At 35.6% G+C, this 63,090-nt stretch overlaps 2 pseudogenes across 2 annotated transcripts; one reads left to right on the top strand and one right to left on the bottom strand.

The window, feature by feature from the left end:
• The first annotated feature begins 2,951 nt into the window (after positions 1 to 2,951).
• LOC148782748 (cytochrome c oxidase subunit 3-like) lies at positions 2,952 to 10,171 on the top strand (annotated as a pseudogene). Its single transcript, XR_016052571.1, has 2 exons — positions 2,952 to 9,858; positions 10,133 to 10,171. The product of XR_016052571.1 is annotated as a cytochrome c oxidase subunit 3-like (transcript).
• An 11,591-nt stretch (positions 10,172 to 21,762) lies between these two features.
• LOC18428871 (putative CoA ligase CCL12) lies at positions 21,763 to 37,250 on the bottom strand (annotated as a pseudogene). The gene is made up of 14 exons (XR_016053039.1): positions 36,852 to 37,250; positions 34,652 to 34,781; positions 34,208 to 34,467; positions 33,862 to 34,063; positions 32,366 to 32,406; positions 32,016 to 32,135; positions 31,712 to 31,785; positions 31,409 to 31,629; positions 31,203 to 31,297; positions 30,893 to 31,109; positions 30,661 to 30,786; positions 22,515 to 22,613; positions 22,214 to 22,414; positions 21,763 to 22,003 (listed from the first exon to the last, which is right to left on the bottom strand). The product of XR_016053039.1 is annotated as a putative CoA ligase CCL12 (transcript).
• Positions 37,251 to 63,090: the final 25,840 nt, after the last annotated feature.

Below are 63,090 nucleotides of genomic sequence, written 5' to 3'. Positions count from 1 at the left end.
GATCGTTATGTCACTTCATCATGGCCCACTACATTCGTCAAGATAGTCAACAAGGCAGTTCAAATTGAAGTTTTCTCAAGCACCACGAAAGTATATCTAGACCCTTCGCATCAGTCAAAGATGATGATCAACTATCAGCTGCCATAACAAATGCCATGCACTCCTCAAGCCAAGGACGGCACGAGGATTACTCCTTTGGTAAGTTATGATCCCCAAGCTGCTTGAGACTCTCCTATCAGAGGGGATGATCGAGCTACCCGTGCCGAAAAGATCGAGGGAACTTGGAAGGGAAAGTAAGCCCAATTACTGCCAATATCATAGGAGACTTGGTCATAGCACTGAGGAGTGTCGTGCCGGTAAGGACATCATCCAGAATTTCATAGACATGGGAAAATTGAACTTGAGGCCTAATTCTACGCGTGATCTAGTGCCACACACTGTCTAAGCTATACGACCCTAAACTATAGCACATGTCCTAGTGGCACGACATTTAATTACACAACATGCAATCTCAGAGGAGGACCTTAAACATGTCCTCAAGTCTTGCCAGATGACCTTAAAACATGTCAAATTGATGGTCACAGTGGCATGACCTTAAACATGCTTCTGCAAAAGAAAAAAACAAACAAAAGACAGTCATAATGAAAACCCGCAAGGGCACTATAGGCAAGACTATTAAAATAAAGGGGGTGTGGTGAAAACCCTTCTGGGCACTCACTCTCAAATGATGGGCGTGTTGATCCACTCATTCAGGTCATCTCAAGTAAAAATGTCAAAAGTCCCTGTAGCAAGATGTTAAAACTGCACGATATATAGTCCATGTGCATGATTATAAACTGCTTCATGTTCCACATGTCTCCATGGGGTTACCGTAAGACACCCTCCTTTACATCCCTTACTACATCCTTCTTCATAAGCCCTCGGTGAAAGGACACCATCCCTCCAAGGTGTCCTCCCTAATCAAGGTGTACTTCAGTTGTGACTACGAGGATTCGAAGTAAAGCGTGCATTTCAAAGCATGCGCACCCCTCTACAATGCCATATCTCAAAGAGGCATACCACAGTTCCGACTGTGAGGCTACAAAGCAAGGCATGCAACTGTCTCACCGATAAAGAGGCATACTGCAGTTCTAACTATGAGATTTCAAAGCATGCAACCACCTCTACCAAAGCTATATCCCAAGGAGGTGTACCACAATTTCGACTGTGAGGATTTGAAGCAAAAGCATGCAACCGCCTCGTCGATAAAGAGGCATACCACAGTTCTAATTGTGATATTCCGAAGCATGCGACCGCCTCTACCAACGCTATATCTCAAAGAGGCGTACCATAGTTCCGACTGTGAGGCTTCGAAGCAGAGCATGCAACTATGTCATCGATAAAGAAGCGTACCGCAATTCTAACTGTGAGATTCCAAAGCATGCGACTGCCTCTATAATTCTATATCCCAAAGAGGCATACCGCGGTTTCGATTGTGTGACTTCATACCATTTTGTCTGATAGGGCCTTTCACCTTCGAGCTCCCATTTCCCTAGCTAAAATACACCATTCGTGGCTTTTCTAAGCCTCCATCATGCACCTTAAGTGCGCATGACCCCACTTCTTGTCATGCGTGCCCCTACCTCTACAACGGTCTAAAGTGGGTGAAGACCTTAAACTTTCCCTCAACACATCCAACAAGGGTGAGGACTTTGAAAAGCACCCCTTGGCGGCAGGGCACACGACCTTAAAAGACCTTTCCCCATGAGGTCGGGTTGATCAGGGTAGTTGCTCCTAAGCCCGAGCTCGAGGTCCTTCGTAGGCCGCCACTCTCACGCATCTCTCGTGTGCACGTCCCCTCAACTGCCCAGCGGGCTCCTTCATCATCGCCACGTATGCACCACCATCACGCATGCCTCACCATCGTGCATGCTACCAACGAGCATGTCACTGCCGAGCATGTCATCATCGAACAAGCTACTGTCGTGCGTGCTTCATCTCCGAGCATGCTACCACTGTGCGTGCTTCATCACCAAGTATGTTATTACCGTGCACATTCTCAAGACATTCTCTCCTACTACCAAGCATGTTATCGTTGTGCACGTCACATCATTACCCCAGTAGGAGGTACACCTGTGTTGCATCCCATCATCCCCAGTGGAGTTAGGTGTATGCCAAGAAAAAGGGGGTCATGCTTACCTCTGCAATCCCCAGTGGGTTTGTTTTACACTAAATCATTATCTTATCCCAAAGGAGTCGGGTTACGTTCCATAGGCCTATCCTCCATGGAGTCTCACTCAACCCCTAATCCCTAGTGTAGTCTGCTCTCGTTTTCCATCCCTCATCGGGCCACCATCTCCATCTGAGCCCTCTGCTTGCGTATTACCATAACCATTTTCTCCCCAGGGAGTTGGATTTCCATCCACAAATCTATTCCCCATCCCGATCCCTACACCAAGAAGCTCTGGCCCGACAAATGGCCAGTGTTTCGCTGAAAGACACAGAAGAGGAGCTCTTCACTCGGAAGGGCAAGTCGTCCACTAGACAAAAGAAGAAAGAGAGTGCTGAATCTAGTCAGTGGCGGGAGAGCTCTCAGGCAGAGGGAGCTCCGCATAGCAGCAATAGTGAAAATCGGCGACAAAGGAATTTCCGCCGAGATATCGAATGCTACAATTGTGGCAAGAAAGGTCACTATGCTCCTAATTGTCGATCAAAGAAGAAGAAACCAAACCTGCCGAAGGCAATTTGGTGACGTCGACTAGTCACCAAGATGAAGGAAAAAGTGAAGATGAGTGGGATGTTGAGGCATCCTGTTGTATCGTTGAACCGAATGAACAGACGTGTCCAACACAAGAGAGGCTTCACTTCAATACAGAGACAGCTCTAGCTGTGACATCCTGTTCTGGAGCAATCGACTACAGCCGCGACTGGATTGTTGATTCAGGAAGCAAAAATCACATGACGCGCCTCTCCTTTATAGTCGAGCGACTTCGTTCCTCTCCTTCGCTTATGCTCAGTCAAGCGACTTCGTTCCTCTCCTTTATAGTCTTGTGACTTCGTTCCTCATCAAGAAAGCCGCAACTAACGGCTTTCGCGCTCCCCGGCAGCTGCTTACCTTTATAATCTTGTGACTTCATTCTTCTCCTTTATAGTCTTGTGACTTCGTTCCTCAGCAAGAAAGCCGCAACCAACGGCTTTCGCGTGCCGCCCGCTCTACCTTTGTTGCTTATGCTGCTTACCTTTATAGTCGAGCGACTTCGTTCCTCTCCTTGTCAGAATACAAAGGTGGACGAGTAGTTGTTACAACCAACAATGCGAGGTTGCTAATCACTCATGTCGGCAGGGCAACTTGCATCCCTCGATTCAGTCCGGAGGAAGCCCAGTTGCAGAATGTTTATCATGTTCCAGGTCAGGTTATGAAGTTTATATGTTTCACAATTAACTGCATCTCGCAATTATGTTGTATTTGGTCCGGAAGATGTTAAATTCTATCGAAAGATAAAGGCATCTGAAGAACCAATCATGGAAGGATGGAGGCTGGATTCTATCTACGTGATGTCGGCTGAATCGGCATACGTGGAGAAGACCCGACGAAGTGAGACCGCAGATTTGTGGCATGCTCGACTAGGTCACGTTGGCTACCACAAACTTAAAGCGATGATGGCCAAGTCAATGGCGAAGGGGCTTCCGCAACTAGAAGTACGGACTGACACAGTCTGTGCTGGATGCCAGTTTGGTAAGGCGCATCAACTGCCCTATACCGAGTAAAAATACAGAGCCAAGAAGCCCTTAGAAATAGTGCACTCTGATGTGTTCGGTCGAGTGAAACAAGCCTCCATCAGCGGGATGCGGTACATGCTCACCTTTATTGACGACTTCTCGAGGTATGTATGGGTGTTTTTCTTAAAAGAAAGATCTGTTTTCAAAGTTTGTTGAATTTCGAGAGAAGGTGAAAAGAGAAGTCAGACAAAAGATGAAGTGCTTACGCACTGATAATGGAGGAGAATTCACGTCAGATGAATTCTCTGCTTACTTGAAGAAGCACAAAATTCGACGGCAGTTGACATGTCCAAATACACCACAACAAAACGGTGTAGCCGAAAGGAATAATCGACATCTTGCAGAAGTTTGTCGAAGCATGATGCACGGCAAGAACGTTCCTAGTAGGTTTTGAGCCGAGTGCATGGAGACAATAGCTCATGTGATCAATCGACTGCCACAACCAAAGTTAGGATTTGTTTCACCATTTGAGAAGCTATGGTAAACCCACTGTAAGTAATTTTTGCGTATTTGGTTGTGTATGTTATGTATTTGTACCTAACCATTTACGCAGCAAGTTCGATAAGAAGGTTGTTCGGTGCATATTTTTAGGATATGACAAAAAAGAAAAGGATAGAGATGTTGTGACTCAAACACCAACCGATGTTACACATCTCGAGACGTGGTGTTCGATGAAGCGTCATCTTGGTGGTCGTCACAAGCTGTGGCACTACCTGATTCTGAAGACTTGGAGACCCATCTCCAAGAAAAGATAAAGAAAGAAGACCAAAGAGATAGCCCACAGCCCCATCTAGAACCTGTTGAACGGCTCGATCCACAGAAGCAGATCTCGAGCCACAGTCTAGTTCCCTGGAAGCACCTCAAAGTCCATGGAGAACAGGTGTCCGTCAGCCAAGGACACCAGAAGACCTTTGGCCCAGTCAATTCTCCGCGTGTCAAGGAACCTACGAAATGGATGCCCCAGCGTTCCTCCCTGGCTTTTTCCCGTTTAGGAGAGTCGCTTTCCACGGTCTGCTATTCCTTTCCTCCAATTCAATATCCCCCTTTCCCTCTATCTAGTACTTGCTAGGGACTCGCCTGCACTAAGCCTCAGGGAGTAAATAGGAGCCGCGCTTTGGAGAATTCCTTGAGAATGATAAATAACGCTCATCCGTAGCTTGGTTCCTGACTTGAGGAGTGAAAGGCTGGCAGTAGTATACATACATAGGGCTATGCCCTTCGGTAAGCATTCCTTGAGCAAGTAATCCCAGCAAGAAAGCCGCTGCTATTAAGGAGCGAATAAATAATAGCGCGCCGCGCGCTGTACCTTTGCTGCTTATGCTGCTTACCTTTGCTGCTTATGCTGCTTACCCCTTCGCTTTACTTAAAAAACTCCAACTCAGTCTTCGCTTCAGTCGCTTATTGAACTTTCAGACAGTCGAGCATCACCTCGTTCGCTCCCTACTTTAGCTTTTTCAGTCAGCCCTTTGATTATGTCGTGACGGTTACCGGCGAACGCTTCCAAAAGCAGACCCTCTCGAGTTGTTCAGTTCCCTACCAAAGTCACTATCAATACCAGAACGAAAAAGAAAAATAAATGGGTTTGCGCTTGAATTGAAGTAATGAGGCCAACTTTTTTCAGACTTTTGGAGGGGCGAACGCAAGTTCAGCCATAGCCATTCTTATTTTCAGATTCTACCCGGCAAGCCAGGCAAATCTCTCAGCTTGGTAAAGGATCCTTTGCCGCTTTCATACCTCTGCTGATGGACCTCCTTAAGTCGGCCTCCCTTCGGTCGCCCTCGATCCCCTGAGTCTATGATGGACTGGGCCTGTCTTTCCAAGGTCATCTAAACGGTTGAAGGTCAAGCTCTCAAAGAAGGATTGGGTAAGTATTCTTAGTCCAATTCGACTTCTCGCGGCATCCGTTGTACAGTAGAGCCTTGCACGCATCACCATATCCATGTGTAAAAAAGAAAGGGCTAGAGTTCATGGATCGATAGACATTGAAGGAAAAGAAAGAGCAAAAAAAGGTGCTTAAGACGAGTAGATAGCCACTTGGCATTAGATTCGACTTCAACAAACCCTTGCTCTCTCCTTCACTACTTGATCGAGCAACGGGGAGCCAGCTAACAACCCCTTCTCTCTTGTAGGAAAAAGAAGGCCGACTGCCCAGAGGGCTTTGGAAGGACACTGGGACTTAATCTACATCACACCTAGAGCCCGGATCCGGTAAGGTGTCTTACTACCAGGGTCGTCTTATATAGCAGCCAGCTTACTCCGTGGATACCTCGTCTAGATAAAAGAGGTTCGATCACGGGGAGTGATGGTTTTCTATTCTTCTACTCTGCGTGGCATAGCGGGGGCGAAGGTTATGCTTAGTGTCCATTAGAGCTGGCGAAGATGTAGTCGATAAGCAATAGGGAAGCGACTGCTCTTACAGGATGTTATAATGCTACAGCAGAACTAAAAGTCTAAGTTACAGAGATAAGCAAAAACAAGCACTTTAGCAGAGATAAGTCACTGCAACACTTGGACTCTTGGTTAAAGAAAAGCAAAAGCTCTCTTATAATATAAGATACCAAAGGTGACTTTTTCTTTTTTCTTTTAGTGATTGTCGGTGTAACGTCTTTAGTATCGGTAGCGAGTGAACATTAGATGTTGGAACGTTCCTTCCCCCGCAGCCCGGCGGCCAGTGAAGAAGGCATCTCGAAAGAAACAGTTGTGAAAGGAGATTTGGGCTGGACCGGAAATAGCATTGCAATAAAATTGGCTATCTCATAATACGGAGTAGAGGGCGACCTATAGGTTTCAAAGCCGGTTAAGATGAAAAAAAAAGAAGGCTGACCTAAGGAAGATGAATGGCTGCTGCTAAGCCTTCAACTTCCTGCCGCCCAAAAGAAAAACCGCCTAGAACCGAGGCTAAAAAAATAGCGTAGCGTAATAGAGAAGTGAAGAAAAAGCACTTCGCCCCTGGCCGCTTATGACAGATTCCCCTCTATGAAAAGCGAGAATCCGCTTGCCCTATACGAGGGGGAAGAAAAGTCATAAAGCAAGTACTGCGAACCCCTTTAAGCACGAGATTGGACATCCTTCCGCATCAAGACCGTCCCCTTGAAAACATACTCTTTGCGATTCTATCTATCTCTTATGTAAGACTTAATGAAGACAGTCGGAGGAAGATTCTAAGAAGCATCCTAAGCGCAGAAAGCAGTGACCTAGCCTTGTTCTTCCCAGACCGGAGAATCTCAATAAATATTAACCTAGAGCAAATGGGGAAGGAAGATGGGAAGAATAGCTATCTTTCGTATCCAGGCGACCGGACTTAAGGAGGAGTTGAGCTTTCTTTTCTTGCTTGAATCAATGGCCTACCAGGGCAAGCTTACTAAGAAATCCTCGAACGATTGGTCTTATTTGCTTTTCCTGTTTCTGATGCCAGTCCTTTTTCTGTTGATGCGGACGCAGCTAGCCCTTTTCAGAATAGGAAGGATAGCTTAAAGCGGTTTCATACGAACAGTCCCGCGGATAACTATAAGGGTAACCGAGGATGGCATAAACAGCTAGTGGTTCCGACTAGAGGGGAGCCGACTTAAGGAGGGAAACGACTGAAAACCGACTCCAAATGAGAAGGATAGGTTAATCTATGAGTTGCTTTGTTTGGAAACTGAAATGGATTGGTTTGAAACCGAACTACCAGCGAAGCAATGCCGATAAAGCTGGTCTTCATGGAATTCAATCCAGATGGTTTTTTGTCTACGCTCACTAGCTTCAAGTCTCGCCCTCATGAAGAGTGGTTTCTGGTTTGTTCCCTATTTTCATGTGCTCACACGCAGACCTGAATCAACATGGACAGCATCGCCTGGTCTACTGTGGTGAATGGTATTGATACAAGTGGTTCGAAGCAACAACGGAACCTCACTGGCTCGAGCTTGAAACGAATAGTGTGGAGGCGATCCGTATTCTACTAGCGTCTGAGGTATGAACGTCAGGCATGATGATTCAGTAAAGGCGTCCGTCTAGGAAAGAACAATTATCGTCCGTAACGACAAGCCGAGTGCAGCGAGACGGCCTATAGGTGTGATTCTAACTACCCACTTACCTCTCTGGTCGGATGTTACAGTCGGCTCTACTTCTTAGTCAACTAGTAGTCTTTAAGTCGGAAATAGCTTTCACATCTCATATGACATCTGTACCAACAGACTTCTTCGGACACTAGTAAGTTCCAGCTGTCCACTTCGCTAGAGCTAACAAAACTGTGTTTAGAGCGTTTTTTTATTGAAGACAGTCGCTTCCCTGGTGACAAATTGCACGTTCAATGAAATTTAGGAGCATGAAGCGAAAATCCAAGATGGAAAAGGAGCTGAACGAAGTGAAGCGGAGATTGTTCAAGTCAAGAAACAGATAAAGCCAATGAAGAAAAACAGCTTGAGCGGAAGGACGGAATATTCAACGGGGCCCCAAAGAAGAGAAAGTTCTTGATACATGTTAGATTGCTCTGGTCGACTCTGGATAGATCTCTTATTTGTCAAACTATCCGGAATCGAATGTAGCCTTTCCCTTTGCTTCCAACTCCTAGCTCCTTATCAGTCGCTTCCTCCCTTAGCGATAGGGGGAAAGAAGAGTGGGAATGCGGGCTTCTTTCGCTTTACTATTTAGCTTAGCTTAGCTTAATTAGGAGAGTGGGTGCTGAACCAGATAAAGGTATCTCCGTTGGTTTACTTCCAGCGGGCTCAAAAGTCGCAATTCCTGTCAGTGAGGTATGGAATAACATATGAATAAGAGAGTCTTAGTAGACCCGGGAAGAGGGTAAGCAAAGCGAAGTTGAATGCATTACATGCATAGTAGCACGGTCGCAAGCCGGTACGTATGCTTTCTAATAAGATCCTTCCTTTCCCGGCCGGCCAAGCCAGGTCTCGGATCTTGTCACTTCTTAATTGCTAAGAATCGGATGTTTCACACTAGGAGTACAGTTTGACATCGGCTGGCATTCTTTCTTTTTACCAATAACCTTTCTCTTACGGGAGGTCTTATAATAAGATACTTGCCGGCCAGTAGTAAAGCATGGTAGCTGTCCAACGGGCAAAGACCGGTTAAACTCTTTCAAGCAAGCAAGCCTGCCCCAAGCCGGGTCTGTTCACAAATCGGATGTTAGCTCTTTTGCACGAATCGACTCTTAAATGCAGTGCAGCTGTGATCAACTATACGTCCTCCATTGCTATTGAAACTCTACTTATACCGGAAGAAGTCTCTTGCCTACTGTTAGTTTTTATTGTATAAAACGAGCACTGATAGAAGATATTGGGACTTACTGATACGACTTCGTTACCAACACCAGTGAGAGTGACGCGAGCGATAGCGAAGAGATTGTCTTCAATAAAGTAGGGAAGCTGAACGAAGTGAAGCTAGCTCAGCTATCGCTTCGCTCCGCTTGCTTAACAGCTATCGATGTTGAGCATCAAAAATAGAGAGATCTTTTTCTAGTTAGACTTCTATCAATGAAAGAACCATCTCTTCCTCCTGTAAGATAGAAATCAAATTATACCTCAAAGTTTTTACCACTTTTGAGGGTGAAGGGGGGTTTACATACAACCAAGGCAAAGTGGTTTATGATTGAATGTCAGAGGCATTCTTATCATTTGGCCAAGTCCATGGCCTATTTCGGGTTCACTCGGAGCTTTGGCAGCCACTGTAGGAGGTGTGATGTACATGCACCCATTTCAAGGGGGTGCAACACTTCTCAGTTTTGGCCTCCTATTTATCTTATACACCATGTTCGTATGGTGACGAGATGTTCTACGTGAATCCACGGTGGAAGGACATCATACCTTCGTAGTACAATTAGGACTTCGATATGGTTCTATTTTGTTCATCGTATCGGAGGTTATGTTCCTTTTTGCTCTTTTTTGGGCTTCTTCTCATTCTTCTTTAGCACCTACGGTAGAGATCGGAGGTATTTGGCCCCCAAAAGGGATTGAGGTTTTAGATCCTCGGGAAATCCCTTTTCTTAATACCCTTATTCTTCCTTCATCCGGAGCAGCCGTAACTTGGGCTCATCATGCTATACTCGTGGGGAAGGAAAAACGAGCAGTTTACGCTTTAGTAGCTACCGTTTCACTGGCTCTAGTATGTCCCAATTTTTTTTGGTATTTAATTTTTTTTTTTTCTTAAGTTTAATTTACAATAACATTAATATTATGCTTTGTCATTCACGTATATCTTGCCGTAAATTTTTTCTAACCCTAAATTTAATTGTCTGAATTTATTTATTTATTTTTTAATGAGTTTCTCTCTTAATTTACTGCTCCTCATTTGCAATTCAGTGTTTGTTTTTTCTGGTATTGTTGGTTCTGAAATATTTTCTCTCCGTATATTCTTTTGCCATATTTTTTCTCTCTAGATTGCGTTTGGCTTACGTGATCATAGCGTACTCGGATAAGTCCTATATTTAATCTTTTGTAGAGAAAAGTTAAAGAGATAGAGAAGAATCATCAAAAGAATAGGAGGAGAGAGAAAATAAGTTTAAGGTTGTTGCAGAAGAGTTATATTGACTTAACAAACGCCTCAATATTAGGTTCTCTCTCTACGCCTAAATATTAGGTTCTCTCGCTACGCCTCAATATTAGGCTCTCTCTCTAGAGTAGGAACAAGTTGTGTAGTTGTTTTCTCTCTTTATAAGATCAAGTTGCTGATACAGTACATACTTGAGCCCACGGTCAAGTAACAGAAAATAAGGCAAATAATTTTTTTCTCTATTTTCTAATAAAATTAATAATAATAATAATAATAGTAATTTGTAAAGATTGTCCAATTTTTTTTGTTTTCTTCTACTCTATGCACGGTAGCTGAGCATCTAAATTTGCATATTGTTATATACTTTTTTACTGACCATGGACTGTTGAAATCAGGCGGCTGGCATCTTCTTTCTTCCATCTTTTTGTTGCTGAAAATTAGTGCATATTTTTTTTTATTATTGAATCTTATTATGCACCCGCCAATTTTATTGGAGTAAAGGCTTACATATCAATTGCATGTATTTATTTTTTTTTATTTTTTTTGTGACCTATAATTTAGGGATTTTCGACATATTTTATTTGCATGATAATTGTCACTGCATTGCATAATTATCCTATGCTTTGGTCTCTTTAAGTTAGAAAATTTCATGATCTTGATTTTGTGATTTTTTTTTTTTCTTTTTTTGTGATTATGCAATGCCATATTTTTTGTTGAAAAATATCAAATATCATTGTATACTCTATCTTGTGCTAAGACATACTCACATATTTATGAGAATTATTCTTATGCAAGATTTGACAGAACAGTAGTTGTTGCCTTACTTTATTAATTTTTTGTTGCATCATAGCAGTGCGAACATAAACTGTTCGAGAAAATTTTTCTTCGAAGTTGCAGCTCACTGAGAGTCGGTAAACTTATTGATTTAGCTAGCAGACAACCTTTTCTTAAACACAACTAAATTTGTTTTTGAAGTTTTAGGTATTATGTAAAAATTTAAAATGGTTTCTAGACTAGTCATGTCAAAATTATCCAAACTTGAAAACTCAATGGGACTAATTTTTCTATATGGAAAAAAAAAATTGGATATATTCTTTTTCAAGATAGGGTAGATTATATCCTAGAAACAGAACCACCAGTTTTAGAGCCTAATACTAATGATCAAGCCAGAAAGTGACTTGAAAATTGGTTAGAAAATGACAAAGTAGTTAGGACTACTATGTTGAGCTTTATGAAATATGATTTAATTAGAGTATTTGAGGAATACACCACAGCTCAAAGTATGATAGACACCCTATCTGAAAAGTATAAGACTACTTCTGAGACCCATGTACAATTGTTATTAGAAAAATACAATTTTTGCAGAATGAAAGAAACAGACTCAGTGACCGAGCTTGTCTATAAAATGACAATGCTCACAAAGGACCTTGCTGCAGGTGGGAATCCAGTCCCTAATCACGTACAAGTATCCATTGTCCTTAACAGTCTCCCTCTATCTTGGGAGTCTATTGTAATTACATTGAACCATTCTGCACAAGGGATAACTATGGTAAATCTTCCCATGCATCTTAGTATTGAAGCTGAGAGAAGAATGAGGAAGAAGTCAAATGAGCTCCACTTTGCCCAAAGTTCATCTTCTTAGATCCTCAAGAAACCTTTCAATTATCAGAAAAATAATAGGTATAAGGGAATGAGGAAAATTTTTAAAAATCAAAAGAATAATGTTGAGAAGATCTGTTTTTATTGTATGGAAATTGGGCACATAAAGTTTAATTGTCCTAAGCTGAAAAATAAAAATAGGAACCAAAATAACAACCCTGTTTGAAATAATCAAAACAAGAGAAATGACTTGATCTACGTAGTCCTAGAATCAATAGTTGCCGATCATGACCTGAGAAATTGGTGGGTCGACTCAGCTTCCACTCGACATGTCTCGAGGACTAAGGATGAATTTATAGAATTGAAAGAGATTGCAACCGGTAACCAAAGGATTTATATGGGAAATGACACCTACTGCAATGTACTAGGCATTGGTACTTTTCAGTTATGTTTACCAGTATGAACAAATCTCTTATTGACTGATACATTATATGCGCCCAATATGAGACGCAATTTGATTTTTTTCCCAAGGCTAGATGACAAGGGTTATGAAATAAGGTTCAAGTCTGGTCGGGTTGCCATTGGGAAGCCTTCTAGAGCTTTGATGTACGATATTAAAGTTGACAATTTGTACCATGAAAGTTTATCATTTTCTGGTTATATTGATGCTTTTTTTTATGCTTTTATGTGTATGGATGACCCATATTTATGACACTTAAGATTATGACATATAAATAAAGACAAAATGAATCAAATGGTTAAAGAGGCTTGCTCCCCAATTTAGGAGAAATTGTGTTCAAAACATGCGAGCTATGTATTTTTGGTAAATTAACTAAAAAGCTTTTCCCTAAGGGAAAATGTCTAGTGAACTACTTAGTATTATTCACTCTGATATATGTGGCCCATTAAATGTGAAAAACACGTAGAGGTATGAAATATTTCATAACATTTATAAATAATTATTCACGTGATGGATATGTATATCTAATTAATAAGAAATCAGATGCATTAGAAACATTTAAAGAATATAAAGCTGAGGTAGAAAATCAGTTAGGTAGACATATTGAATTCTTCGAACAGATAGGGGAGGTGAGTATTGCTCCGCCTTCTTTTCTGAATTTTGTAAGGAGCATGGTATAATTCACCAAACAATTATGCCATCTATACCACAACAAAATGGTGTAGCTGAAAGGAGAAATATAACTCTAATAGACATGGTTAGGTCCATGATGAGCCATTCAAATTTATCACCTCATTTTTGTGGCGAGGCTCTCAACACTGCAATATATATTATTAATCGTGTTCTAACTAAATCTATAGACTTGACCCCATATGAATTATGGACAGGTAGGAAACCTGGCTTTACTATCTTGAAAGTTTGGGGTTATTGGACACAAGTTCTTATACCACCACAAACTAGAGATAAATTACAAAGTACAACTATAACATGCTCGTTTATAGACTATTCAGAAAGTTCTAAAGGTATAGATTCTATAACCATGATACTAGATCATTAGTAGAGAGTCGTGATGCTCATTTCTTAAAAAATATAGATGATGAAAATATTTTAAATAAGTCTATTGACTTAAATGAAATTGATAAAGATAAGGGTATGTAAGACCTTGTTTCTTATACTCCCTATGCATTTGATAAGAATGATTCAATTGAATCAAGTATACCAGATAGGCTTAAAAGAACTAGAGCCCCACCTACGACTTTAGAAGAATTTTATGTATTTATGAATAAAGATAATTACTCTTCAATGAGTGAGGATACAATAAATAAACCTCGTAGCTACATTGAAGCTATTAACTCACATGACTCAGCTGAGCAGACTCAAGCCATAGATGATGAACTTGATTCTATTAAAAGAAATCAAGTCTGGGAGTTGGTTGACCTCTCTAAAGGTAGAAAACCCATCGGTTCCAAATGGGTCCTAAAGAAAAAGCTTAATACAAATAGATCCATTGAAAAATATAAAGCTAGGGTGGTTGCTAAAGGATTTACCCAAAGGGAGGGTATAGATTATGTAGAAACTTATTCTCCAGTAGTAAAATTTTCATCTATTAGAATCATCCTTGCATTAGTTGCATATTATGATCTAGAATTATTTCATATAAATGTCAAAAAAACTTTCTTAAATGGAGAATTAAAAGAAGATATATACATGAAACAACCAGAAGGATATGTAATTAAATGCCAAGAAGACAAAGTATATAAACTTAAGAAATCTTTATATGGTCTAAAACAATCTTCTAGGCAATGATTCTTTACTTTTCATAATGCAATTACTGAAATTGGTTATATAGTCAATAGGTTAGACCATTGTGTATATGTCTGGAATAGTGTGAACAATTTTGTTATATTGTCACTATATGTGGATGATATTTTGATAGCTGGTCATGATATTGGCATGATTAACCATACCAAACCATGGTTAAGTTCCCATTTTGAGATGAAAGATATGGGAGAAGCCTCATATGTATTGGGCATTAAGATAACAAGAGATAGAAGTTCAAGACTTCTATGTTTATCTCAAGAAAATTATTTAGAAAGTATTTTAAAGAGATTTAAAATGGAAAATTGTAAGCCCATAGATACACTTGTTTGTAAAAAATTATCAAAAAAAATGTGTCCATTAAATGATAGTGACAAAGCTGAAATAGAAAGAATTCCATATGCTCAAGCTGTAGGATGCATAAATTATGCCATGTTGTGTACATGACCTGATTTGAGTCATGCATATGGTCTTGTAAGTAGATTTCAGAGTAATCTTGGGATAACTCATTGGCAAGCTATAACAAGGATACTCAGATATATTCAGAAAACTAAAAACAAGTTGTGCTTCCAAGTTGACAACTTAGACGTTACTGGGTACTCTGATGCAGATTTTGCAGGAAACCCAGATGATATAAAATCAACCTTAGGAATTGTATTCTTCTTTGGAGGTGGATGTGTTTCTTGGTCTAGTAAGAAACAAGGTTGTATAGCTCAGTATACTATGGAAGCCGAGTATATTGCTTGTAGCATTGCTACAACTTATGCCATCTTGGATTAAACTCTTCATAAATGATTTGAAGCTGGATATAGCAGACAGACCTGTTAAATTTTTTTTGTGATAATCAGTCTACTATTTCATCAATTAGAAATGGAGCTTATAGTTCCAAAGGTAACCACATTGAATTTGATTATCATTATATTTATGATATTATTGGAAAGAATGAAATAACTGTAAGTTATTTGCCATCTTCAGATATGATTGCAGACCCTTTAACAAAGGGATTGAGTGCAGAAATATTATCAAAGCATGTAGCTTTGATGAGACTTAGAAATATTTAAGTCAGGAACTTCCAAATGAGATTATTTTTTATGTCTTGGTCATGAGAGGAAAACTCGCATTAGCGTAAAAAAACATGACATGACTTTGGATAGTTTTTGTTATGAGATGTATAACCGCACTTGCGTGAAAGCCTCATGACAAAAATATGCACATAAATATTAAATTCATTAAGTGGTAAAGACTTTATGATAGTTCAATATATCTGGCCCTTATAACAAAGTAGGAGATGTTGGTACGTGTGTGGTCATGGGGCCTTTAAACGTGCAATATTTCTCTCTTTTATAATTTAATGTTTATTACTAAAAAAAAGAGGCTTCTTAGAGAGAGAAAGTGTTGCTATCTAATAGTGAGAAAGTAACCACCCACTTACCATGATTACAGGGCCACGTTTTCTCAAAGATTTCAGGAGGAATCCGAACGTTGGAGAACGACCTTCTCCATCCCACTTTAAAAAGGGTTTCATGGCCATGGAGAGGGACACATAAATTTACAGACAGTTCTGGTAAAAGCTTGATCTTTGCAATCGATAGTCTCAAGACACTACCCCTAATCCTAGGAGTGGGTCCATCTCTTCCCTCAAGTTTTTCAACATGATCGTCTTTCTTTGTTACTTTCTCTCTCTTCATACTAAGATGACCCTATAACCTCTCATCCCATCTCTACCATTATCTCTCTCCTTACCCCAACAAGACTCTCCCGCTCCCTCTCTCTTTGCATATTCTAGCAATTTCGAGCAAGCTTCTGACAATTATACACAAGGTTTCGAAGATGCTGGTGAGCGCAATCAAATAACTCAGCCTTTCGACAATGACGATATCCAAGATTATCAAGATTCCGACAACCATGTTCAAAATTTTAGTAATAACCACTAATGTATCCTTTGCAACAAGAGTTCGCGTTTGGACAGGCCCTTGGGAGGCACATGACTTCCCACAGGAAAGATCTTCAAAAATGAATTCAAAGGAAAAGAAGAGATAACAATGGAAATAAATTTTATGAATACAAGGTTTGTCGGTCACGCTTTAAGCCTTTCCACGCATTGGATGGTCATGTGGGAGGTTACACATCATTGTCCGATGCTGAAGTTTCCTCATCAAATAACTTTCTTGCCTTTCTTTAGATGATGAAGAAGCCGCTTCATATTTCTTGTTTTCTTACATGTTATTGTTATTGTTTTATTTATTATATTATTTGTTTTTTTATTTTATCTTTCTTGGAGTTTAGGATGTTCTGCTAGGTTTATTTATTTATTTATTTTAATGATGAAATTAGAAAAAAAATCAGTTTGAATTTTTTTTTGGGATTGTGTACCTAATGTTGAAAGTAGTTTATATTAATCTTCTTGATTATTCTTTTTGAAACCCTATAAAACTAACGAAAACAAGAAAATTAAATGAAAAGGAAATGGATATAAATGAAAAAGAAATGGATCATTTTCACAAAGAAAATGCACAAATTCAAGAAGAAATCAAAAGTGAAAAAGAAATGGATCATTTTCACAAAGGAAATACACAAATTCAAAAAGAAATCACAAGAAGTGGTATCATACAAAGAAGACCACAAAAAAGATGCATGTAATGGGTTGATTATTCTCATACCTACGGTTAGTTATTTTGAGATGAATTTTTGATGTAGTTTGCGTCTTTCAATATTTATATATTATATATTAAGCGAGAGGACTACCCTGCTTATTCTTTCTCCAGGTGCGCCACGATATTAATAAGGGAATATATCTCCATACCCCCATTTTTTAGTTTTATATGTCAATAGACCCAAGGTTTCATAACATATATTAAATTATAAAAATTCTAAGATTTATATCTTTTAATCCCTTAAGCTAACTTTATCCTCTACAAACCTATATTCTTTGCCTTAAACAAATATAAAAAAAGGCATATCATTTTTAAACACCATCTTCTCTCTCTTCACGTGATTTTCCAGTAAATCTCTCTCTACCTATTTTCCCACTCTTTCCCCGTGTTCTCACTCTCTCTCCCCCATTAGAGAGAGAAAGATGGTGAATGTTAGAGAGAGAAATTTGGAGGGCATATATCACGTAAAGAGATGAAGGGTTTAGAATAAGCATGTCATTTTCATATTTGTTAGGGCTAAAAAAATAGTTAAAAGTGGCTAAAGTTAGTCAAGGGGTTAGGAGATATATTTTGAATTTTTGGGTTTATTGAGATATGAAAACAAAAAATATGGGGTACAAGGATATTTCCCTCACATTTTTCTCATATCCATACATGTCGTGAACTCTCTCTCCTCCACATCTTTTACATGCCCATACATGTCATCTCATGCCAATCCCTCTTCTCTTTCATCACATTCTTTCCCTTCCTTTAATCATCCATCTTCTCTCTTTATTTTCTAATAACTCCAAGCCCCTGTATTTCTTTCTATTCTTACCTCCCCCATATTAATCTCTCTCTTCTTTCCCCCCAAGTTAATCTCTCTCTCGTTTCTCCTCTCCCCATATTAACTATCTCTCTTTTAAATTTTTTAATTTACTCTTTTCTCCATCTCCCTCCTACATTTACTCTTTCTCTTCCTCTTACATGCGTAAAAAGCCATAAATATAGGTAACTCTTTCTTAATGTAGACATAAATACAGGTAACTCTTTTTTTAGCGTAATATTTTTTTGTAACTCTCTTCCTCCTACATGCATAAAAAGACATAAATATAAGTAACTCTTTTTTTAGTTTTTATGTAACTTATTTTTTAATATGATATCTCTATCTCTCTCTTTCTATTTAATTAACTCTCTTTACCTCCTACTTTTCTCTCCCCTCTATTTAATTTAGTGTCTACCTCTCAATTCTCTCCCGCACACCCATGTCTCTCCTACTATCTAACGAACCATTCATGTATCTACCTTCCACGTTTCTCTCCCCCTCCCACATTTCTCTCTCTCTCTCAATCTGTCCCTTCTTAAAGCTCTCTTTAGGAACAACATCTCCTATTATATCTCACTTAAAAGGGTAAAACCCTCATGTGCCAACCCAAAAGCTTGTTACACCGAAACTTATGAGGAAGCTCTCTCTCTATGGACTATCTTAGCACTCTCTCTAGACCTTTTTTGTTAGAAATATATTTCTAAATGAAAGATAGAAGATATATTATCCGTCTCTATCTATATATATAGAGTATATTTTTCAAGTTATAATGTAGTTTTTTAATTACAACAAATAAGTGGGTTGAGCTTACTCACCCTCTATATATCTTTCTAATGTAATAATAACAATAATAACAATAATACTAATAACAATAATAACAATAATAATAATAACAACAACAACAATAATAATAATAATAATAATAACAACAACAGCAACAATTTTGGTCTCTCTATTGAGAAGTAGAAAATTACTTATTTTTTATTTTTGGTTCTTATGTTAATTGATGCATTGATTTATTTTTATCTCAATTTTTTCCTTTATATGTATTTTAAATTTTTATGACTATTTGAATATTAAATTTCTTTTGTAGCTATATTTCAAGCAAAAAAATATGTGATGAAGTATATATAAAATTTAATTCTTTTCTTGGGATATACTTGATTAATTTTTATTTTCTAATTATGAATTTTGACACATCTCCTCTAGCTTTCTCTCACTATTTTTCATTTGCACTATATCAATTTTTATTCCTCTATTTAAAATAGTATTTAAAATTTGATCTTTTCCCTATAATCGTAGTTTATCACAAATAGTATGCCTATATTATTTATTTATTGCATGGTTTTTAAAAAATCATAATTATTTCATGAAGTTATTCAATAGTGAGGAAAAATTCAATGATCTCTAAGACCATGTTTTATTGAAAATATTTTTCAATGATAAAAAAAAAAAAAAAAGAAAAGAAAAGAAGAAAATAAGATAGAGAGAGGCACGTCATATAGCCTTAACTTTTCAATGAAAAGGGAGAAACAAAATAAAAAATGAAAAACAAGAACGAAGAAAGAATACGGAAAGTTTAGTTTGATTTATATTTTGGGTGCGGTTTGAATATAGCCCAGGCTCTAAACAATCAAATTAAAGCCTACTTTCAAATAGTATTGAGAAATGTAATTTCAATATTGAAAGTCTTTGTGATAGTCTTAAAATAAATTTTTATTTTTATTTATAAAGTTTAAAGCTTCAAAAATAGTGTAGATCGACAGATCTATGAAAACATGAAAATCTTGAAAATTGACGTTCCAAAAATGTGTTACAAAATATACTATTTCTAAAACTTGAAATCCCTTTTTTTTTTTTTTCCTTAATGTTTAGGCATCTTGATGTCAAGATAATCAATTTGAGGACATTTGGACATCAAAACAACTTCCTCTAGTGAAAGTTTTGTGATAGGCTCCAATTTGATTGTTTAGAGCCTCGGTTCTATATAAACTTTTCCCCTTAAATTTTTACCATGGTACTTCAAGTTTTACTACCATTGTATTATGGGCGATGATAAAAAAGAGTGGGACCTAAAAAAAACAAAACATGCCCCTCGTTGGTTCATCACCCACCATCAAACATTTGAACGATGATAAGTACGATTTACAATGATGTACTATCATATCTCACAACGGATAAATAAAATTTAAAGAAAAACGTTTCACGCTGGCTGGACCGCATTTTTACAATATGCGGTCGAGAGGTATAAAGCGTCCATCTTAAAAATGGATGCAAATAGGTGGTCCATCTAAAAACAAGTGTAACTAGTGGTCCAAATATTTTCTTAATTTAATTAATATTTCTAGTTTTCAATTTTTGTTTTTCATATTCATGATCTCCATGTTAAAGATTATATATTCTCTAAAAATTAAGATCAAATTATATTTAAAAAATATATTTACTGCCAAACCCGTATTTTCCAATATGCGGACTGGCCGGCATAGAAACTGTCTTTCAAATCCAAACCTTTAGGAGTCTTTAGATTAGTCTCTTGGTTGAGTGTGGATCAATTCTGAATTTAGTATCCGAAGAAGGCACCTAGTTATGATTTCGCCCTAGGGAGCAAATGTACATTTTGCTTCCCCGCTAGAGCACACAATCATTTACGAAATATTATAAATCCATGTGGTAAATGATAAATATTGAATCAATATTAATCCTTCTCCTTTAATACTCATAGGATCACGAGAACTTGGTGCTATTGTACATTTGCTCCAATTGAAGAATACACTTTTTTCAGAAACTTTATTATTCCCCGGTTTATTTTATATTAAAAAATATTTAATAATAATCCCACTTATGTCAATACTAATTATCTTTTAAAACTAATAAGAGTTTTAGGCATGCCCCCACCCCCACGCCTACCCCCAATGCTCTTGGTAATAACATTTTTTATTTATACATCCACCTCTAAACAAAAAAAAAAAAAGATCCTCTTGATAATAACATTTTTTATTTATACATCCGCCTCTAAACCAAAAAAAAAAAAAGATAGCTTTTTTGGATTGAAATACCTTCATTTTAATCGATGTTCTCCATTCTCTCTCTAAGCGAGTTCGACACAAAATCATAGGTTCGGCACAACTTGAATATAGAAGCCGGTCCAATACAGAATGTGGCAAACCAACAAAATTTGAATATAAGCTGGTCCAACACAAAATGCAGCAGATCGACAAAATTTCAGTATAAACCGGTCCAACACATTTTGTGTCAGTCCGGTAGAATTTGAATATCAAAAGTCGGTTTGGCACATTTTATGTTAGTCCGACACCTTGTATTGGGCTGACAAATTTTGTGCCGAACTGGAATAAGCCGATTCGACATATTTTTATCTTGGACTGGCACATGTTGGTAATCACATTTTTGAAACAATTGGATGTGAAATTGAGTGGCTGCATTTATTTCATTGACCACGCTCAAAGTTTTAAAAAATTTTCTCGAACTTTATGACACATCCAGAAAAAACAAAGATGTGATATTATTACAAGTTCTATTTTTGAAAAATATTATTCCTATTTTAGTCCGATTCAAAAGTACTACCCAAAAAATGAAAAGATTATATTTGGGATTCCGAGAGTCCTTAACTTTCAAGCCGCTTAAAATATATATTTGAATAGTCAGAAAGTCTAAATTTAGAACCACCTTAAACTAAAAAAGATTGTACATCTGGGTTAAGTTTGAAAATCTAACTTTGTAATGCTTAAAACATATAAAAAAGAGCCAAATGTTTGGTAGCTTTTGAACCGTCCGAATTCATTAGTTTCTTTTGTGCATTTTGACTGTTGAAAGTCAAAGTTGGGCTTTCAAACCGCCAAATATATTTTCATACATTTTTTTATTTTTAGTTATTTATTTATTTATTTTTTTGTGTGTTGCTGTTCGAAACAATGGAAGAAATATGAAAAAAAAAAAAAAAAAACTTTTTCAAAAAAATAGGACGGCAATGTAATATTACCAATAACATAAACCATATGATAATACCACATCTTTTTTTCCGGTCCTCACACATATTTCTTGTTTTGTTTTCATTTTTTGGGCTGGCTGTTGAGCTGAACAGGCTATATCATCAAAAATTTGAGGTCGTGGGAGTACATATTGCTCAAAAAAAAAAAGAAAAAGAAAGGAAAAAGATAATAAAGTGTTCAATGCGGGCATAAATTATTGAGGTTCATAAATCGATTTCATCAACATGAGCAATGCTACATTCTTCATCAGAAAATGACAAAATCGAGTGGATGGATAAGAGGAGGAACACTGTTCCAGTCATAGCTTACTTCGTTGAATAGCAAGCTATTTCTTAATTTGATCTCTCAAAACTCTTCTCATCAATTTGTTAGAAGCAGTTCGAGGGAATTTCGGAACGACTTTAACAAAACTCACCTATATACAAAAGGGGTTGAACTCAATTTGCATGCTATAAACAGTCACAAATTTAATGTTAACAGTTTTTTTTTTTTTTTTTTTTTAAGAGCCACAAATTTTCTATGAAAAATTAGATTAGGCCCACCATTCATGTAAGATGCCTTTGCAAACCATGTTAAGGAGGTTAAATAAGGAATTCGAAAGGGAGAAGTAATAACAGTTGTGTACCTTAAACAAAGGATTGAGGTTTCTATGGATGGCCCTTGAAAAGTTTTCTTTCAACACCTCGACATCTTCACTTCTTCCTTTCTTCAGAACAGCGAATATAACTAGCTGTTCGGGTCCCCCAGCTGAAAAACTTATCGCCGCAGTCTCCAATACATTGTCATCAGCTCCCTCACATGCACGCTCAATCTCAACTGAACTAGTCTAGATACACAGACAGAAGACCAACCATCATAGTAATTTAAACACATCATGTCTCCATGGAAGTGCATTCATATGGAAAGAGAGGAAGAAGTATGCGTACCTTTATGCCACCAAGATTCATAGTATCATCAGCTCTACCCTGCACTATGTAATACCCCCCAACAGTACTTTTTATTATATCTCCATGCCTCCTAAGTTGCTGGAAATGAATATCATATAGTTGAGTGAGTTATGTGCAGCTTCCTATGGCCATTATAAATGGATGGATATGCTCAAATGTTTTTGAGAGAGAGAGGGAGGAAGGGAGGGCTTTGATTCCATAATCCTACTTCATAAAGTCTTTTACAATATGGCCACCTAGATACAACAAAAATTTAATGCACAAGAACATGGAAAAGGCAAGAGAGCAAACAATTCTGCAAAAGAGATCAAACGAGGATATTGAGAATATGATATAAAGATAGGTAAAGATTGGGAGTAGTTGGAAGCGTACTGGATCGTAGGACCATTTATGCTTTGATTTCCAGAAACTTATAGGACAATAAATTACTCCCATAGGTAAAATATAATCCTCAATTAATGGAGATGAAAATATTTGGAATATGACGCCAAAGTAAGTGAGAGAATATGACCCTGCTTTTGAATTTGCCCTCTTGGCGTAGTAGCTAAGACGTAATGGACACATCATCATTATTATCCAAGTCTTATCCCAATGATTCAGCTACGTGTTTAGGATTCATGATAAGATGTGACAAATTTTATGTTGGCTGCCAACCCAACGCAACCCACTTCCTTTAACTGGGCCTCAAACGATTTAAAGGAAAGTTTATGGTCCTCACCCATATTAGGCATTATGCTTTTGCTCCAGCTCATTATAAAATACAGTCCTACATGATTTTGCATAGTTACACCCACTTCATCTCAAACATACATAATAACTCTTTTAGCTAGTGTCAAATCGTTGGTTTTATGTAATTCAGTAAACAGTTTGCAAACCTTGGCACAGTAAGGCGTGTTTAATAAGTAGAAGAAGTGGTTGTCATAGGCGCCTCTTCCATCTGCTTTAGAAGCAGTGCTTCTATAGGGTAGCATGGAAATTGTGGCTTCCCATTTAAGCCCATTTCTGCAGGTTCCAAAACAGCATTTCCCATTAACAAACATAGGAAATGCTACAGTAGCATAAAGCTACTGCTCCCATTTATCAAACGGTTTAAAGGAAAGTTTATGGTCCTCACCCTTATTATGCATTACGCTTTTGCTCCAGCCCCATATAAAATAGAGTCCTACTTGATTTTGCATAGTTACACCCACTTCATCTCAAACATACATAATAACTCTTTTTGCTCAAGTTGAATCGTTGGTTTTATGTAATTCAGTAAACAGTCAGCAAACCTCGGCACATTAAGGTGTGTTTATTAAGTAGAAGACGTGGTTGCCATAGGCGTCTCTTCCATCTGCTTTAGAAGAAGTGCTTTTATGGGATAGCATGGAAATTGTGGCTTTCCATTTACCCATTTCTGCGGCTTCTAAAACAGCAATTCCCAGTAACAAACACAGGAAATGCTACAGTAACTGAAAGCCGCTGCTCCAATTTATCAAACGGTTTAAAGGAAAGTTTATGGTCCTCACCCTTATTATGCATTATGCTTTTGCTCCAGCCCCTTATAAAATAGAGTCCTACTTGATTTTGCATAGTTACACCCACTTCATCTCAAACATACACAATAACACTTTTTGCTCAAGCTGAATCGTTGGTTTTATGTAATTCAGTAAACAGTCTGCAAACCTCGGCACATTAAGCCGTGTTTGATAAGTAGAAGAAGAGGTTGTCATAGGTGCCTCTTCCATCTGCTTTAGAAGCAGTGCTTCTATGGGGTAGCAAGGAAATTGTGGCTTCCCATTTAACCCCATTTATGCGGCTTCCGAAATAGCATTTCCCATTAACAAACCCAAAAAATGCAACAGTAGCTGAAAGCCGCTGCTCCCAATTATCAAACGGTTTAAAGGAAAGTTTATGGCCCTCACCCTTATTATGCATTATGCTTTTGCTCCAGCCCCTTATAAAACCTACTTGATTTTGCATAGTTACACCCACTTCATCTCAAACATACATAATAACTTTTTTTGCTCAAGTTGAATCGTTGGTTTTATGTAATTCAGTAAACAGTCCGCAAACCTCAGCACATTAAGGCGCGTTTAATAAGTAGAAGAAGTGGTTGCCATAGGCGCCTCTTCCATCTGCTTTAGAACCAGTGCTTTTATGAGGTAGCATGGAAATTGTAGCATCCCATTTAAGCTCATTTCTACGGCTTCGAAAACAGCATTTCCCATTAACAAACATATAAAATGCTACAGTAACTGAAAGCCGCTGTTCCCATTTATCAAACGGTTTAAAGAAAGTTTATGGTCCTCACCCTTATTATGCATTACGCTTTTGCTCCAGCTCCTTATAAAATAGAGTCCTACTTGATTTTACATAGTTACACCCACTTCATCTCAAACATACGTAATAACTCTTTTTGCTCAACTTGAATCGTTGGTTTTATGTAATTCAGTAAACAGTCTGCAAACCTCGGCACATTAAGGCGTGCTTAATAAGTAGAAGAAGTGGTTGTCATAGGCGCCTCTTCCATCTGCTTTAGAAGTAATGCTTCTATGGGGTAGCATGGAAATTGTGGCTTCCCACTTAAGCACATTTCTGTGACTTCCAAAACAACAATTCCCAATAACAAACACAGGAAATGCTCCAGTAGCTGAAAGCTGCTGCTCCCATTTATCAAACGGTTTAAAGGAAAGTTTATGGTCCTCGCCCTTATTATGCATTATGCTTTTGCTCCAGCCCCTATAAAATAGAGTCATACTTGATTTTGCATAGTTACACCCACTTTATCTCAAACATACATAATAACTCCTTTTGCTCAAGTTGAATCGTTGGTTTTATGTAATTCAGTAAACAATCTGCAAACCTCGGCACATTAAGGTGTGTTTCATAAGTAGAAGAAGTGGTTGTCATAAGCGCCTCTTCCATCTGCTACAGTAGCGATGCTTTTATGGAGTAGCATGGAAATTGTGGCTTCCCATTAAAGCTCATTTCCGCAGCTTCCAAAACAACATTTTCCATTAACAAACACAGGAAATGCTACAGTAGCTGAAAGCTGCTGTGCCCATTTATCAAACGGTTTAAAGGAAAGTTTATGGTCCTCACCCTTATTATGCATTATGCTTTTGCTCCAGCCCCTTATAAAATAGAGTCCTACTTGATTTTACATAGTTACACCCACTTCATCTCAAACATACATAATAACTCTTTGTGCTCAAGTTGAATCGTTGGTTTTATGTAATTCAGTAAACAGTCTGCAAACCTCGACACATTAAGGCGTGTTTCATAAGTAGAAGAAGTGGTTGTCATAGGCGCCTCTTCCATCTGCTATAGTAGCAGTGCTTCCATAGGGTAGCATGGAAATTGTGGCTTCCCATTTAAGCTCATTTCTGCGGCTTCCAAAACAACATTTCCCATTAACAAACACAGGAAATGATACAGTAGCTGAAAGCTGCTGCGCCCATTTATCAAATGGTTTAAAGGAAAGTTTATGGTCCTCACCCTTATTAAGCATTATGCTTTCGCTCCAGCCCTTTATAAAATAGAGTCCTACTTGATTTTGCATAGGTACACCCACATCATCTCAAACGTACATAATAACCCTTTTTGCTCAAGTTGAATCGTTGGTTTTATGTAATTCAGTAAACAGTCTGCAAACCTCGGCACATTCAGGCGTGTTTAATAAGTAGAAGAAGTGGTTGCCATAGGCGCCTCTTCCATCTGCTTTAGTAGCAGTGCTTTTATGGAGTAGCATGGAAATCGTGGCTTCCCATTTAAGCCCATTTCTGCGGCTTCCAAAACAACATTTTGCATTAACAAACAATGGAAATGCTACAGTAACTGAAAGCCGCTACTCCCTTTTATTAAACGGTTAAAGGAAAGTTTATGGTCCTCACCCTTATTATGCATTATGCTTTTGCTCCAGCCCCTTATAAAATAGAGTCCTACTTGATTTTGCATAGTTTCACCCACTTCATCTCAAACATACATAATAACTCTTTTTGCTCAAGTTGAATCGTTGGTTTTATGTAATTCAGTAAACAGCTTGCAAACCTCGGCACATTAAGGCGTGTTTATAAGGTAGAAGACGTGTTTGCCATAAGCGTCTTTTCCATCTGCTTTAGAAGCAGTGCTTTTATGGGGTAGCATGGAAATTGTGGCTTCTCATTTAAGCCCATTTCTGCGGCTTCTAAAACAACATTTCCGTTTAACAAACACAGGAAATGCTACAGTAACTGAAAGCCGCTGCTCCCATTTATCAAACGGTTTAAAGGAATGTTTATGGTCCTCACCCTTATTATGCATTATGCTTATGCTCCAGCCTCTTATAAAATAGTCCTACTTGATTTTGCAAAGTTACACCTACTTCATCTCAAACATACATAATAACTCCTTTTGTTCAAGTTGAATCGTTGGTTTTATGTAATTCAGTAAACAGTCTGCAAACCTCAGCACACTAAGGCACGTTTAATAAGTAGAAGAAGTGGTTGCCATAGGCGCCTCTTCCATCTGCTTTAGAAGCAGTGCTTTTATGGGGTAGCATGGAAATTGTAGCTTCCCATTTAAGCCCATTTTTGCGGCTTCGAAAACAGCATTTCCCATTAACAAACATAGGAAATGCTACAGTAACTGAAAGCTGCTGCTCCCATTTATCAAACAGTTTAAAGGAAAGTTTATGATGCTCACCCTTATCATGCATTATGCTTTTGCTCTAGCTCCTTATAAAATAGAATCCTACTTGATTTTGCATAGTTATACCCACTTCATCTCAAACATACGTAATAACTCTTTTTGCTGAACTTGAATCGTTGGTTTTATGTAATTCAGTAAACAGTCTGCAAACCTCGACACATTAAGGCGTATTTAATAAATAGAAGAAGTGGTTATCATAGGCGCCTCTTCCATCTGCTTTAGAAGCAATGCTTCTATGGGGTAGCATAGAAATTGTGGCTTCCCATTTAAGCACATTTCCGCGGCTTCCAAAACAACATTTCCCATTAACAAACACAGGAAATGCTACAGTAGATGAAAGCTGCTGCTCCCATTTATCAAACGGTTTAAAGGAAAGTTTATGGTCCTCACCCTTATTATGCATTATGCTTTTGCTCCAGCCCCTTATAAAATAGAGTCCTACTTGATTTTGCATAGTTATACCCACTTTATCTCAAACATACATACTAACTCTTTTTGCTCAAGTTGAATCGTTGGTTTTATGTAATTCAGTAAACAGTCTGCAAACCTCGACACATTAAGGCGTGTTTCTTAAGTAGAAGAAGTGGTTGTCATAGGTGCCTCTTCCATCTGCTTTAATAGCAGTGCTTCTATGGGGAGCATGGAAATTGTGGCTTCCCATGTAAGCTTATTTCCGCGGCTTTCAAAACAGCATTTCCCATTAACAAACACAGGAAATGCTACAGTAGCTGAAAGCCGCTGCTCCCATTTATCAAATGGTTTAAAGGAAAGTTTATGGTCCTCACCCTTATTATGCATTATGCTTTTGCTCCAGTCCCTTATAAAATAGAGTCCTACTTGATTTTGCATAGTTACACCTACTTCATCTCAAACATACATAATAACTCTTTTTGTTCAAGTTGAATCGTTGGTTTTATGTAATTCAATAAACAGCCTGCAAACCTCGGCACATTAAGGCGTGTTTAATAAGTAGAAGAAGTGGTTGCCATAGGCGCCTCTTCCATCTGCTTTAGAAGCAGTGCTTTTATGGGGTAGCATGGAAATTGTGGCTTCCCATTTAAGCCCATTTCTGCGGCTTCCAAAACAACATTTTCCATTAACAAACTCAGGAAATGCTACAGTAACTGAAAGCCGCTGCTCCCATTTATCAAACGGTTTAAAGAAAGTTTATGGTCCTCACCCTTATTATGCATTATGCTTTTGCTCCAGCTCCTTATAAATAAGAGTCCTACTTGATTTTGCATAGTTACACCCACTTCATCTCAAACATACATAATAACTTTTTTTGCTCAAGTTGAATCGTTGGTTTTATGTAATTCAGTAAACAATCTGCAAACCTCGACACATTAAGGTGTGTTTGATAAGTAGAAGAAGTGGTTGCCATAGGCCCCTCTTCCATCTGCTTTAGAAGCAGTGCTTCTATGGGGTAGCATGGAAATTGTGGCTTCCCATTTAAGCTCAGTTCTGCGGCTTCCGAAACAACATTTACCATTAACAAACACATGAAATGCTACAGTAACTGAAAGCCGCTGCTCCCCTTTATCAAACACAGCATCAACTATTTATTCGCATAAAAAACATGGGCAGTGGCTAATCATTAATCTTTACTAGCATATTAAGTCATTTTACATATTCAATTTAAAGTGAATCTAGTTCCATAAGGGCGTATTTTAGTAACATACTTTATTTCCAGTTGTAGCAAGATGGTTTATTTCCAATGGTAGCAAGATGGTCCTATTGCCAACCACCATACTGTCTTATTTTTCTCCAAATTCTCGTTCAAGGCTTGGAATGGTTACATCAGATGTGAATATGCTTAGAACTTTATCCGATCTCATAACCTTGAAACACACTCTCAGTTAGCCTCTTCTGATCATTCTTTGGTGACATTGATCTCAAGTTTGGTCTTGCAAGTGAATGTGATGCGTAATCGAAGAAACAAAGCAGGGGTTGGTGGGTGATTTTAGACCACAAATGGATATATCACTATTTTCAAAATTGAAATCTAAGATAATCTACCAGAAAAACAAAAAATTAGCACAGCCATTGAGAAAGAAAAAACCAATTATAAGTTCCAAATTCCCTGTAGGGAAAACATAACTAAAAATTCGGCAGACGTTCTTCTAGAAAGAGATCATTATCAAAGGAATCTTAATGAAATGATTCTCTTCACTAAAGCCAAAACAAAGACCTTCCATTTAAAATGCATAATATCATGAGTTCATAACAGGCAAGACTTCTGGGTCAGAACCAAAAATTTCCCTTAGTTTGCAACTAATAGTAGCATCATACCCTTACATACTAAAAGACACTGCAATGACCATACATCTCACTACAAGGCACACAAGCGACACTATGTTACCTTTCAATGAGACTAGTATCTATTGTCGTTTTCTTGTTGTGAAGTTTCAGTGTAGCAATTACCTGTGTCCTATATCTGATGCATGTACTCCAGTAATACAAGGTACTACTAGAGAGATTTAATATTTTGGCTGTGTTTCATATAATTTTGGATGACTTATGGGAGCTTCCAACTTGCAAGTTTGAAATAGCTCATAATTGCAACAGCTCCACTTCCCATTCATACACTTTCCCCTATGATCTTGTATTTTATGATTGTACATCCATATGGTCTATTTAAATTAAGGAACTGAACAAGTTGATGTTGGATCTTCAGAACTGTTTTGGCCTTGCTTGGCAACCTAATTTTCTCATCTTATTCTATTTTTGATATTCCTTTTGTACAACTCAAAGGGGCACATAGCTTTTGTAATTCTCATTCTTCTCTATGTAAATCGGATAGGGGACCACTTCCCCACAGATTTGGCCCGCAATAATAAAAAATAAAAAGAAAAAAAAAGAAAAACAGAAAGGATATACAAAAGGTATCTGCAGGAAAATTGATGTCATATTTTCCACCATTTAATCTATTGACCTCTTGCTTGACAATGATTGTCTTAATTTACATTTACTAGAATCAAGCATCATGTTGGTTTTGGAAATACTAGACCTTGCATAGGTTATGAAAATTAAAATTTAAGCAATACGCACTGATCATCTTCAATTTCAATTCCAACTTGGACTTCACTCATAAGGAATTTTCATAGGCATTCCAAATCAGAAAGTTAAGCCAATGATTGAAAGTTGCATACTGAATTGGCTTCTTTAAATCATTTTTGTTCTGGATTTGGATGGAAACAGAACATAGTTGCATACTGAATTGGCTTCTTTAAATCAGTTTTGTTCTGGATTGGACAGAAACAGAACATAGACCTATGAACTTTATCTTTTACAGGACTTGCCTAAATTTAACAGTAGAAGATAATATTCACAATCCTTGGTTTCATGGTTCGGATTCCCATGATTTTTTCTAGAAGAAAACAAGGGAAAAACTTGAGTTAAACATCTTGACGTCAACAATATAAGACTAATAAGAGAACAGAGACATCCATACCATTCCTTTATAAAATGGCATTCCTTTGAAGTAAACATCCTCATGATCAGCATTGAGCAACCTATCAGTAGCTCTCATGTACACAGGATTTAAGCCCACTTCACCCTCACATAGTTGATCACCTGGCTGTCAGTTCAGAGGAAAAGGAATCAAGGAAGTGTGCTTGAGAAGAGATAACAAAGATACACAAATGAAAACCATCTAACCAGTTCTCGAAATATTAAATTATTACATAAGGAATCCCATGCTCATCAAGGATGACAAACCCTGTGGAAATTGATGGAGTGCTAAAGGTTGCCAAAGCTTGCAGTTGCAGAATGCTCCCTTGAATGTAAGAAGAAGCAAGTTCAGTTCCTCCACAGCATTCAATAATAGGTCTGTAACAAGCTCGAGATGATAACCATAGATCATCATCAACATTAGAGGCTTCTCCAGTAGAAGCAAATGCCCTACAAAATAAAGTTCATTAATTTTTATCAAGATTGCTCATCCAATTGTCTCTGAAGACTAGTCCCGACATGAACCATACAATTCAGGCTTACTTTATCTTTGTCCAGTCAAGGCCTTCTGTGTACTGAGTATTCTTCCAGGCTTTCACTAATCTTGGCACAGTACCGAGTTTAGTGACACGCGCATCCTAATAATATTTAAGGTGAAAAAGCACCCTGAATAATTGCTTAAGTATAGAAAAAAGTAAGGTTTTCAAGATATAAAAGGTCAAACAAGAACTGCTCATGCTAAATGCTACCTGAATAAATTTGCAAAAGCCAAAACCAAGAGGGGATCCATTGTAGAGGGCAAGGGTGGCACCATTTAGAAAGCATGAGTATAATAGTATCGGACCCATAACCCATCCCAAATTTGTTGGCCAGCAAAAGATGTCCCCTGATTGGATATCAATATGCGCCCATGAATCAGCTGCACATCTAATAGGAGAGAGCTGTGTCCATGGAATAGCCTTTGGCTCCCCTTTACAAGGCAAAGTCGATCACACAAACTGAAATTGATCAAAATGTATGAATTCTAGAAGTAGTAAATGGATATTTGTTACCAGTGGTTCCCGATGAGAAAAGAATATTTGTCACGGACTCAGGGGAACTATAAACTGGAGAATAATAATCTGGCCTGCCAAGATAAGAAGTTTATATCAGTTAGTTTAGCAAAGAGCTTGAACTACAGGTGGGATTTTAGGACAACATCTAAAGGGGTTAAAGAAAAAGCAATATTTTTGGGCTAGATATGTCGATTGAAAGAGAACTTTCAGTCATTGCATATGAGGTAAGAAGATGAGTTTTGTTGATGAGTCTTCAATAAAATATCAGCACCTGCACAGCTACCTCACATAGATGACATACCTTGGATAGTGATAGGCAAGAGAGAGAAATTCATGCCATGTCATATCTTGCTTCCTCAGCTTAATATGAAAAAGCAAAGTCAAGAGGGTTAAATGCCTGATTAAGTTACATAGCAACAGACTGATTTAAATTGTCAAATTTGCCCATATGGTGCATCGAATGCAGTTAAACCTTTATAAAATTGCTCCAATCACATGTCTTCTCAAACTACGATGTTCTAAATTCCTTAAGGGATGTCACTAGTGGAGATTGTTTTGATATATTCAATATACAGCCAGTCCGTAAACACTATTACAAGAAAAAGCACTATAACATTTGAAAAATATTTTTGCTTCTATGAGGTGCTTTACCTATATAAGGGCAATTTCCTTTGTCCCCTCAAGATATAGTCCTGAAAAGCACACGAACAAAATGACAAGGTTGCATTATTCATGACAATCAATGTTAATGCACTTGAAACAAAAAATATTCAGAATTTCAAGACTCTAAAGAAAGTGAAAATACAAAATTTCTAAATTCTTGAAATTATTTCCAAGCAAAAGCAAGCAACGGATACATGAGAGGACACAATTATGTAAAGGGTGTTAAGCATATAGTCTTTGATTTCGTGGGTCTCATTAATATCTATGCAATATAACCAAAGAACATGGTTCACAATGAGATATGTTATGCTATCAGATCGTCATATTGGCATTGACTCATCTTGTTATCTCTGGTATAAGAGATATATTTATGAGTCGGATCATTTCTATGATGCAATATTCATCTTCAAACTCTAGGTACAAGACTTCTATGCTCAGGAGATTTCTAAATGGTTAGTGTAGAAATCTCTACAAGTGCTACACAATCTGTACGATTTGGAAATAGGAATCCATGAGAATAAATCTTGTTAGTTGCATAATTTCCATTCGTCTGGTTGACAATGATCAAGACTGTGCCATGCAATTATATTTAGCACTCAAACCCATCAAAGCCCTTGTTGCCTTTGAATTGAAAAGATTATCTAAGGTTAATATTATATAATAGTGAGATTTTTTTATAGAAAATTTTCCTTGTGCTCATGCTAGAAATCTACAGATACATGCATGAGAAAGTCTACGTGGACTCCCTAGAATCTATTCTGGATGAGCAACATAATCAAAAAAATGGAAGACTCCAAGTAATGTTCAAAAAAAAAGAAAAAGAAAATGGAAGACTCCAAGTAATCAAAGATTTCTTTTATGGAAAAAGTTTATATAAGGTTGAGGCTCTAAACAATCAAACTAAGGCGTACCCCAAAAATTCACAAGAAGTTGTTTCAATGTCGAAAAACCCTTAAATCTGATCATCTCGAGCTTTAGATACATGGACATACAAAAAAATGAACTTTGGGTCTTGGAAATAGTGCATCTTGTAATGCATTATCTAGACTGTTGATTGTCAATATTTTCAAGTGTTCATAGATCTATTTGATGTACGCTATTTATTAATCTTTAGATTTTATGATTAGAGATGAAAATCAATTTTCAGGCCATCATAAAGATTTATGATATTAAAACGGCATCTTTCGACACTATTTGAAGTTGTGCCTTACTTTGATTGTTTAGGGCCTCAGCTTTATACAAACCACACCCTTCTTTTATTTGTAAGTAGTGAATAATTTCTTAATTACCAACCACGTGTAAACAATAATTAGAAAAATCATATTGCTTATAATTTTTTTGTGGTATAGCTAGAGATAAAGCAGCCACAGTGGAATAGTGAACATCAATAGAGTTAGAAGATTACATGCTTGAACCGTAATAAGTATGATCAAGATGGTGTTTTCTGTTCCATTACTTAAAAAACCCCATTAGAAAAAGAATACCTGTGTGAAGATGCCCTTTGCTTTAGACACATGCAGGCGTGTTGCAATTTCCTTTGCTGCAAAACTGTCTGCAATGGACACAACAACAAATCCCGCTAGAACAATTGCAAGGTATATGACAACTGCATTTACTGTCATTGGCATGTCTATGGCAATTGCATCACCCTTGGAGAATATGGCATCGAGTGAATTTGCCACACTCCTGTAGAACAAAAGACAAGCATCTAAAGGTGCACTTAATCATGTGGAAATTCAGAGTTGTAATAAAGCAGGGACGCTTTTAAAATGCATTTCAACTTATATACCTGTATAAAAGCAAATTTCATATCCCACAGTCCAAACTTACATTGCTTGACCTCGCAGTTCTCTCAAAGTCATATGATTAATGGGGAAGTCATCACGACCCTCGTCTCTCCATACAACAGCTACATTATCATCATGCTTGTTCAGATTTTCCATGGGCAAGAGACAGCACTCAGAAATATTCAGGAGAGAACCTTGCAACCAAATGCCCCTGTGCCTTGAGCTGTCTCCAGTATTGAGAATACGCTCTGGACCTCTATGAAATGTGAGTGAAAGTTCTCTTAAAACAATGGACCAATAAATCTGCAGTCAAACATTTAACAAAATAAATAATCATCAATAGAAAAAACAACTCACGGAAGATACCTTTATTAGATAGATGATATCTACTACTATTATTAAAGTAAAAACCCTAACGTAACTGCCTTTTGGCTCAATGAACACAAGAAATCTGTACACAAAATGACTAAATGGATTGTTTCTTTACCTCTGGATGAAGGACTGAGAACTGATGAAACTTGTCATAACTTGTAATGGGATCACAATATGAGTGTCCTAGAAGTTTTGGCCCATAAGTATCCATTATCCGCCCCAAGTTTGTCATTTTGGCAGATGACCTGTAAGCTTGATCAATTGGTGCATGCAAGGACAATTACAGGAGAATATTCAGAAGTTCATTATAATGCACAAATTAGTTCCATTATAATTCCAGGATTGTCTTAATGTCCGCTATTGACTGGTAGAATGGACAGGGAGATGCAAAAGTTGCCCTCCAGGATTAATGCCCATCCAGGATTGTTTGGGAGTATCAGAACTATTCTAAGCTTCAAAAATTTCCAGTGTATCTATTGGTAGAACATAAACATAAACATTAGGTCTTTGTTGGCACATTGTTATACTAGAATTAGGTCCTAGTAACTGTTTCTGTGCATGCTATAGCATCCAAGAGTAGCCATGGTTGCAACTAATTCAGAAATTTCAAAGGAAGTGGGTGATTATATTTTATACAGTCCAGCTGTCTACAAACTAAAATATAAAACAAATTAATGGTGCTTTGTACTCATGCATAGTAAAGCAGTCTAAACCACAGAGAACTCCAACAGAAAGTGAACAATTAAAGTTGTTCTATATAGAGCTGGGTTCAACTTCTCCAATGGCTATTCCATGGAATAAAGAGGATAACATGGCCATGTTAATAAATTTGAAATTCTGAATTTTGAGTCATGAATCAAGTAATCACCCTTTTCCTAAATCTTGTCCAGATTCCATAATAGTTCACTGTGCTATTGTGTGCATTACTCTGCCCAACAGATTTTGTCCAGCCCTTCATTGGGCTCTTATCATCTCAGGTAATATACGATGCAACATTTTGTTACATCAATTATTTGTAGGTAACTATAGACACATTACAATGTAACATTTTGTTACATCAATTATTTGTTGGTAACTATAGACACATTCTTTTGAAAATTCCAAATCATATTGGTTTATAACAATTGTAACCTAATGCATTTGCCAAAATCACAATTTTCCCAGCAATCTCTGTTGGTATTTGTTGTGAGAAATTATATATTTTTTTCCTTAACAGAGTTAATTGGCAATTTAAAAGCTCAGGTCATCTGCAGAGTCACAGGTGGTATTGGTCACCTTGCTGATGTCACCACTAGAGGAGGCTGCAATTACAGATCAATGGCAGACAACAAGGAGATGGTGGGGGGACAAAAGCTATGAGGAAGTTAATGGTAAGAAGCCAATTGTCATTGAGGTAAGTTCTGAAAAATCAAGGTGGATGACCACATGTTAACTCAATCATGCATAAGTGCATTTTATATTCAAATAAGAAATTTTGACTGGAAGCATATGCAAACAGTGCTGGATAAGGGTCTCTTCGGCATCTTGCAGAATCCTTCATAAACTGATTAATAATCATCCACCTGTTGCTTAAGTCCTAATACAAGGGAAAGGCATAGAGTTCTGACACTATAGCCAAACAAGTTCATCTAGTTTGGTTTCACAACCTAGGTATTAGTCCCGAGGTCAGGTTCCCATATTTGGAAGATAAGGCCAGAGAAATTACTAACTGCTCTAACTTTAAAGGAGACAGCACTGCTAATTGACAGTCATGTAACGAATTACAAGGCTATGAACCAGCTCTGAGCACTCATCAAACAAGGGCGCTCGTGGCAGGGGATGTATAGAATAGTAAACATGCTGTTGATACTATGGCACAATTCAACTAATCTCACCAGTTAATAATACAAAACATTTCACCCATATTTATCATTATCTAAACCCATCAAGACCTTAAAGCAGGGATGCATGGAAAACAGGCTATTTGTGCATCATTACAAATGCACCATTCAAATCTCTCCACAATTCAATAAAAGAACACATTCAGAGTAAAACTCAGTTTCTCGCTGCCTATCAACATGGGTTTCCAAAATCTGATAAAACTACAATATGAAGAGTAGAAGAGCAACAATTGCATACTAAATTCTCTGATCTTAAGCTAATTGTTCAAAACAATTCATACAAAATGTGACATATTTATATTATATCTCGTAGACCATATTATTTTTGGGAATAAATTCAAAGTTAAACATTGAGTTCCAAATGAAAAGTTTGGTAAATCCCAAATACTTGATGCAGTTCATAAAAATGAGAGAGAAAGAGAGAGAAGTATTTACAGTGCGGGGAACCAATAAGGCGGAGATCCTCGAGTCGAAGAATTTCAGTTCCTGTAAACAGAGTAGTAGAGCAACTGATGAAGTTGGTGGGGGTGAGAGGGGCAGAGGAGACGAGTAGAAACCTTCCTCCACACCTCTGTCTCACTGCCCCCAGCTTCTGCGATGGCATCTTTCAATCCCTCATAAAAGGAAAGAGCCTCTGCAACAGGAAGCCCCGTTCCTACAATATCGTTGAACCCAACTTCTCCAATGCATTTCCCACCTCCTTTTTCATCCATTTCATTACCATCCATTTCTCTCTAACTTTTCTGGATGAGCAACTCGATATACAGGTGAGGTTGCCGAGAACCGAGTATGTTTCTCTCTCTAGAACCGAGCTCAACGCTTTAACGAAGTTGATAAATTTGTTGACAAGAGAGACAAGATCCGGTTGAGGGGGCCGGTATGAAAAACAGATGCACGTCACGTGAAAGTGACAGTGGTGGTAGGTTGCTACCTCGTCCTTTATTTTATTTTTTAACAATAATATTTCGTTTTATTATTATGATCTTAAGTTTATAAATGCTATAGCACTGACAACGAATCACTAGAAATCAAAGTCTAAACAACAGATTGGCTACGTGGATCGGTCATATAAAAAACGGTGTATCGGAGAATCAAGCGGTATATCGGCGTATTTTTAGTTTTATAAAACATTAGAAGTGATGTGTATTTTCATTATTTTGTAAAAATACGTGAATGCTGATATATTTATTTTTCCATTTGGATTCCTATAAACCATTCATTCTTATTACTGAATAAAAAAGCTCATAATAATCAATGACATAAATATAAAGTCCAAAATAGACTCAATTCTTCCTCTTCATCTTGTATCGTTCTTCCAAAACGAAAACAAAAGGCGGTGTCGTTCTTCCTTTTTATCATGTTAATGCATCTTATTGAATTATCTTGACAATTCATTGAGTCGATTTATGTACACCTTAGAATCCTCAATGCTGACCTGACTATACTCACATCCCTACGGTTGGAGAATTGCTGCTCTTCTTATCCGAAGTCCCTAAAGCTTGTTCAACTCTTGTGATAGCTCCCACTCTCTTGCTCATCTCCATAATCTTGTTGTTGGATCTCGGGCTGAGTATTACCTGGTTGGGATATGTTTGCTTCAGAATCATAATCTCTTTCATTTCCGCTCATTCCCCATTCTCACTCCCGTTCTCACTCCCATTCAACAGGTGCAACACCATCTACATCTCCAAAGAATTGCTTAAATGTCGGTGGGGAATTTGCTCCTGCTCCACCTCCTCTTCCCTTCTCATGAACATCGTCTTCTTAACAATTCTCACTGATTGCCTTGAGGGATGCTCTTTTATTTAGCACTTGAGGCTCTTCCTCCACCACTGATCAATTGTATCTGTGATAAAAATCGCATCCAAGTCATTCAGGTTAAGTCAGCCGATTTCTTTTAGTGGTGTCTATCCACTAAGAGGTACTCCGATTCTGCTCACATCCAGTAGCTGAATATGTCTAGGAGAGCAATCCTCATTAAGTGAGATAAGTCTCCATCATGACATTCCCACCATTCAGTTGAAATGAGATGTAAAGTGCATCGTAAGAAAGCGGCGAATATTTCATAAAGAAAATGGTGTAAAAGAAGACATAATTACATACTAGATTACCTGGATCCATCGTACTTCGAAAAACCATGCAAATAAGCCTTCTGCATCCCTATATATAGATATCTATGAAAGACATTATGCTTTGGTGCTTAAATTATGCGTCAAGTACATCAAGTCAAGGGAATTCTTATTGGCTACAACAACTGTTAAATGTTACCTCACTCGATGCCACTAATTGTGTACAAGTACTCTCCAACTTCTCAATAATGCATTTCACCCCCTCGATGACCTTGTTACGAATAATATACATTGAGTAGAAACAACTGGGGTTGAAATAGAAACCTATACAATACAAAGATGGAGAAATTATTTAAATTGACATCGCTGAAATATTTTAATCTAATATTTCTAAGCATATAAATAAACATTTTACCTGCATAGTGGACCGTGCTGCCAAATTAGTTTTTCCACCTCATGTCTATGATCTCTACCATTGCAAAGGGAAAACAACACTTCTCTTGAATAACTCTCTTTGCCTTCTGTATCCCTTCATATATTATCCCATGGTGGATTTCTTGTCATCATTCATCATTCTTAATAGTGTGACTAAAGGAGCACTTGTGAAATCGATGTGGACATACCTGGACCAGAATCTTGTATCAGAGACTATGGCCTCAACATTTTGCCCCTCACAAGAATTTGCAAGTTTGTCATTTGTCCACTCCTCACTGGTGAACATCATCTTCAATGAGGCTTGCGATTATACAATATAATTCATGACCAAGTAATCAGTCATGAAGCAGGTGATAGTGCATCTAATTAACTCCATGTCGATATACTGTCTCATCAAATAAATGATCCTGGAGTGGTTATAGATAAATTTTGTGATCAACCATGTAGATGCGAGAGTGTTCTTCACATTCTTGAGCCCGCTAATCTCCTCCAATACGAGATAAATACAATAGGCAGTACACATGGTGCATACCAAATGCTTCATTTTTTCCATCAACTTTGACCCTGCTAAAACACAAGCCCTGACATTATCTGTAACAACTTGAAGAACATGCTTCTCTCCCACCTCTTGAATTATTTGGTCTAATAATTGTGCAATGAACTTCACTTCCTTCTTTACCTTAGTGATTTCTCTACTAGACGTGAAGGTTGTATAACGTGGAGAATAAACAAAAACGTTTAGGTATTCTTTCTTGATTGACTTTGTCCCACCAACCATCAATCATGATGGTGATGCCTGTTCTCAACCAACTCTCCTAAGATCCCCAATTTATTTCTACGTATCTTCTAGCTTTGCATCCAAGATTGCCTCATTAAGCACCTATGTTGTAGTAGGCTTCATCTTAGGCCCTACATTTCTAAATTTCAAACGATCAAAAAAGTAATATGGGTTGTTGGTTGCATTGAACGAGATTGCTTGATCATAACACCATTCCACCATGTGCCTTGCCATTAAATGCCTTGCACTTTTGATCATGCCTTTGAGGGTCATCTGTTGAGATTTAAGCTTCGAGGCAATTGGATCAATGCCCCTTAGCCTTTGGCCTCACTGATCTACTACGTATTTCTCTCATGTTTGACAAGGCATATGTAATCTCATCTACATCTCAAGTGTAGGTTGAACTTGCCTCAAATGACCCCTCTACTGTAATTGAACTGGCACCAGGTGCCCCTTTGCCGGGCCCTCTATACTTGCTTGAGGTAGTCCCAACATACATGCTCGGGGCGGGCCCACCACATGCTAAGACAAAGGCTTCCATACATGCTTGGGCCGGGCCCTCCATACATGCTCGAGCAGGGCCTTCTTGTTGGGTTTGGCGATGGCCAAATCACTACACCCATATTTTCTTCTAAAGGTTAGGGTATTATAGGAAATAGAAAATTGACTTTATTGAGAAGCATGAAACTAATATCTTTATAAGAGAATGAAGGAGGACATAATACCCATCCCTTTGACCCCTTTGGGGTTTATGAGAATGGATCTCTAATATGGAAATGGGTCTCTAAGAGAGAGAGACATGGCCTTCGAGAGAGAGGTAGTATTCCCATGAGTCTTGAGTTGGTTAACTTTCACTTCTAGAGAGAGATAATCTCTATATTGCTCTCGAGATTATCGTTCTGTTAGTGGCATTGCAGTGGGAAAGAGGTCAATTAACGGTGTTGCTCGGTCTGGAGAGCGGGTTTAGAAGGAAAGATCGATGATGGTTTTTTAGCGATGTTTAGAGATAGGTATTATCTATTGTAACTCAAAACTGTAATCTTCATTGTGATAGTATATTTCTAATTGCTGAGGCCGTAGATGTAGCCCTATGGGATGAAACACGTAAATCGTGTGTTGTTGTGGTGTGCTTTTTATGTTTGCTTTATTTCTCGCACTCGATTTATAGTTGTAGTCATCTACTTCGCATTTAATTAATCATGTACACGATCTTGAGTGGGATCCTGGTGTTTGGGATTCCCGGTTCCACATGCTAAAGGGTTCTCGATATCCCTACAATTGGTATCAAAGTACAAGGTGTGAACAAGGCTAAGGCTTGCATTAAGAAAATGATGAATAGTGGAGTTTGATGGATACATGTTTTGAGGTGGAGAAATATGAAGGCAAAATGTTTGTGAAAATTTCACAATTGATGCAAGTGAGAAAAAATCAAGAAATACCCATGTTTTGAAGTTGAGATATATGAAGGCAAAGTGTTTGTGAAAATTCCACAATGGAGGCAAGTAAGAAAAAATCAATAAATCTATTCAATGAAGGTTGTCAAGGCAATTGTGGTGATTTTGCTATTAAGGTGGAGATTGTTGTGTTTAGTGATAGCCAAATCACTACACCCATATTTTCTTCTAAAGGTTATGGTATTATAGAAAATAGAAAATTGACTTTCTTGATAAACAAAAAAGTGCTATCTTTATAAGAGAGTGAAGGAGGATATAATACCCATCCTTTTGAGGGTCACCTCTTTGGGGGGTTATGGGAATTGATATCCAATATAGAGATGGGTCTCCATGAGAGATAGACATGACCTCCGAGAGAGAGGCGGTATTCTCATAAGTTTTGAGTTGGTTAACTTCTACTTCTAGAGAGAAAAAATCTCTATATTGCTCTCGAGGTTATCTTTCCGGTAGCGGCATTGCGGTGGGAAAGAGGTCGATTGACGGTGTTGCTGGATCAGGAGAGCGGGTTTAGAAGGGAAGATCGGTGACGGTTTTTTACCGATATTTAGATATAGGTATTATCTCTTGCAACTCAAAACTGCAATCTTCATTGTGATAGTGTATTTCTAGTTGCCGAGGCCGTGGATGCAACCCTACAGGGTGAACCACATAAATGGTGTGTTGTTGTGGTGTGCTTTTTATGTTTGCTTTATTTTTCGCACTCGATTTATAATTGTATTTATTTACTTCGCATTTAGTCAATCATGTACACGATCTTGGGTGAGATTTCGGTGTTTGGGATTCCCGATTCCGCATGCTAAGGGGTTCTCGAGATCTCTATACTTTCATATATGCTCGAGCTTGGCCCTTCATATATGCCTGAGTCGAGCCCTCCATACATGCCCATTTTGTAATCACTATGAATACCTATCCCACTCTCCTGCCAATGCATTTCTTCTAAGCTGTCTCTCATTGCAAGCTATGTTGTGATTGAATTGCTGGTTTGAATCCACCCCACTTGATAGCACATATAGGTTGACGATCTCTTCATCCATCTTCAGTTTGGCTATCTTCATATCCTTATTAAGCCTTGAGGAAAACCGCCATTTATTTCCTAACATTGGAAGGTATATTGTTGCACAAAGCGACCTCCCTCTTAACTACTACCAATTGCTGCTTGAACCGGTTTACTCTACTAATATGACCCTTTTGGCAATAATCACAAATGATTATGTATTTCTTGTTTGAATCAACCCTGAGCCCGTGCTACCATGCAAGGTCAACCTTAAATTTGGACATAATAACAACCGTTGAATATACAAATGGTCAAGAAATCGTACTGAATGTCATACTGAATGTTCGATACGAAAATTGTTGTGCACCTGATAGCAAAGCATGCATCTCTAATAGAAATTTTAAAAAAAGCATGCTATTAATAAAAGGAAATATATGGTCTACACGCCGTAGATATGGTTGTTGTTTCTCCTAAAATAGAGTACACGGCTGCAAACGAATGCATCTAAGTAAATGAACTTATATACTTTATGACATTAAAAACATCATTAGAACAATATTGCATAAAAAATCCGATAAAAAAAGATAATAAAAAATTCTACAATATTATCCAATTAAAGAAAAAAAACATAACTTGCATAAAAAATAAATATACTTTATAGCAATAAAAAAAACACTAGAAGAAATCAACACACATATTATGTAAAAGCTTTGATTATCTTTCAACTGCAGCAAATTGCAGTAAGAATAGTTTGATATCGAAGATTAAATCAATAAATTGGTATAGTTTGATATCGAAGATTAAATCAATAAATTGGTAGATTTTTCAGAACACTAAACTTTTCATTGCAAGCGAACAAGAAAAATTCATAGGAAAAAATTAACGAATGAAAAATAAATTCGCCTAATTCATTTGAGAGATGAAGCCTTGATGATAAAAAAACCACAACTCAGTTCGATCCAAAATGACATATAAATTGATCGAAATCTTCAATTTTGGTTCGGGGTCATTTTTTTTAACAACAGTGTTTCTAGCAAAATTAGACCCATAATCGTCTGTAGATAGAAGAAATCAAAATATAAATCTGGTGAAGGTGTCGATTATTTTTCAAACACACAAAATTACAGAAAATTGATTTGATATTGAGGATTTAATTGCTAAAATGGTGAAAATTTAAGAACCCTAAACTTTATATCACATGCAAGCAAGAACAATTCATAGAAAAAAATTTACAAAATGATAAATAAATTTGCCTAATTTATTTAAGAGATAAAGCATTGATGATTAAAAACCACAACTCAATTTGATCCGAAACGAGTTATAAATCAACCAGAATATTCAATTTTGGATCGAGGTCATATTTTTTTCAACAATAGTATTTCGAGCAAAAATCGACCTATAATCTTCTGTAGATCGATCAAATCTGAACAGATCCAGTAAATGCTTCGATTATTTTTCAAACGCACCAAATTGCAGCATAAAAGATTCGATATGGAGGATTTAATTGTTCAAATGATGGAAATTTCAGAACCCTAAACTATTCATCGCAAGTGAGCAAGAAAAATTCATAATTTTTTTTTACTAAATGATAAATACATTTACTTGATTTATTTGAGAGATTGAGCCTTGGTGATAAAAAATCACAACTCAATTGACCCAAAACGAGCTATGAATTGATCGAAATCTTCAATTTTGAATCGAGATCAAGTTTTTCAACAATAGTGTTTCGAGCAAAAATCCACCCATAATCTTCAGATTGAACAAATCAACACATAGATTCGGTAAAAGTTTTGATTACCTTTCAAACGAAACAAATTGTAGTACAAATGATTTGAGATTGAAGATTTAATTGCTAAAATGACAAAAATTTTAGAACCCTAAACTTTTCATTACATACAAGCAAGAAAAAATTCATAGAAAAAAAGTACTAAATGATAAATAAATTTACCTTATTTATATGAGAAATAAAATTGATAAAAAACCACAACTCAATGTGATCCAAAACGAGCTATAAATAGATCAGAATCTTCGATTTCGGATAGGGGTCCATAATTTTTTAAAAACAGCGTTTCGAGCAACCCACAATCTTCTATAGATCGAACAAATAAATACACAGATATGGCAAAGGCTTATTTTGATATTGAATATTTAATTGCTAAAATGGCGGAAATTTCAAAAAATGTGAAAAAACTGGACACAAAATCGATTGACTTTTTCTTTTTAATTAATCTTTGACTCCCGAAACCTAGTTTTATAGCCATATTACAATGATTTCGATCAATAATTTACTAGAAAAGGTCAAAATATGGGAAAAAAAGAAAATCAACCATAACCCCGTGTGGCTGAGAGTGTGACTTGACATTTCTATTGTAGTGAGTCAGCGACTTGCTACAGTAAAATAGGCGAGGATCTGGTGATTTTTGATATATTTGCAAACCCGGTTCGTCCACTTCAAAATCTGATCCAGATCGGGCGATTCCGATCCGGATCACTGAAATTTTAAACTTTGCTTAAAACCAAGTTATGTTGTCCCACTCCAAATCTAGCTAGAGCATCCGCTAGATTGGTAGCCTCCCGATATGTATATCACCCTCAACTATATTAAAGCTAGAGTGTGGCCGCTCCGAAATAACTTTGACCCTGAAGAACTACCCTCACTTGAGCTCCATTTGCCGTTTGAGTTCCATACGGCTCAATAGAGCAAAAGATGCTTGTCCCATCAGAGTTCCTCACCACTCCTCCAATACCATTTTTCTCCATCCTAATTTAAGAAATCTGCCTTTAAAATGTGATGCCACTATATTACTTTCGGATTTTTTCCCCAAACAATTGCCCCTGTTTTGGAATTTGAAAGGTTTCAAAAGGTCAAAACCTTCGAGGTCCAAAATTATTCTTTCTAACATGAGCTTATTTTAGATATTAAAGATCTGAAGTTAGAAGCTACCAAACCCTTTTTTTTTTTTTTTTTAGAACTTTAAACCTCTAGCCGATCCCAAATAATTGGCATAGGGCTTGAATGATGATGATGAAAATTTTAAACCTTTATATCTTTAAGGTCTCAAGTTACTAAAATTAATTTTTTGTTTTCAACTTGAAACCTTTGCGATTTGGGACCTTGAAAATCTAGAGCTGGAAACAACCAAAAAAAAAAATGGGGACCTTGAAATTGGAAAACGACAGTTTGGAAAAAAAAAAGGGAAATGTATGAACTAATATTAGAGGCGATTTTTTTAAGGGTGCAGTTTGTATAGAGCGAAGACTCTAAACAATCAAAGTAAAGTGCACCTTCAAATAGTGTCGAGAAATGTGATTTTAATACTGAAAATCTTTATGATAATCTTAAAATATATTTTCATTTTTATTTATAAAATTTAAAGCTTAAAAAATAGGGTAGTTCAAGCAAATCTATAAAAACTTGAAAATTTTAAAATTGACGGTCCAAAAGTATGTTACAAGATTGCACTATCTACAAAACTTGAAATCCATTTTTTTCGCATGTCCATGTATCTTGATGTCGAGATGATCAATTTGAGAATATTTGGGGATCAAAACAACCTCTTCTAGTGGAAAAACTTGAAAATCCATTTTTCTTCTCATGTCCCATACATCTTGATGTCGAGATGATCAATTTGAGAATATTTGGGCATCAAAACAACCTCTTCTAGTGAAATTTTTGAGGTGGGCTCTAATTTGATTGTTTAGAGCCTTGGATCTATATAAACTTTTTTTTTTTTTGTTAACTAATTTAAGGGGATATATGGGCATATATGCGTAAATTTTCGCCAAAGTATAATTGAAAGGATTATTTTACAATATTGTTATAGGCTCAAAGTAAGATTTAGCTTTTAAATTTCATTTTACAAATAAACCCTTGACTCGTGTAATGATTTTATAAGGTAATTCAAGCCCTTTCATGACCTTTTTCTTGTTTTTACTTCTACACTGTATAGCATACCCCTACAGGAGCGCACTATACACGACCGCAGCTGAAGAGCTATAAAGGAGCATTGTGCAGTCTAAATTTTCTCGATCCACTTTAGCACAACGATTTCGAATTTTAAAAAGAATTGAATTGAGTCTTAAATACCTTATATTGTACCGTACTTTCCAAAAAATAGAGGGTCTCTATTCAAGAGTACTCTTTTTTTTTTTTTTGGGGTGAGTTAAAGCAGCAAGTAAGTGGGGATTTGAGCCACTACCCTTTGGTGATAATGGAGTCAGATACTTTATCATGGAACTCAGCAATACTATCGCCAAGTCCTCATGCCATTCTCAAATACAAGCAATTTGAAAAGGATAACTATTCAAGAGTACTCGAAACTTAGATTTGACTATCCAAGACCGATCTCTATTCAAATATCAATATCTTGACCTTACTTTTTCACACACATACAAAGTGACAAGCTTTTATCCTCAAAATTTGGTGTCCTAATGGCAGTTATTTGTGGGATTTTACCGTGAGGATTTAGGGTTGGCAATAGCCGATTTGCCTAGCCCTGAAAAAGGTAGGCTCTGGACCATGAATTGTGGCTTGATGGCCAGGATAGGTCCAGTGCCGGTCTGGTTCGGCCCGACCCACCTTTTTCCTTCTTTTTATTTTTTTTTTCACTTGTTTTTGGCCCAGCCCAGCCCTATGGCCAAGGTTGGACCTAGGCCGGCCCTATGGGGAGAAGGGTTGGCCTAGCTCGGGCCCAATCTATTGCCACTCTTGTGAGGATTGAATGGAAAAGTGGCCCAATTCGACTCCTGAGAGCAGTTTTAGATAGAGTTTTAGATAATATGCTCCTGGGGGAGCACATGATTCTTTTAGCTTTCTTTTTTTTAATGGTCAATATTTCCTTTGTTTACATCCTAGAGATTGCTACTCCCGATGTTTGAGGTACAAACATTATTTGTTCTTTGAAGTCCGAACATTTGATAGGGGATTAGAAATTTCACTCCCTTATAACCACACACACATTAAAAAAAATATTAAAAAAAAAACCAAAAATTGATATTCAAAGAAAAAAAAAAAGCTAGTTGGTTTCATACCCAACTAACTCGTCTTCCCTATATGGTTTATAAAAAAAGTATACTATAAGCCATATGGTCACATGATCACATAAAATATATAATCAGAACCCCCATTACCTTTCGGTCAATGGATTGGATGGTGCTGGGAAGAACGGCCGGTAGAATCCAACTAATTTACAAAATGCATGATCGCAAGAAATATATGGTTGTAAGGTTTATTATTTTACGATCATCGGATTAATTGGTGGTGTAGTTAATGGGAAGTATTATTAAATCAGACTGTGTTTGGATGCAATTGTATTTTCATCATGGTCCAACCCATAGAGTGGATAGTGACTATCTTCACGGCTGTTTAAGGCCTGTCTTCTTCATCGAATTACCCAAAAAAAAATCCAATTGATGGGATAATTGGAATAAGAAAAATGATAAAAAAACGGAGGACCTCAATCAATAAATTTATCGACCATGCGATAATATAATAACTTTTTTCAGGTTTGTGCGTAACCTTTCCTAAGAAAAAAAAAAATCAAATTGCGTTATGTTTGTGTCAGGAAAAAAATAAGATTGTCAGAGTGAACAAACACCATTCAAATTTTGGATAGTTAGATCTAAGTGTCTCAGAAACTCAACATCCCATTTTTTTTCCTTTTTATTTTTTGGAAAATAATCATTTGGATTATTTAAGTGTTCAAGAACTCAACATCCCATGCACATCTGTGGCTAAACCCAATCTAAATCTAATTTTAGGCGCCCAAATTTTGGGGATGTAACCTCTTCAAAAAAAATTTTGAATTTCACTATGTATGAACTTGAAAAAAATAATATTTGAAAATTTGAATATTCAAATTCTTTCTTTTGAAAATAATCATCTCATGGTTCTCAAAATTTCAGATTGAGAATATCCTCCCAAGGTCTTCTGACTGAGGGAGTGGGTATACCCTGTGCTCCCTTTGGACCATAGTATACACGCTTGTCATTGTAATCCCTTTCCTATTCTCCTTTCTCTTTAACAAATTTAAAGAACTAAAGCCTATTACCATATACTTTATGCATTCCATTGACTCCCCTGACTTCATAAGAGTGGAGGATGGCTAATAAAGGAAAGCTTAAACATCAAATCTCAGTAATTGCGCTTAGGTTTGAGTGATTGGTAGTTCATGTTGACAATTAATGCTATATCTCAAGTTTAATTCCTACCTCGCTGAATTACTCAAAAAACCCAATTGTATTTCTTACACTTTTTCTACAATAATTAAAAGTAACTTTAAACAAAGACAAATTGCTTAGTTGGAATAACTAAATGCTGAGGCAGGAAACTGAAATTACCTCCTCATATAAAATATGACATACCAAAAAAATAAATAAATAAAAAGGCAATTAGACAAGGTTTTGATTATTTAATATATGGGTGCAGTTTCTATAAGGCCGAGGCCTTGAACAATCAAAATAAGGTGCATCTTCAAATAGTGCCGAAATATATTGTTTCAATACTAAAAATTTCTATAATAGTTCGAAAATTTATTTTCATCTCTAATTGTAAAATTTAAAGCTCCAAAAATAGTATAGATCAAGCAGATCTATTAACACTTATAAATCCTAAAAATTGATAATCTAGATAACAAATTACAAGATGCTCTATTTCCAAGACTCGAAGTTCTTTTTTTTTTATTTTATGTTCATTGATCTCAACGTCGAGATGATCGGATTTGAGGGTCTTTTGGCATCAAAATAACTTCTTCTAGTGAATTTTTGAGGTTGCCTTTAGTTTGAATATTTAGGGCCTCAACCTTATATAAAGGCTTTTTATTATAAATATAATAAAAAAGCAATGACCTTGTGAGACCCTCCCACACCTATGTATTTAGGACCTCAAAGGATCACCATTAAATTTGGTATAGATCTCTAGAAAAGGCAACTCCACATCAATGTGATAACTTTTCTAGAGATCCATATCAAATTTAATAGTGATCTATTGAGGTCCTACATACATGGGTAGGGGGGGGGGGAAGGGGGTCTCATAGGATCATTACTCTAAATAAAAATACAACTTTTGGGTTAACAAAGAATATGAGAACTTAAGGAAAAGAAAATGAACAAAAAAAACAGCATACCATCATTCCGAAAATTAATGGATCTTCATCTATTGCAAAACTCTAATTCTTCTTTCTTTCTTTTTTTAGTAAAATGATATATGAAGAAACAGAGAGATCATGAAATGTAAAAAACCAGAAAACGATCTCACTATTTCAGCAGCTTAATGACTGCTCTATCTTCACTTGCGTTCCTGGCCCTCACTAAACGGTTCAAGATCTTCAGATACCGAGCTGCTTTGGTCCCCCATCTCCTTCTTTCTCTAGGCCCAACAGCATCATCCCCATGCTTGGCTAGAGATAGATTACAGGTCTCCTCTTCTTCTGTCATAAGACGCCTGAGGGAACCACGCTCATTAGAAACACGAGGATCGGTCTCTGCCTCCAAAAGCGCACTCAGAGGCTTTCCTTTCTTCTCACCTCCATTTTCAAGGCGATCCCCACTGGAGCTTGAAACTGACTTCCATGTCCTTCTTGACATGCTCGGATCGTAATGCCGCTTCACACATTCTGTACCCATGGAGCACTAATTCCTCCTAAGGTAGATCTCTCTCTATCTCACTCACTCAGTCATTAGCTGTCAGGCTATGGTGGTAGTTTAATGATCCACCTTAATGTGGTTTTTGATCTCTCTCTCTGGCTCTTGCTATGAATCTTACTGATACTGTGTGTTGAGAGAGAAAGAATGGGTGGTATGGATGTGAAAATGGGAGATTGCTTGGTAATTAGGTTTAGCGTTTGTTTGCAGGCGTATTATTTGTTGGGATGGAGTGTCAAAGAGGTGGCAAGTAGGGATCGGTTGCGTAATTTGATAAATCCCAACTATATAATCCCTCGATGATCTTTATTACCACCATTGTACTTGCTATATTCCGATTTGCCTTTCTTAATATATGCATGTAGGGGTGGCAATTGGCCGGGTGCCCCCTCCCGTCCATCTCGGCACGGCCCTAAAAGAGTAGGGCCTGGGTCACATAATATGGCCTGAGGGCCGGGCAATTATGGCCCAAGGGTTTTTGGGCCGGGCTGGCGTGGTTTGCCCAGCCCCGTCTCTTTTTATGTGATTTTTCTTTTATCTTTTTATGTATGTATATATATATATATATATACTATATGGATAGTCCAAATAATATACTACAAAATATACAATTTCTATAGCTTAAAATTCAATATGTTTTTTCAAATATATAATTGTGAAGGTCGAGATAATCAAATGGGCAAGCTTTCTATACTTCTCCTACAACATAAAACTTATATACTTCCCCTTATCAAAAATAAAATAACCAAAATACCCCTAAAAGTTTCAAGAGGTATTTTGGTTATTATATTTTATCAAAAATTTATTTTTAATATTTTTTTATAGGTGCGCCCCAATGAAAAGATGGCATGTACCAAATTTCATATTCATACAATTTGCATAAAAAAAAAACTAAAAATAAAATACTTTGATACGTCGGATCTAAGATCAAATGGTGAGTGGCTCTCTTGATCAAAATTGGATGGCTGGATGGTACGGGGAGGATAGTTCTTCTATGTTGTACGGGAAGTATAGAAACCTTTCCATAGTCAAATTAAGAATTTTTTTCTTTGCCGCGTGACTTTACCTTCTATAATGTAGCCTAGGCCTTACATAAATATAACATATATATAGATGGTCAAAATTGTAGAGAGAAAAACATGGGGTTGTTTTGAGAGGGGGTTCTCGTTTAAAAAAAGAAAAAATGGAGATTGGGGGTTTTAGTAAACCCTAACTTCTTAGTGGCCTTATAATGGGTAGGATTTCATTGGTTTTTTTTTTTTTTTTCTGGCGGCAGTGTTGGTCGGCAGAGATGAAGAAGGAAGTCGATTGATGATTTTTTTATGAAAAATTCAAATTGAATTTTTTGTTTTTTTTTACTATTATATGATGTAATCTTTATAAAACTCACGATCTTGTAATTTTTTTCTATTGGTAGCAAATCATTTCATTAACAGCTGCCCGTAGATGTAGCTCAATTTCATAAGAAAACATGTTTACTTAAGAAAACAACAATTTCACATGAGAAAACATTTTCGTATGAAAATTTTTTCACATGAGAAAACAATTTCACATGAAAGTTTTTTCATATGAGAAATCAATTTCATATGAAAACACATAAGAAAACAATTTCACATGAAAATTTTATCACGTCATATGAAAAATTTTCACATGAGAAAACAATTTCATATGAAAATGAAAAAATTTTCACATGAGAAAACAATTTCATATGAATATTTTTCACATGAGAAAACAATTTCACATAGAAATTTTTTTGCATGAGAAAACAATTTCACATGAAAATATAATAAAAAAATTTCATAAGAAAACAATTCACATGAGAAAAGACTTCCACATGAAGATTTTCACATGAGATAAACACTTTTATATGAAAAGTTTTCAACATGAGAAAAAAATTTCACATGAGAAAACAATTTCAAAATAAAATAAAATTTTTTCACATGAGAAAACAATTTCATAATAAAACATTTTCACATGAGATAACAATTTCATAAGAAAACAATTTCACATGAAAAGTTTTCACATGAAAAAACAATTTCATATGAAAACAATTTCACATGAGCAAATAATTTCACATGAGAAAGCACATTCATATGAAAATTTGTTCACATGAGAAAATAATTTCATATAAGAAAACAACATAAGGAAACAATTTCACAAATAAAATTTTTTTAACATGAGAAAACAATTTCATAAGAACACAACATTACATGAGAAAACAATTTCATAAGAACACAATTTCACATGAGAAAACAGTTTCACATGAAAAATTTTCACATGAGAAAACAATTTCACGTGCAACCTTTTTCACATGAGAAAATAGTTTCACATGAAAACGATTTCACTTGAGAAAACAATTTCATATGAAAATAAAATTTTTACATGAGAAAATAATTTCATAATCACATGAGAAAATAGTTTCACATGAAATTTTTTTCACATGAGAAAACAATTTCACATGAAAACGTTTTCGCATAAGAAAACAATTTCACATGAAACGTTTTCACATGAGAAAACAATTTCACATGAGAATGAAAAAATTTTCACATAAGAAAACAATTGAAAACGTTTTCACATGAGAAAACAATTTCACATGAGAAAATAGTTTCACATGAAAAAATTTTCACATAAGAAAACAATTTAACATGTAAACGTTTTCACATGAGAAATAGATTTCACATGAGAAAATAGTTTCACATGAAAACTTTTTCACATGAGAAAACAATTTCATAAGAAAATAGTTGCACATGAGAAAACAATTTCACAAGAAAATAATTTCATATGAAAACAATTTCACATGAGAAAGCAATTTCACATAAACTTTTTCACATGAGAAAACAATTTCATATGAAAAATTTTTCATATGAAAATGTTTTTTGGAAAACAATTTCGTATGGAAAATTTTTTCAAATGAAAAGTTTTTTCATATGGAAAATGTTTTAGTATGGAAAAGTTTTTTATATGAGATAACATTGTACATGCTAGCCACACGTACGGAATAATTGCCATTTAATTAGAGATGGACCCATTTTAGAGAGAGTTTAGGATAGGATAGATTTAAGTAAAAGATGGACCAGGTGGCTCAATTTAACTCCGAGCAACATGGGCCTTACTACATTTGGGCCGAGGGCTAGACTCATGCTAGACCTAGGCTAGAGTCATCTCTTGGACCGTCCGGGCCTTGCCTTTTTCATGTTTTCCTTTTTATGAATTTAGAAATAAAATCTATTTGTCGTGATCCTACTGAAGAAGAGCTTAGGAACATTATACGCAATAATGCTTCCTAAAATAAGAGGATTCCCTTTGAGCTTGAATTAACCCATATATATGTCTGGAGGCTACATTTGAGTTTGTGAAAGGCTCGAAATTAATTTAGATGCATGTGTGTCATAAAGAGATGTACTTCAAGAAAGTACATCACTTGTAGGGTGCTTATTGATAATTTTCCTTGCATTTTCCTGATATTCTCTATGATGCTGAAGGAAGTGAAAATTGATTGCGGGAACCTTCTTTGATAAATTTTGGTGGTGCTATTTTCACCTGTTAGATAGTGAGAAAGCAGTTCATTATTTATTTCAGTCAACTGAAGTGCATAATTTATATTTTGCGATAAGATTTTCTTGCCAATCTACCAACTTGCTAGGAATTTATGTTCCATAATTGATCTTAGTGTTGCGCAATTGAACACCATGTTAAATGATCCGGAGCTCTTTATTAGTGTTGACAGCTATAGAAATCAAATATTGAGTTTCATATCTTGTATATTATAAGACATTAAGTTTCATATATTGAGTTTCCTATTTTGTAAGCTTACTTTTGTAGTGAGTTTGTTTTTATTAAAGGGCAATAATTGTAACTCTATAAATCTCAGGTAAACTAGAGTAATCCCTTATGAATGAAATACTGGTTTACCTTTCATGGACTTAGGTACTATTGTTGAACCACGCATATGCTGTGTTGATCTGTTTATCTTTCTCTTCTCTATTTCGTTATTACAATCTCTACATCGTATCAGAGCAGGCGAGTATCCATATCCAATGTTGCGGAACAACATGTGTGGGATTTTATTGAATATATCATCAAAGAACTAGTCTTTGGGAAAGACGCCTCCAGTGATGAAAACATTGGCCGTTAATATGGCTGATGCCATGGATGATATTTTTTTTTTTTTTGCTGTGAGCTATTATTTTCCAGAGTCCAAGAAAAGAAAGACTCATGCAAATATCTTGCAAGCACTTTTGAAGAACTTTTGGTCCAACAGGTTTTAGCAAGTTTTTTTTTTTACGGCAATCTCGTGCAAGCTAGTTTTGCATTTTGAGGAAGTTTTCAATTGAAAAAGTCTTGTTTTGGAATGCAAAAAGTTACATTCTGTGTAACCTCAAATTGAGGTTGATATTTATATGGACTCCTATCGATGTTCAATTTTCTCTTCAAAGAAGACCTCGGCAAGCAATTTGTTTTGGATATTCGGTTGGGTTCCTATTGAGGTGTCTTTTATTTTTTAATCACCCTTGCTATTGTTCAGGCACATTAAGAAAGTAACTCCAGTATGAAACTTGCTAGGGTTCATTTAAATCGATTTAATTATTTTGTTTGGTCGAAAGTTGTTTCTTGTTTTCTTTTAAAAAAATTTAAACTTGGACACATAACTAAAAAAAAAATCATGAATCTTAATTTCAAAACATCTGAAAAAAGTGTTGAGAAATTTTCCCCGGAAGCTAATAATGAAAAATATGAAACAAAACTGTGCATTAATAACTAAACAGTTGATAGATCTACTGCTCAGACCGCAACCACTTAAACCCATCACTGCAACTGTGTTCTTTACCAGCAACAGCGTAACAACAATGGTTCTTCATTCACACAAGATCTTTCTTCTTTATTCCCAGACACAGGTAACCCTTATGCTTTCATGTCTTCTTGTAACAATTTACCTTGGATAATAGACTCAGGGGATGCAGATTATATGATTGGTAACTTATAGTAACTATCCAACCTAAAAATACTGAAAATATAAACAATGTGTCTCTTGCTAATAGTTTTTTGATTCATGTCAATGGTGTTAGTAAGACCAAGTTCTTCTCTAAGTCACATAACTCTGAAGTTTTGTTTATGCCATCATTTTCTTCTAACTTGATATTTGTTAGTAGAATTACTCAAAGTATGAATCGCAATGTTATTTCCCCCCCCAACTCTGTAACTTTCTATGACCGGACCACGGGGAAGAAAATTTGTGAAAGAAGAATTATCTCATGGGCTATATTTATTTAATCAGGAGAATAATGCTTTTGTTACCAATCAAGATAATTCCGACATTAATAAACTATGGCATTAGACATTTGGACACCCTTCAGATAAAGTTTTGAAAATTTTAACGCACTCTCTATCTTTAACTTCTTATTCTTGGGAAGTGTATAAATTCTCAAAACAAAAAAGACTTCCTTTTTAGTCTTCCATGCATGTTTCAAGAGAACCATTTTATTTGATACATTATGATGTGTGGCGACCCGTTCCAAATGATTCTTATTCTGGCTTTAAATATTTTGTTACTTTAATTAATGATTGATCTCGTGCCACTTTGGTATATTTATTGAAATAAAAAAACAAAAGTTTTCCTTGTGTCTAAAGAATTTTCCGATCTGATTTCCACTCAATACAATGACAAGATTAAAATTCTGAGGAGTGATAATATCACAAAGTATGCGAACAAATCCTTTTTTGAGCATTTATTGAATTTTGGTAATATACATCAAACATCATGTGTTGGAACACCTTAGCCTAATCGAGTTGCTGAAATAAAAAATAGACACATTTTGGAAGCTACAAGGTATTTGGTGCTTCAGATACATGTTCCGAAAGTTTATTGGTTTGAAGCAATTTTAACTGCTTATTATCTAATTAATAGACTTCCAAGTAAAATTCTTAAGGACAAATCTCCCCTTGAAATTTTGAAAATAGAAAAATTGATTTGTCCCATTTGTAAGTATTTGGATCCATGTCTTATGTTCATGTGGCTGAGCACAACTGGGATAAACTTGAAAAACATTCTAGTAGATTTATCCTTCTTGAATACTCTTCTACTCAAAGGGATACAAATGTTATGATCTCACAACCAGAAACATGCGTATTTTCAGATATGTTCAATTTGTTGAAATATTGTCATATTTTCCTGACACATTGGAGAGTAGTTTGAACAATAGGACTTAAGAGGAGTGTTCAAGAGGTCGTTTGCCCTTGCCTAATATTAGTAGTGATGTGTCCAACACACTCGAAACAAATCATGATTATACAGTCGATACTGAAGATACCTCTGAAACTCACCAAATTGGTTTAGAAGAATAAGACTCCTCCGTAGACGTGGCCCCACTTAATCGTCCATTGCGCAGGTCTTTTCGTATATCTCAACTTTTCTCTAGACTTCCAGATTTTTATACTTACCGTGCAATTTCTTATCCTGTTCAAAATCATATTTATTATGAAAATATCTCTCACGTCTATTTTACTTTTTGAGTTCTATTTCTAATAATTCTAAGCTAACTAATTTTTAAAATGTTATTTTTCAACCTATGTGGAGGAAGACCATGAAAGAGGAACTTCAAGCACTTGACAAGAATCATATTTGGGATATTGTAAAAGCTACCTAAAGAGAATAAAGCAGTTGGATCTAGATGGGATTATAAGTTCAAATATAATATTGATGGGTATGTTGAAAGACATAAGGTCAGGTTGGTGGCCAAAGGATTTATCCAAACTTATGGAGTCGACTATAAAGAGACTTTTGCACTAGTTGCTAAGGTGAATACTGGTCATGTTTTTTTATCGCAGTTAATTGTGGGTGGTCTATACATCAGATGGATGTTAAAAATGTCTTCTTGCATGGTGACCTTAAATAATTAGTCTATATGAGTCTTCCTCTAGGTTATTCTAAAGAAAATGTGAAATGTCTTGTATGCAAATTAAAGCATGCTCTATATGAACTTAAACAATCACCTCGCGCATGCTATACCAACCTCAGCACAACCATGATGATTATCGAGTTTCTTAGAAGCTCAGATGATTCTTCGATGCTCACAAAAAAGGGAACCTCAAGTACATGATATTATCATTACAAGTAATGATAAAAAAAACATCATGAAACTTAAAAGTTATCTTCACAAGAAATTTGACATAAATAATCTTGGTTAACTAAAATATTTTCTCAGCATTGAAGTCGCACATTAAAAAAATGGACTCTTCATTTCTTAAAGGAAATATGTATTAGATCTATTAAAAGAAACTGGGAAACTAGGAGTCCGACCTATTGACATTCATGTTGATGTTAATTGCAAACTTAATTCAACAAAAATGGAAAAGCTAATGAAGATATAGGCTGTTTTTAGTGACTTGTGGGGCAGATTAATTTATTTGACTGTGACACGACCATATATAATATATGCAGTTAGCCTTATGAGGCAATTTATGCATGCTCCTAGAACATGTCATATGGAAGTTGTCGATAGGATTCTCATAGATCTTAAGTCGTCACTCAGCAAAGGTGTTCGGTTGAAACCGAATAATCATACTAATATTATTGATTATTTTGATGCTGAATGGGCAGGTAGTCCAATTGACAGGAGGCCCGCTACTACTTATTGTAAATTGGTCGGAGGAAACTTAGTTATTTGGAAAAACAAAAAACAAAATGTAATTGTTCGATCCAATGCAGAGGCTGATTATAAAGTTATGGCTTCAACTACAAGTGAATTTTTTTGGTAATAACTACAAGTGAATTGATGTGGCTAAAATACCTACTTCGATATTTGGGGCTCCCAATGGTCAATCAAATGGAGATGTTTCGTGATAATCACACTGCTATACATATAGCCTCTAATCCAGTTTTTCATGAAGGAACCAAGCGCATAGAAGTTGATTGTTACTTTATGAGAGAAGATGTTTAGTAAAAAATTATTAGTACTCATTATGTTCGAAGTGAAAACCAACTTGCATACCTGTTTACCAAAGCTATTGCATAGACAAACTTCCATCAGATACTTTTCAAGTTGGGCTCCATTGATATCTACGCACCAACTTGAGGGAAAGTGTTGACATATATCGAAACCAACTATTGAGTTTACTATCTTGTATATTACAAGATATTAAGTTTTCAATATTGAGTTTTCTATTTTGTGGGATTACTATTGTAGCGAGATATCAAGTGGTTAGTTCCAAATTTTCTCTTGTTTTAGGGCCATTCATGGTCTATTAGTAGTCTTTTCAAGGTTCTGAGTTTAGGGCCAAGCCTTCATTACAAACCATTTAAGGCAGTTTGGTGGTAGGGTACTGGTTTTGGAATTCTAGGTGGTTCCAGGGTTTACGATTCATGGTGTCTACGCAATGACAACTAGATGAGTTTATTTAACAATGAAAGTTTTTACAATTATTGCAGCTCTATATCAAGTATATGATAGGTACAACTATTATTAATAATTTTAATAATATAATTGCATTATTTTGTCAAATATTATATTAATTAAGCAAATAATTATAATAGCCATGCTACTATAATTATGTAATTATACTTTGATGCTAATAAAAATGTAATTATTATACTAATTGCGCAAATAATTTAAATAATTACTGTACAATAATGATGTGAATAAGTTTTAACACTAATAAATATAAAATTGTCTATTATAATATTATAATTATAATTATATATTCCACCAATGTTTTCTTATTTTTTGGAGGGTTTTGTGGTTGATATTGTTAATATGATCGTGGTATGTGTTCTACATGTAATTGGTGCTATAGTAAACTTATAACATGTACGAATAATATAATATTTTATGCTTATATTAATATCAACATTAAAAATCAATATTTGAATTATAAATTTCTTAATTAAAAATATTGTATAGGCCTTTTATAATCACAATATATAGAGTTGCATTAATTATACAATATTGTAAAAATTCAATCAAATTTTATTAGTCTATTTTAATAATATAATGGAAAATATATAAATTTGTATATAATTATTATTTTTAAATATTCACAAATTACAATTTAAGTATAATTAATTATTTTGATTATATTAATTGTTAATATTACTAACTATGATAACATAAAAAATCATAATCGATATATATACTGTGAATAATATTTATAATATTAATTTTTAATGTAATTAATTAAATATTACGAAATATGTTATATAATTTATTTTTGTGAGTATATGTTGGTAACATAAAATCATGATTAATATAATTTATTATACAATAGTAGATTTACGTGCGTGTATAAATGCAGTAATAAGTAAAATAAATCAATAATACATTTCAACGTACGGATAGATGAAAAAAAAAAAACAAAGGAAAATCAATAATATAATTTTGTTGTACTTATCGAGTGTTAGATGGTACATAAAAATTATTTCTACATCCTAAAACATTATACAAAAATATCATGGTTTCGAGCACTTAGACATTCATTCTAAAAGAATTGGAAAATAATTATAAAAAAAATTTATAATATAGAAAATTTCCTTAAAATAACATCACTTTTTTATTTTGCAAAAGCCATAAAAAGGAAGATGTTATTAAAGAAAATTTGTAATGTTAGAAATTCAACATTTATAAATATAAGATACCTAAGACTGATTTTCTGTTATTATAGGAGGTACAACATATTTTATTTGAGACACTCTGAAATTTGAAATTTTCAAAAAAGAAATAAAATTGGCTTCACTGTGTTTAAAAAAGTCTAAAAAGAGATAAACTTTATTTCCTACATTCAATGAAGAGAATGTATTAACTTCACACCATAAAATTTATAAATAAAAATTGGCATGCTAGTGTAGAACACTTATAATTTCATAATAAAATTTTTAAAAAATAATAAAAATTTTAAAAATCATGAAATGAACAAATATTTAATTAAAAATCAGAAAGTTAACAATGATAGTTCTTGAAAATTACAAAAAACGTTTTTTGAAAAATAAAACTTTGTTTTTTTATGAATTAAAAATTGGAACGGACATTGTTTGTATTTAATATTTCTACATTAAGGGCATTTGAAAATTGTTAAAATATTTAAAAAATAAATGAAACCGAAATGTCTCTGAAAAAAGTAAATCATTTGTAATAATATAAAATAATAAAGTACGTTCATATTTGATTAAAAATAAAAAAAATTGAAATTACATGCATAAAAATGCAAAACAGTAATCAGAAAATCTAAATATCTACAAAGGAAATCTAATCTATTTAACTTTCCAAGCATGCCTCTTAAATGTAGGATAAAGCCAAAAAAAGAAAAAAAAACAAATTCATTCCCATAAAAATAACAAATTTTATGATCTTAGGGAAGAAGAAATAATAAATCAATCACAGACTAAAACAGAAAAAGTAGTCCAGATTATAAAAGTTTTGCCATAAATTTGGATACGAATACCAAAGAAATCCAATCTATTAGCTTTCTAATAAGGAAAAAGTAAAAAAAGAAAATGAAGTACATGTGATAATTAAAATGGTATATTAGTACATCGGATAAGTTATTTAAATATTGGTTTTATAGAGAATGAAAATGCATCCTAATTGGTCAAATATTTAAGTACCCAACTTACAAGATAAAATGAAATATAACAAAAAAATTAAAAAGGAAGAGAAGAGAAGCATACAACAATATATTGGACATACAAAGTTGATGATAGAGTTACATTCAATTGATGCAAAAGTAAAAAACCTAATGTTAAGATGAGATGCAATTAGATTTATGTAAGCTTATAAGATGAAAAATTTAAAAACAAATGACAAAATAATAAATCAACATACCAAACTATTTACCCAAAAAACAAAATACCAAACTGAATTTGAATGACGTCAAACTTCACATAAGGAAGAAAACAAAATACCAAACTGAATTTGAGTGACATCAAACTTCACATAAGGGAGAAAACATTGCATAGGCAAAATGAATAACTAAAAATTAGGTTGTAAATAGACATATGGAATTATACAAACTTTTGAAAAAATATTTATTAGATGATAAAAATAATTATTGAATGATAATACTAAAAAGGGCAAGAGGAGATGATGAGCTAGTAACTTCTCTATTTCTAAATTAATCTCTCTCGTTTTAATACTCCCTCTTTTCTTCTCTCTCTAGTACTCACTCTTTCCTTCTCTCTCCATAACCCCTTATCGCCCATAGTTAGCAAATCGGCGATTAAAAAACGTTTAAAACGATGTTTTTTTGAAACGTTCGTCAAAAAATCATGTTTTTTTCATTAAAATGTTAAAAACACGTTTTTTTAAACGGGCCCAAAAATGCATTTTTATTTATATTTTTTAAAAAAAGAAAAAAAAAATCCTGATATGTGTAATTTTCAAAAAAACGTATTATTTCCATCAACCAACCTAATCTTTATGTTCCTGCAAATTCATAATCTTCATGCTCCTGAAAACCCCCATCCCCCATAACCCCATTTGATTTTCTCTCTCTAATAGAGAAAACCCCCATCCCAAATTTTGAGCTTTTTCCAAACTCAGAAAGCAAAACCCCATCCTCAATTTTGAAGAAGCATACCCTCTTTTCAATGAAACGCAGGTCTTCCAAATGCCTTGCTGTTCTATCGAACTTCCTTATCAGTGAGATCAGGGGAAAAGAGAGTTCTATCGAGCTTCTTAATGTTCTCAGGTCCTCCAAAGCCTTGCTATATCTTTTTCCCAAAAGTCTTCAAACTCACAAATGGTTTTGAAGAAGCGGTTCTGAATGAAAACAACTATATAAAGGATAAAGTAACCTTTATATTAACCATAGTTATAATTGACTTAATTATAGTTAAAACATTTAATGATAAAAAGAAATTGTACATTTTTTTGGATATTTGCTAAAGTATTTAAGTAGATTTGGGTTTTGAAAGTAGATTTTGGATATATTGATATTTAAATAGATTTGATATTTGTTGATTTTTATTTGTGCCTTTTTTTTTTTTTGGGTATGGTGATATTTAAGTAGATTTGATATTTATTGAAGTATTCAATGTGAAGATTTATATGGTGTATATTGGGTATGTTGATATTTAAATAGATTTGATATTTGTAAAAAAACAGTTGAGCTTTTTTTTTTGGGTATGTTGATATTTACGTAGATTTGATATTTGTTGAAGTATTTAATATGAAAATTTATATGGTGTACTTTTTTTTGTTTTTTTAAGTAGTTGTGATCTTTGTTAAATTATTTAATGTGAAAATTTATATCGTGTATTTTTTTTTTGGTATGAAGTAGTTGCGATCTTTGTTAACTTATCCGATTTTTTTACTCCGATTTTTTTAGCCTAGTCCAATATATTGACAATATCTTTACATGCAGTATTTTTGCCGATCCGTATTTTTATCTGATTTTTTCATCCGACTTTTTGAAATAAAAACGATTTTTTCTCGATTTTAAAATAAACCGATTTATTAAAATCCTTGACTTGCTAACTATGCTCATGCCCCTCGTTCGCTCTATTTTCTCTCCCTCTCTCTCCATAACCTCCTATCTCTGGCGCCTCTCCCTTTCCGTCTCCCCTTACACCTCCTCTGCCCCCTCCCTCTATGTCCTCTCTCTAACCCCCTCTCTCCTTCTAACTTTTGGATTTTTTAACTCTTTAATTTAGTTATTTACCAAAAAAAAACTCATTAATTTAGTTATTAGATTAAAAATAATTTTTTTTTTATAATACACATTATAGCTTCTAAAAGAAGTATTATATTAAGATAAAAAAATCCATTTAGATCTCCTTATAAAATAAAATAAAAATAATTTCTAAAATACAACCCTAAACCCTTTTTCTATATTTTAAAATCTATCTATTAAATCTATTTATCTCCATGATTTTCTTTCTCATTCTCTCTCTTTCTCCCCCGTGTATTCTCTCTCTTTCAATATCCTCTCTTCTCTTTCTCCCTTAAAGATAAGGATTCTCTCTTTCCCCTTGTATTCTCTCTCTTTCAAGATCCTCTCTTCTCTTTCTCCCTTAAAGATAAGGATTCTCTCTTTCCCCTTAAAAATAGAAAGAAATATCCCCTTGATTTTCTCTCTCTTCCTCTTTTTCTCAATTCTACCCTACGTACTCTCTCTCTCTCTATCTCAGTCTTATCCACTTCTCTCTTTCTCTTCCCCTCTCTCTCTTCCCCTAAATATGACAAGTGTACTCTTCTAAATATCTTAAATGTTATTCTCTTGTATTAAAATAGGTGTATACCCTCACTTTCTCCTTCCTAAAATAGGTGGTGCTCTATATTTCAAATATAGAAATGTGTTCTACAATTTATATAAA

Source organism: Amborella trichopoda, chromosome 3 (assembly GCF_054954075.1).
Source record: "Amborella trichopoda isolate Santa Cruz 75 chromosome 3, AtrichopodaSantaCruz75HAP2 v2.0, whole genome shotgun sequence".
Classification (NCBI taxonomy): domain Eukaryota; kingdom Viridiplantae; phylum Streptophyta; class Magnoliopsida; order Amborellales; family Amborellaceae; genus Amborella; species Amborella trichopoda.
The sequence above is the reverse complement of the archived record's forward strand: the minus strand, read 5'-3'. Positions and strand labels throughout refer to the sequence as shown.